Source organism: Cydia strobilella, chromosome 9 (genome assembly GCF_947568885.1).
Source record: "Cydia strobilella chromosome 9, ilCydStro3.1, whole genome shotgun sequence".
Classification (NCBI taxonomy): domain Eukaryota; kingdom Metazoa; phylum Arthropoda; class Insecta; order Lepidoptera; family Tortricidae; genus Cydia; species Cydia strobilella.
The window spans coordinates 4,679,178-4,751,266 of NC_086049.1; the positions used below are offsets into that span (position 1 = coordinate 4,679,178).

Genomic DNA, 72,089 nt, shown 5'->3' on the forward strand with positions numbered 1-72,089 from the left:
TGGAAAAAAATATGTGCCTCATAAAAGTAGAGAACCAAATGATAATGTAGAATGTATATGTTATCAGAGATTATTAAAATAATCGAATTTAAACTGTTGTGAGACATACTAACATTACACATGAAACATGTCGCGCGAGTGACTGAAACAAGTGAGTCTAAACCGTAAAATGATTTAATTATTAAAATAAGTTCTCAGCTTGATTATACATTATTCTCGTGGCATTAAAGTACAATATGAACAGACCTCGGCGGACTTTCTCTGATCAGATCGGGGAAATCCTGAAGAAAGGCCAGGACAAGAGCACACTAAACCGGCGAGCGTGTATGAGGAAGGTTATGAAAGTGAAGGAAGCGAAAGAGGTATGATAGGATCGTAGCAAGTGAAATATCCGTGGTCTCTGCCTTCCTCCGGAAAATAGGCGTGATTATATGTATGTATGTATGAACAATAGTCTTACAATTTTAGAGTTTCGTTCAAAGGTTGATTTAAGACTAACCTAGGCCGCTAGTGGAACTTTTAACTTATTCCAGATCGTTTGCATTATAAGCGAAATTATTCCCATTCCACGCCTGCAAACACTAAGTTTCAATAATATTGTAATTTAGCTACAATCTGGCTCAAAACTTCAAGGCTACCCCTTCATTAATACCATTTTAATTGTTTTAAGGGTCGCTTGGCCCTTCACTATCTTATGATACACTTATATTAACTTCACAATGTATTTTAATAGGAGATATTACTGCAATGTTTTGCCACCAGAGTGCAGGACTAGCCTTTTTAGTAAACCATAGAGTAACTTATACATACTGTACCTATATCAGGTTTTTGACAAGTTTTCAGAGAAAATAAAATATGACATTGATGCATCAAGGCGGTTTGCTTACAGAGGTTTGCGGGAAACGCGAATGCGAAAATTCGCTATCTAAATAAATTTTCTTGTTTCACGATAGACCCTCAGATTGTGATAGTGCGGTATGGCGCCCTGGCGCCCCTACGCAAAGTTTCGCGTAATATTAATATCTGCTCGCCGAATTGATGACTGTATGAAATGACGTTCTCCTATTCTCCTACTAAAGGCTCCTATAAACAATAAAATTATAGACATATTAATAGTATGACTATGGCGTTTGTTGCATCTGTTTCAGTTACAACTGAACAAAAAACGACAACACAATGCAACCCGATAAGTTATTAGTACGAAAATATAAAGAAATGTGGTGCTGAATATAAGCAATAGGAGTATTAAGGCTGATCATGCAATTTTAAAGTATGTTTCCTGTAACAGGAGCAATAAATTAAACTGGAGGCTGTACGCCTCAAACTGACCAACATTTGTTCAGCAACTATTTAAAATTATGAAATTTATAGATTATATCTTTTTCATACTAATTAAATATTATTTTCAATGTACGCTGCCATCTGTGTGTTTGACGTTGCTTGTCACCGTTTAAACATAACAAATTTTGCAATACATTGTGTCGTAGAATAAACTTTAAAGTGTAATGAAAATCAAAACACAATTTATTTTTAAAAGTTGCTGATCAAAATGTTGGCCAGTTTGAGGAGTACAGCCTTCAGTTTAATTTAATGCTCCTGTTACAGAAAACACCCAGCTCGCTCTTTTTATACATCAAAAACAGGTACATAATTTTTGCACTGTCCCAGCGTAGATTAGCGATTATGATTATAACTAAATCTGCCCTGCTGAAAAACATCGTTTAAATAAAGAACTTATTCAAAGAGAACAAGATAAGCATTTCCATGACATCTAGTGCGATTACTGCATATGTTTTTATCACGGCAGAAATAAGGAAAGTACCTAAATAAGACAAATCAACTATTATCAATTTTATCACAGATTAATATAACAGCACGTGGTCGAAATTCTGTCATAATCAAAGGTAGGTATGTATATATTATTAATTGCCAACCATCAATTAATCAAAGATAGCGTATCAAAATTTTACTTCTAGTACCTATCTATTTTAATCTTTAAATAATAACCTTAATGATTGAAAATAAAGTACATTTTCCAATTTTCGTCTCAACAAGACTTATTCAAATCATGGAAGATTGTCTTTAGCTCCATGATTATACGAAGTGATTTGGTTCATTTGGTGATAACACCGCAGTTGATAATAATGTATCATAGCTTGCTGGTCTTCTCTGTTTTTCTAGCGGTGGTGACAGCAGGGCGCTCGCCACATGCTGATTTGGTGGACAAACTTGAAAGAAGCCCGGAAGGCGGTAGATATTCGTCCAATGTTTTTGAAGACGGCAGGCTTGATCTGGTAAGTGTTGATTGTCATTTAAGTACTTAAATAAAAATAGGCTAAAGATTAAAATTGAAAATATTTAGATCACTACGGTTACACTCACTAGTATTTTAGTCACTATTGGCGACATGTTTCGGACCCGTTGGGAGTCTTTCCTCAGGCTCGAGTGCCCGCGTTTCACTTTCGTTGGGGTAAGTTAAGGGTATGGTTTCCGAATTGATTTGTAAAAATAATTCTATCAAATACTTACCCTATTCAATACCCCTTTTTTAGTAACCGCTGGATTCGTGAGCCAATGCTAACGTAGTTTGTGCACTAGTGTAATAGTAGGTAGTAATAGTATGTAATCTTTTTCCACTATGTTGAAACTGTATATGTTTCTGCCATAAAGCTTCGAGATTAACCTACTCATTATCAATCCGGTGCTCCAAGTATTATTAATAACTATACATTTACTTCTTACTGCAGGAAAGTGTAATAAGAAAATATCAGTACCCCTACGAATCCCACCATGTAGTGACGGAGGATGGATATGTCCTGGGAGCCGTCCGTATCCCGCATGGGAGGGATCAGAATAACCAGCCAGGGTCCAAGCCAGTGGTCCTGATATTCCACGGTCTCCTCTCTTCTTGTGCTGACTTCGTCATGTTGGGACCAGGCCATGCTTTATGTACGTAATATTTTAGCTTAAATATAATTATCATAATCATAATAATAATAAACGATTGTGATTATCTATTACTTGGATCAGATATGTGATATCTCTTCCAGCTTACATGCTCGCCGAAGAAGGATACGACGTGTGGCTTCTAAACGCCCGTGGCAATTTCCACTCCAGGAATCACACAACTTTGGACCCTAACAGGCGAGGGGACCCCTCCTTCTGGGCGTTCAGTTGGGATGAAATCGGCCGATTAGACCTTCCAGCATACATCGATTATATCTTAGAGGTCACGGGACAAGAGAAGGTCCACTTAATTGGTCATTCCCAAGGATCGACTGCATTCTTAGTCTGCATGTCGATGAGACCTGAATATAATGAGAAGATCATCTCTTTCCAAGGTTTTGCTCCGGCAGCTTTCTTTTACAATAATAGGAATCCCGTCTATCTAAATATTGCTCCGTATGAAAGGGTTATAGAAGTAAGTGGAAGGGTTTTAGTAGTAATATCTGAAACAAACTTGAATAAAACTTTGAAATACTTATATAAATTTCACCGAGTTGTAGTGACACAGGTATTTGAACAAAATAGTAAAATTTTGTAGAATTAAATTTACTTGCAAAGTTTTACCTATAACATTTCAGGTTTTCAAAAGTGGTAAATATATAATTCAATGAATTGTTAAGCTAATCGTTGACCAATAAACCTAAAATTTATGGTTTTTAGTCACTCGCTGGTCAGCTAGGCATCTACGAAATCTTGGGCAGGAACGACTTGGTCACGCGATTGCTCATGCAAGTGTGCCGTGACGGACTCTTCACACAAGCAATCTGCAGGCTGCTCATCCAATACGACCGGAATGATGGTATTTTTAACACGGTGAGTAAAAATATGGTATAATCATTCACAGTCATACGTAAAAACGAAGCAAAGCAGTTACGAGTATAAAGAAGAGAAGAAGAAGAAAAGGAAGGAAGGGGAGAAGAGATACAAGAAGTTATTCTCGAACCCGTGCACCCGGGTATGTTCATGAATTTTTACGGAAGATTTACGGAAGGATTGATGGTAAAGTCAACGTCAAATATGTTTACCTACACTTTTGCACCTTACTCCTTTATAATAAGGCGAAAAATGTAAACATATCTTTGACGTCGACTTTACACCTGAAAAGAGTAAGGGAGACCGAGGTGTGATAGAGGAGAGTTGTGACATCGTCGATTTTTTGGAATCTATTACCTAATAACGAGCTCGCAATAGCGTGCGTTTGTTAATACCCTGGTTACAGTTAAGAGAGGTTCCAAAAAATCGACTATCTCACAATAACTCTCCCCTGTCACAACACCTCGGTCTCCTACCTATGAACTTGTAAACTAAACTATTTTAATTAAATTTCAGACGATGTTCCCAGCATTCCTCGGCCACCACATGTCTGGTGCATCACTGCGTCAAGTCACACATTACGGCCAAAGCATCAGATTCGGTACCTTCAGCCGTTTCCACTACGGTCATATCCAGAACCTGTACACCTACGGCAGAGTGGATCCTCCCCCCTACAATTTGAATCTAGTGACCGCTAGATCCTACTTGCACTATGGACTCGGTGATTTGGAGACTGACTATAGGGACATTCTGCTGCTAGAAGAGCTGCTGCCGAATGCAAGGGCCATTCAAGTGCCGAGGCCTGGTTTCCATCATATAGACTTTATTTGGAGTATGGATGCTAGGGAGCAAGTGTATGAGACGGCTCTTCAAATGATGAGGGAGGCTGAGAGATTACAATAAACCTAGTTCTAGTTTTTATTTGTGTTTTTTGCTAAGATACGAGTATAATAGAAATCAAAAAAATATTTTATGTAACACATATTCCTACATAGGTATATTTTAAAAACATTTATTGGGAACATTTAATTCCTGTAACGTCCCACTGTCACCGTGAGGGCTTGTTCAGTAAAACACGAGGTTTAGTTCCGTCCACGTGCGATACCTCCAGCGTCTGTCCGATCTACCCGCAGTATGATCATGACAGCCGGCGGCTCGCCGTAGTCGCCGTGCACATTTATTTATGTATACATTACAATTCCGACGTTCTATTCGAATTGTTGAACTAGTTAACAGGTTATGACAAAGGCGTATGATTACTTTTATTAGAAAAATAAATAAAAAAAACCTAATCAGTATTCCACGACTTAACTTACAATTTCGTTGCATTTCTAAGGTTTACAGCGACCATATTTATCTGAATTGTAGAGTTTAGGATACAGGGTAACAAACGCAGAAAGCCCCCAAATGCCTTTATTTCCTTGGAAGGATGTTCCGAAACTTCCGAATAATAAACGAGTGCCGCTAAGTTACAATCTCCGATTTATATCAGAAGCCAGGGAGTAGGGAAAAAGGGGAGAATACCTTAAGCCTTAAAAGGGAATATATTGTAAAGTAAAGAAAATTAAGTGAGGCGAGATCAGGGTCAGAGTAAAACTTACTGAATTTTGGGTTAAATAATTGCACAATCCCATTAACCCGGGGTTAACCGGTTAAACGGTAAACCCAGTGTCAAATTGTACTGGTAACCACGGTAACTCCAGGTTTAACCGGTTAACCCCGGGATAGTGGAATAGTGCAAGTGGCCCTTAGGCCATATCAAGGTAAAAAGATGTGTATTCGGACTTATTGGACACGGTGTATATTTCTTACAACTTAGTTTATTTACGTGAGGCATCAAACAATTCTCCAGCGGCATTACTTACCATCAATAATACTTGCATATATGTACTATATTTTTAAATGTGATGCTTAAAATCTTTTAAACATCACATATTAAGTACTCTAAAACACCCTTACCATGAGCCCGATTCAGATCTGTACGGATTAGATGTGGATGAATTGATTCTAGACTTCAGGATGTTAGGGCTTTAATAGTGGATTATGGACACATTTTACACCCTAAATAGTAATAGGTGTAAGAGGAAGCATGAACTAATAGCGTCTGTACAAACTAAATGTTCGATTTCAAAATTACGCTTTCGATTCTTTCCAGCAGGCCTAGCACAGGAGTGGCGCGACAGTATCTCGCCCGCGAGAATGGCTACCCCTTGAACTAATACAGTGAGAAAAAGACAGATTTGTGATCCACGTCGGTGGCAAACAAGCATACGGCCCGCCAGGTGGTAAGCAGTCACCATAGCCTATGGACGCCTGCAACACCAGAGATATTACATGCCCGTTGCCGACCCTTTAAAAACCTGTACACTCCTTTTTTGAAGAACCCCATCCCCATACTGTAGCCCCTCGAGAAAACCTCGGCAGGGAGCTCATTCCACAGCCGAAGCGTCCGCGGGAGGAAATTCCTCTTAAAGCGCACAGTACGCGACCATTTTGGTTCTAGGGTGTGAGGATGAACACCCTGACGACTTTTTTTTTGCCGCACACGGAGTTAAAAATATTCATTTATATGTTGTGATTCTTAATTTTTTTTTAAAACAGAGCGCACTAAGCTAAATTATGATAATGCAAACTTATGCAACTATGACCAAAAGCATTATCTCCATCACAAAAACTTTCGCCATCCGTTTAAAGGTTAACCAACGAAAAGTTAAAACGGCCGCCATTATTTAAGCAACAAAAACTGCTCAGTTGGGGGCGTTTCTCAAACTCCGTGCAAATAAAACAAATAACTAGGTTTATGATTAAACAAAGTAGAACAAAACTGGGTGGAATATTTAGTCGGCAGTTTTGTTTGTTGGCGAGCACCAAACCGTGATGAGTGGCGGAAGAAAGGGGAGGCCTTTGCATATATAAGTTACTCTATGGCCTTTGCCCAGCAGTGGGACACAAGATAGGCTATTAAAAAAAGTTTTGTTTATTAAGCTCAGCGTTTGCTCCTAAGCTCGCCGCTGAGGCTATACAGCTATACGGCAGTATACGGCTGCCTTTCCACTGTGACGGAGATGAGAGGAGACGCGCGGGAAATCAATCAAAAGCATTGGTTGTCTACTTCGCTTGGCTGAATTGATTCCCGCACGTTTCCTCAGTGGAGGCAGCCTTAAATTCATACACCAGTACTTAATTCAGTAACTTACGTCAGGGACGCAACGCAAATGTATACGTTAGACACGATAGAGATATTAATAGAAATTCTACGTTTTGCTGTGTGTGTATGGGGTCTCTATTGTTTCCCATATAGTTTTAAGTCATAATGTATTGTTTGTCCACATTTTCATTAGTCATAATTTGGTTTTGCTCAGAAACGCGTAACTTTTCAGGATTGCCATAAAACAAACTAACCTTACCTAACCTATCTATAGGATAACCCGAGGAAAATCCTGAAAAGTTAACGGTTTCAGAATTATGACTAATGATAATATGACAATCGTTACATTATGGCTTTCAATAATTATGTCAAACAAAGGGACCCCGTGTGTATGTGTTGAAAGTAAGGTACGTAAAGCGCTTGGAAGGTGGTTTTCTCTGAATGTACGGTTGTGAAGATATTTTATTATTATTTATGTACACATATTACACACAAATAAAACAATATACACAAATAAAACAATTAATACAACAAAATGTGCTTGCACTTCTTATCCAAATCAACTCCTTGCACATCACACAAAATAAAAAATAATAGCATACGGGCAGGACACATCTATATTGATATTTATTCAATATACTAAGTATAATAAAATGTAAAAAATCACATAGCTGTCATCTCAGAAATGAAAGCTGTAACATTATCAATGCTATTTCAGAAATATAACATAAACCACCCTCAATATCGATGACTCATATTCAAGTATTACTTGAAGATACCGCGAGGGGCTCTCTTGTTATTTATATCAATTTTATTTGATCTTGTGTCGAGCTTGCCAATATAATAGTTGAGCGAATCGCTTGATAAAGTCAAGATAAAGCATTCGCTGCTGTCACCATTTTCGTACCTTTTATTACGGCGGTAAATATTTTGCTTAGGTACTTATTTTTTTGAAGTTAGACTTTACCTCATGTTTACATAACATACCTTCACTACACTATCCACTGTAATTATGCTGGCTATTTTTCTTGTCCTCTTAAGGGGCCCACTGATTATCAGTCCGCCGGACGATATCAGCCTGCCAATTAGAACAAACAATTGACAGTTCCGAACAACTGACAGGCCGATATCGTCTGGCGGACTGGTAATCAGTGGGCCACTTTAAGGTGACGTTCGGATTCAGACTGCACCAGCATTACTGCTGCAGTATTGCAGCGTGACATTACTGCCGTCTACATTGCTGAGGCTAATGTCAGAATCGATGTTGCTGCCCGGAATTTCGACATTTGCGACAGCAGTGCAGTCGCCAATAATGTCGCGCTGCAATAATGCAGCAGTAATGCTGGTGCAGTCTGAATCCGAATGTTACCTTTACCCCATCTAACCTTAATGAAAACTAAACACCTTTGCACCAGTTTCCCCACTTCATTACGCAGCGTAATACGAATCAATCCTTTGATACCTATAGAAGTGACGTGGGCGATTTCATTGCGAACGCGAACGCCTTGGGCCCGCCGCGCCGCGCCGCTTCGCTTCGCGTTCGCGAGTTGTTCGCTTACGTAAGACGCAGCCGCAGCGTTACTTATCCCCAAAGCCACTCATATCCGCCTACGAGCGGCGTTAACCGGTTGTAGCCGCATTTAACCGAATTTACGATGCCCTGGATCGTCGTTGTTGTTTTGAATAGCTTATTGAGCACTAACTAGTCAAGAGTGCCTAAGAGAACCAGCATAGTGCGCTTTTACCCCCTTATCCACCTTTACAAGGTTTTATCCCTTTCTTACAAATACATTAGGCTAAAGACAGATAATGAATAACAATTAATAACTAATTGAGGCTTGCAGCTCGTCTATCTAACGTCATTAGACCGAAGATGGTTGATATATAAAAAAAAGTTTGTGATATAAGAAGCACCTGCGTAAAAAAGAGCTTTTGAAATAACTTCGCTATTTTTTATTCTCAGGCACTACACTTATTTTTATCCTTCAATTTAGCGTGATCGTGTTAGAAAATTGCATTGCCATGGCACATTACTTCAAAAAACTGTTCTCGCCCTCTTGCGACTGTCTTGAAGCACTAAAGCAGTCAAATTTAGATTGATACAGTATTGTTTTTTTTTTAATCAAAGAGAAGTTCTGATAAAATCGACCTGTCTTAGCTGTAATTTTAGTTTAGTTTACGTATCTGCCGCATGGCGCTAGCTATAATGTACGGCCAAGCTGAGTTCGGCCGGATATAACAGCTGTACGTGGTGATAGCGTTTATTGTAATATGTATTTTTAACTTATCTCTGTCTCTGTCTTTTGTATGTTATATTATATATTAATTTTGTTGTTTTTCTTGTTACCTGTCGTGATTGTTTCACCGGATGGTCTCACCGGAAGATCAGCGCTGGAAGTCGCCAGCAACATGCTGAGGTGAGACCATTTCGTGGCACTTTTTCTTTTTATTTATGTTTCTCTGTTTTGTATAATTTTCTATTTGTGTGTGCTAACGAATAAATTATTTCTATTTCTATTTCTATTTCTATAAAATATTCCACCAAAAACATTTCATGTAAAGTGTTGCCAAGACTAGGTGCATAAAGCTATTACACTAAAGGTACCAAGACTATTACTCTGTAAGTCCTAACTTTATAAGCTCTAACTGTATTAAGCCGGCGGACTTTCTCTGATCAGATCGCGGAAATCCTGAAGGAAGGCCAGGTCAAGAGCACCCTAAACCGGCGAGCGTGTATGAGGAATGTTATGAAAGTGAAGGAAGCGAAAGAGGTATGTCAGGATCGTAGCAAGTGGAAATCCGTGGTCTCTGCCTACCCCTCCGGGAAATAGGCGTGATTATATGTATGTATGTATAAAGCTAACATCTTGGTCAAACGGTACGACTTGGCTGTGCCGAGAAAAGATAGGCACTGCCTTTTACCCTTTGTCTCGTCTTGGCGGGGGCACGGCCGTACCCCAAGATCTATCACTATTGGTACGTCAGGATCTCGAAGTCTACATTGTAAGAAGTTTGTTATAATGTAATAAATAAAAAGTTTAATAGGTAAACAGCAAAATCAAGATCATAATCATGACTAAATACAGATCAAATTCATAATCTACTATTACAATTAGAATAATTACGCTTCCCAGTCTACATTTTGCACGTCGGTCGTTACTGATTCATTCACGTCCCTCACAAGAAATCCTAATTCGGCCGTTGAGTCTGATTGTTGTTTATTTTTATGACGCCATAAGGAAAATGGCGGAATATCTATTGAATTTCATAGATTCGTAAAAGAAGGTACGAAAATTCTAAAGGATTCTTCGTAGGTGTAATGGGCCATGCTTTTGTAGGGTAAGGTACGAGTATGTTGAACAATTTTTCCACGAGTTGATTTTAAGCCCTCGGGATGTTTATGCTTCTGTTGTCGTTGCTTACAATGTTAATGTTTGTTATTTTTAAAACACTGCTTTTACCTATTTTATTTTATAAGTGCCCAAAATTAGACAATCTTTTTAGTAGATATTTTCGTCAATTTCCGTGGAGTATAAACGGTCTATGTTTACTCTGATATACCTGCAGAATTGACAAACTGTAACAACTTGCATTCAAGGAACGTCCCATTTATTAGTAATTAAGTATTTACGGAGTAAAAACGTTATAATATCTATTAAACAAGAAGCAACTCATACTTTGGCAACAGTAACGTTTATCAAGCAAAGATGCTTACAATAGGTTCCTACTCGTAGATACTATAGATAGCTTACGGTTGCAACGGTAGAATATAGTGCACTATTTAGAAGTTTAGTAGATATTAGCGATTTTCATAATTGTGGGATAATTATCTCACTTCCGAAGTCACCCCAAAGCACCTTACCATACTAAACTTCGAACTCATTCGATTTTACTCCATCATAAGTAGGTACTTTACTAAACTTCTACACTAATTTGAATATCTTGTGTTTAGACAGCTTGTTGGTGAACAAGTATCAAAATATTGTTTGATAGCGCCATACTTGACTAAACATAGTATCTAAAAACGAAATGTTCACTAATAGGGTATCTTTAAGTGTTTATACGTACTCGTAAAACACGAAACTTTTTGTTGTAAGACATTCAAAATAAATCACACATTAAAAAATTACTTTGATACTATAATATACTAGCTTTTGCCCGCGACTTCGTCTGAGTGGACTTAGTAACAGCAGCTAAAGTAAGTTTAGCGCCTGGAAAAATTCTCATAGCAATTCAATTTGAGCATATTATGCACACAAATTAGCAGGCACTTTATTAATTATCTCAATTCCACCCCGCTTTTTACTTCCTTAAGGGATGATTTTCGGCATAAAAACTATCCTATGTCCTTCTCAGGGACTCAACCTATCTCTATGCCAAATTTCATCTAAATCGATTCAGCGGTTTAAGCGTGAAGAGGGAACACACAGACAGACAGATAGACAGACTTTCGCATTTATAATATTAGTATGGATTATTACTTAGTTGACCAAAAAAAACATGTAGGGGTCCTGGGGTGGGTAACTTTGATAGCGGGGTAATTTTGAATACAGCTTATCGAAACTGAACTAGAAGCAAAGTGAAATAGATGTCATATACTATAGAAAAAGTGACGAAGTCCACCGGTGGCCGAGGCGGGAATCGAACCCGCGTCTTCAGCTTACGCGGCTAACGTCCTGACCACTAGACTAGACTACCCAAATTAATTTTATATTTAGCAGAAACGTCTGCGAACTATGCTATTAAGCTTAGAAATAAATTAAAAGTGGAAAAATTCACTGTCTTGGGTGAGACTTGAACCTACGACCACTGGATACCCGGCCACGGCAGTACTCGTCCCCCGTCCCAAGTTCTCTGTATGGTGTATGCTATCTTTGAAAGGTTAGGCGCCTTTGACTAACTCTAAGGGCGAGCAGTACGTGCTTGCACTGCTTGCACCTCCTATACGAATCCTTTACTGGATAGTGCTGCCATCTATCAAACTTCAATTTCAATACTTTATTGATAAAATAAAAAAATTACATATCAGGTTAGGTACAATGCTTAATGCTAAGGCTTATAATATTAATATTAGATTAACATAATTAAACAGACAATGCTGAGCCAGCGAACCAGTTGTTTATTTTTGTTTGAAGAATAAATAATGTATATAAAGTTTTATATCTACTTGGTACAGGTACAGGTTTCGAGAATTTTCTCTGACCTTGAATAACTTCCGATCCATACACATAATTTTCTGTGACATTTGAGAAAACTTTGAGGACGCCATAATAAAGGGTGTACCTATAAGTACAAGTTTCGAGTTTATTGTTTCTCATTCCGTATTTGACCCCTTTGTCAACCGTGGTCAACCTACATAACTATAAAACATACGGGTAATTTACCCAAAGCCTTTTTTTTAAATATATTAGTGTCATTACGATCGTGAAAAATACATTTTTTGTTTGTAAATCACAACAAGTGTTATAATATTGCCTGCCTGCCACGAAAACCAGCGAATGTGTCAGTATAACCGGACATAATTAATATTATTATAAATAATTATTAGTAAGCGGTTTATCACTATAATCGAAGTCATCTCATCCGACTTTGACACAAAGAATTTTATATGAAAACGAAACTTGACACAGAAATTACGTCATAGTAAGCGGTTGGTCAGTATAAGCGGAGTCATAATAAACGGATTCCACTGTATTGATAAAAGTTCACTTCTGTGTTAGGTATCTAAGGAAAAACACTTTTAGATTTTTAATTACGCTGCTACTGCAATGCTTACCATCCATCCATCCATCCATCCATCAATCCATCCATCAGCCATCTTTAGTTCTGTTGATACAGTAGAAAGTGCTTTTAGATTAGTAGATATTTGCCATTCTCAAAAACCAGGTTACTTCGAAACCAGGGTAAGGTTTCGAAGTAACCTAATGCTCCTCAACCCTTTTCCAGGCTAAGGGATATTATATTTCCCACATACGGCACTTCGAACATGTGTCCTATTTTCGATGAGTAAGACTGACATTCGATTGTCATTTTTGAAATGTCAGCCTGGTAAAGGGTTAATACTCGTACATGCATGAACCTAGTTAGCCACGTGTATGACGTGTGTGTATGTGTGTGTGTATGTGATGTCACGATTCTCAGTATTGAGGGACCGACTGAAGAAGAGAAGCCACGTGTAAGTGTAACTTTGTGTTGGTTTTGTTAATCAGTCTTATGGTGTTAGAGTTAGACCAAGAAAAGTCTGCAAGGATTTTGATAGCAAACGCAGTGCAAGTGTTATTTTCTTGATCTAACTCTATATAGATTTATTTGCTTGTTACAGTACTTACCACTTACCCTTATTTGATTGATTCACCGGATGGTCTCATCGGAAGATCAGCGCTGGAAGTCGCCAGCAACATGCTGAGGTGAGACCATTTCGTGGCACTTTTTCTTTTTTATGTTTCTCTGTTTTGTATAATTTTCTATTTGTGTGTGCTAACGAATAAATTATTTCTATTCTATTCTATTCTATTCTATTATTAAAAAACCGAAGCTTTGCATTGCACTCACAGTTAATTTCATCAAAATTTTCTTCACATAGTCAGGATTTATCAATTTTGGGTATGTCGTTCTAGGTTATAGAAAATATTTAGTAAGATTCTAAATTGTCTCATGAATAAATTTATCCACTTTAACGTTTGTGGATTAATAGATATAGGTACGGTCGTAGGTAGATCCCATAATAAGATCTTATTAGCCCATTAAAATACACAATGCCTAATTATATACAGTTACATACACTGCTTTATCTACATCAATATCATAAGCTTCAACAAAACAAAGTAATTTTATACTTACAAACTAAATAAAAACGTCAAATGGTGATATGCAAACTTTTTCGCGCATCTCACGCATCTGTTGTTGCATGGAGACTATATAAAGGAGCCAAATCTCTATGTATGAAAAGTGTCCATCAAAAAACAGTAATTAGGCGGCGCCACCATACACCGAAATACTACCAAAAACAACCTACGTAATTTGGTCGGGTTATTTGTTGGTTCATGTTATACTCATGTCCCAGAGCCTAACTAGCGCCACCGGAGGGATTAGGAACTATTATTTAAAGCTGAAAGCGGTCACTTTTGCAACAATTCTGCCATAAGAGATTGGCATCCTTTCTATACCATCCATACTAGAGTCGGGGGCCGACTGCCATATCGTTCGACAACAAGTAACATGCGAAATTTGACAAATTTTTTTGCAACTGACACTTCATTTCGAATAAAACGTCATCTCGACTGATATAAAGCGAGGTTTAGACTAGCAAGAACTTGCATGCAATTTTCATTACATTGCGGTATCTGATAAACATTTTGAATGCAGTTTACCTTAGTAGTCAGCAATGTAACGTAAATTGCATGCAAGTTCTTGCTAGCCTAAACCTCGCTTTATATCAGAGTTTAGACTAGCAAGAACTTGCATGCAATTTTCATTACATTGCGGTATCTGATAAACATTTTGAACGCAGTTTACCTTAGTAGTCAGCAATGTAACGTAAATTGCATGCAAGTTCTTGCTAGCCTAAACCTCGCTTTATATCAGAGTTTAGACTAGCAAGAACTTGCATGCAATTTTCAATACATTGCGGTATCTGATAAACATTTTGAACGCAGTTTACCTTAGTAGTCAGCAATGTAACGTAAATTGCATGCAAGTTCTTGCTAGTCTAAACCTCGCTTTAGAATAGAGGCCAAATCAATTTTTTTTATTTCTCAAAGATGTTCTAAATTTGAATGTAATGAATCGGTTATCGATAACGTAAAGTTAAAATTTCGATGCACCCACAGATAGAGGTTTGTTAATAGGCCTTTAGCTTATCGTTTCTGAATAGATTATAAGGAGGTTATGATATTGATGTAGATAAATATACCTATTTACGATCTTGACTGTAGGTACTATGTTCTTCCATTACTTATGACTGTATGACTGACGCCGGCTTGTCAGCTTTTAAGGAAAATAATCAAACAAGAGAAGTACAGATTTTCATTTATTTCAGTGATTACTGTTTACATATTAATAATAACATACGATACCTTAAACCTATTGATTCTAAAAAAATCATTTCCAATATCACCTTATCTAGTTATTAAATTTTGGATTGATCCATTAAAAATTACTGTTTAAGTTTATTCTTAGCTTAAAAAATGTGACATTGACGATGCAATGACGTCCAAATGACATCCGATGACGTTATCAAAATGTCATTGTATCTTCATAATCACAAAACTCATTGAATCACACAAGGAAATCTTTGGTTTCACAAAACTTAGAATAAAATCAATAAATTAAAACAAACGATAACAACTTAGCGGAATATCGATATTTCGAGAATAGCTCCCATTTTACACAAATAATACAATAATTAGAAACTTTGCCATGGAAAGGTAATCCCAAGTTCTTAATTTTAACTATGTAATTTTTATATAGACGATTACACTTCATTTTATTTAATTATGTCTAAGGTTAATTTTCTGAATTGCATTTTTAGTATAATTAGATTAACAAACAACTCTCTTGTTTCTTATTTAAACCTAGGTCTACTAATTACTTACTAAGCCTAAGTTAAGACTATCGTAGCTAAGAGAGAACTAAGTGATGAGACAGAAGGAGAACAGAAGGGAGATGTGGCTAAGAACGAGTTAGCGTACGTATGAGAAATTGACTTAGGTTACAATTTGGTGGTGCATTATCTATTCCTGATATTCGTTGCTTCTACTTAGCACAGTCTTAAAAAGATCATACATTTTTGTGTGCACATTTTTTCTAATAACGTCAGAGATGACGAGAAACGAGAAACCAGTTAAGTTGTTATTGATTTCGTTAAGTTGATCTACGGGTTTCAATTCTAGCTGCGTTCATCCGTCTCACACGCAAAAACACTGATCTTCTTAAAGAGTTTTAGAAGCCCTAAGACATGAATCGTGAGCATGAATATTATTGTCGGTGTTAGCATTTTCTTCGTATAAAAAATTCATTGACTGACTGATAGATGAGTGAAGCATCTAAACAAACTGGAATTACTCACAGCCAGAATGATTTCTCGTAATTCATTTCTAGATATGGTAAAGGGGTAAGAGATTTTAAAATTTATAGAGACTTTTTAGTGTAAGGTTAGATTTTTATTTTTATACTAAATTATCTACAGTGCATAAGTTTTTAAACTTTTCTATTTTAATCAAAGTAGGATTTAGTTAATCCTTTTAAATGGATTAGATTAGTGCTACTTACGTCGAGGACTCTGAGACGGTTCCTCCACTAACACTTTAAATAAATCCAGAGATCTTCTTAAAGCATTAGCTTTAAAAACATTTCAGGGTCTTCATCCGAGAAATCTTAAGAGATAATTTAGAAGAAGTTTATTTGGAAACTACGATAGTTTGCATTGAATGAATTAACTTTCAACGACTTAGGTAGATTATTTTCAATTTAATTTTGAATTATGCTATTCTAATCAAATGCTAAGTTAAAATTGTAGACAAACCTAATGAATGGAACGAAACAGTAAATTTGTGGAATATAAGAGCGGTAAATGAAGAGGGGGTAAGCCTAATAATATTGTATATGGTATTGAAAGTAGAATAGAAGATAGATCGCTAAGTTTAGATAATGGCACTGCAGAATGTACCCGTGTTCATAAAAAAGTATCCTAATTCAGCTTAACAATACTTCGGTTTCGAACAAGATTATGTTGTTTTTATTCATCAAAGTTACCTTACATTTAGTTTTTTTTTCACTAGTCTATATTTAAACACGATCTCATCATCTACACACCTTTTATTGCCAATTTTAACCATAACATTCCTAACGTGTGATGCGCTAACATTTCTTAAGTTGTGACATGCGATGCCCTATAGATTTATTATTATATAGTATATATTTTTAAATGCGAAAATTCATGAGCTCAGAGAATTATCACATTTAAATGTCGTTTTATGCTATGTTTCGATGACAAAGTTTCGACGATCCGTTAAAAGTTGACATAAACACGTGAAGTTTAGAATCCACAGCAATTCCATACAAATTAATGGAAGAGGAAGTTGCTTTGTTTTTGCATGGAACCGCTTGGGTTCTGACATTAAAGTGTAGGTAACTGATTCAACTCAAATATCCATCGAAGCTATTCCCGATACCTTAGATTAAAATAAATTCTCAAATCTTAATATACGAAAACAGAACACCACGGCTGTAACACATTTAATTTTTGTTTATATTCTCATTACATTTTAACTTTCATTTATTAACCACCCCGTTAGCTCTACCGATTGATCCGACCAAACATTCTATTACTAGAAATACAAAATTTAACGTATTTACAACCATTTTAAATTTAAACGAAACTTTCATAAGTACCTCCTTCGCAGTCAAAATGTACACTCTTCTGAACAGACTAGAAATGGTGAAACAAAATTACAAACGAAATCGAATGCATCAAAAGGCTTTGGCTCGATGGTCCTTCGTGACTGTCATCCAAAACCTTGATTATCTTGAGCAACTCCCTTGTGATATTATACTTCTCATCCTTTAAGTGATTGTATATTTTAGAATCTGGTGATATTTTAGTTCCTATTTATGATTACATGATGACACACTTGCCTTTTTCGGCCCAAGGGTTGTTTTTCTTGTCGGGCGCGTGTATGAGGGGGTCGTTTTTCTCATTTTCCTCTACGTATTCCCTCATTCTGTAACAAAGAATAAACATTAATTAAGCAAGAATAATATATGGTGATTCCGTAGAACATTACTCGTAATACTCGTATTAAAACAAGATGGATGTTTGTTCACAGTTGGAAGTTGAACAGCAGTTAGACAAAATGGTAAAACCCTATTTGCACAATGTCAAAGATTATTAAAGTCTGATTACCTAATTATGCTCCTTAATTTCAAATAAAACCTTTAAAAAGTTACATACTGCACTAAAGTCACAATGGAATTTGGCATTTGAACTTTCCTCGCTTTATACGAAGTTAGTATGAATGAAATCAATTATATCGAAAGTTTAATTAAATTAGTAGGTGCGCTTCATCAAAAGTCCTCTTAGACCCAAAGAAAACAGCCTTTTCACTAGTTGAGAGTTGAGAGTCGCGGCGTTCCAATTAATCTCGTTCTTTCCAGGTATAATTTTAATCTGTTACCGGTTGAATAGAATGGAGTTTAATAAGAAATTGGCTTTGTTATTCTTGCAGAAAGATTCAGAATATAATAACCCTGTCATAATACCGTTAATTTAAAAATAAATAGGTTTGTTATCTAAGTATGTTTAAAAGTATAGGTATATTCCTAATACTAAGTAGAATGATATCTAGATATGACAAGAAGTCAAATAAACGTCGGGTGAGAATACGTTTGTGGCATACGCCACGTACATTGGTTTGCAGGAGAGCGAAAAGAAGGAAAAAAAAATATTTTACGAAAAGTTTTATATTTAGGAAATATTGAACTTATTTATCATTTAGGCACATATGTTTACTATTTATTGTACCATACAAATATTTTGAATATAGCGGTAATCAAAAAATAAAAGCATTTTTATTATTGCCCTAATTATCCGGTTTGACCACAAAGTTTTGGATATGTCACAATTTGTGTGATAATTTTCTGTTAACATAGTGTAATTATCCTATACTAAAATGAGGATATAGCACGTTTTTGAAAAATCCTATTTTTTTAAATTATAGTACATTTTTTTGTTATTTTAGACATCATTAAAAAACCATTTTGCTCAAAAATGGATATGGGTAAAACGTATTATCTTGTGCTAGGGTCAGAATTTATTCAAGGTCAAGTCTCAAAAATCGGTTTTTCGCATATATCAAGGTTTCTACTTATATTTAGGTATTATCTAGGTAAACATTGTTGAGCATAAACTTTGCGACAAGTTGTGTTCCAAAACGTTTTTTCATATTCGGAACAGATGAAAAAATGCGCAGAGAACGCGCAGAAGTCTATAATTTGATCATGAAATGAAACAAGAAACAACTGCGGTGTTGTGCGGTGCGGCAACAAGAAATAACAATTCAAAACGAAAGAAGTTTCTAAACACCTTTCGAGGCAATTATAACCTCTAGTGGCATACTACAAAAAATATTGGTAGTCAAATTTGAATAAATAGTACCTATTAGAAAATAAAATTGAAATTGTTTCAAAATCGAATGAAAGAAAACAAAAGCAACTGTGCCATTTAATAAATAGTAATGATTTAAATTTCATTGGAGGTAATTTGTACTGGTATTAAGACTGTGGGACGCTAGAGGATAAATCCGCACAAGTAAATGGAAAATAAAGAGGCTGTTTACTCTCAAAATATCCGCCAGTTTATACCAAAAGTTGGACTGTTATCGTAAATTACGTCTACGTATGACTTCCATTTTAAACTTTACCATTCTTTGGAGGCTGAACGGAGCTGTTTTTGGATAACTGCGAGATTAAAATAGTTTTATGCGTCATAATATCGATTTTACGGTTTTAGTTAAATGTTTGAAGAATAGTTAATTTTATGAATAATAATGTTCTTTTTGTTTTTGAAGCGTTATTTCCATGCACTTGCATAACTTTATTGCAAACAATAGTTATTCGTTTTAGAAAGGGGGCAAAGTTGTTGTTTAACCTCTCGTGTTAATATAGATTGAAAGACCCGTCTTGACATTGTATACGGATCCGCAAGCCGCTCCGGTTTGCGAGTGGGACATCGCTATACGTGCATAGCGTTGTCTCGCTCACTCATCGGGGTAACCGCGTAAAGTGCTTCGCGCTTTTATGAGTCGATTATTCTCGAACGATCGTAAATTTATTTTTGATGTAAACATTAATAAATGTTGAGTGTCTAGTTACCTACTGATGTTCAATGTATGTAGAACTAAATGAAATCCGATTGAAGCCTACACGAATAAAGTATATTTGAACTTTGAACTTTGAATTGTCAGGTACCTAGGTAATCACATTTTAAGTTTTGTCCCTATTTACCCCGTTTGACGGTATGGGTTTCTGAATTCGAATTTTCTTGATTGCTTAAACCGATGACAAGTGTAAAGAAGGGCAGCAAAGCTCGTAAATTGTCGAACAAATCTACATTAAATTCGAGATAATGTTTAGCAAAGAGTATGATCTTTTGTTTGTGTGTAAAAGATGGGGTGATACTTCGAGCGATGTTAGATGAGCGATAGAAAACATAAACAGACAATCAGTTGCAATCAAGAGCAGTGGACTGTGGAGTTCTAATCAGTGTAGAAAAATAACTGAACTTAATATTTTACTAGGCCCGGCTTCACACGGGTAAACTTGAACAAATTATACACTTAAACCTTCCTACAAGAATCACTCTATTGATAGGTAAAAACCGCATGAAAATCCGTTCAGTAGTTTTTGAGTTTATCGCGAACATACAGTTAGACAGACAGACAGACGCGGCGGGGGACTTTGTTTTATAAGATGTATAGATTACTAATAAATATCCAGTATCTTTTTCCCCTTACTGCAACAGGATAAATCGATCTCAGTTTTTACTTTATTCGTACTCAAAAGAACCCTACATTTATTTAAATTAAGTAACTTAAAATAAACAAAATCGGCGCTTCGAAAAATATTTGATGTCTGAGACATCGGCCAATGGATCTACCAACTTTAGCTAAAGAAGCTAAAACGATTGTATAGAACTTTGCTCATATATCCTTGGTACTTCATTGGTGAATCTTCACCTGGGTCATTTTTTAAATCTTTTTTTTCTGGTGGGGGGGGGGGTCAGTTATCGCTGCAGCTGATTGTAATCACAGAATAAATAATAGTACTAGGTACTATTCATTCTACCAAAACGCGTCTACTACGACGGATATGACCGCTAGGTGGCGCAAGCGCGAGCAGGCGTCCGTTCCGTAGCGATGCGGTGCGCGGCAACTATTATGGCTAGACACCAAAATTGGTGTGGGCCATATGTACTTGTACAACCAATAACATTCTTCTTCTTCTTCTTTTCTAGGGGCTATGTAAGGCTCCAGAGCCTATGTATCACTGCGACCATCTCTGATCTATTGTGATCGCCACCTACTACAACTCTCGATCCAAACCTGCAACTTCAAACAGCTGCAGGATCTTTTTGGTTTCGAGAGACTTTAACTCCTCCGGGCGCAATATATGTCCACCCAGGATCAAGTCACGAGTGCGCATTAGGCAGGGGCACTCTGTGAGGATGTGTAGGGGCGTCTCCTCTGCCTCCATACAGAGTCTGCACCGCCCCATGTCACGTTTCCCCATAGTGTGCATGTGCTTATTTAGGCCGCAGTGCCCGGTAAGCACCCTGACCAAGTTGCGCAGTTGGTTCCTAGGCAGCGCCAAGGCGCTCGAAGACGCCTTTTTGCTGAAGGCCTTGATAAGCGCTTTGGAATGGTTCAACCCTGGTTTCTCCCTCCAGAGTTGAATGGTTTTGTATTGACAGTAGGTCTTTAGGGTGAGCCGCGTTAGGCTTCTGGGAATCCCACAAAACGGCTCAGGACTGTAGTTCTTCCCCTTAGCCCCTGCTCGCGCGAGTTCGTCGGCCTTTTCGTTTCCAACGATACCCGCATGCCCCGGGACCCAACGTAGAACAACCTTGTTCCTGGCTCCAAGGTTGTTCAATAATTGCCTGCAGTTCTCAACCAGCCTCGATGTGGTGACATCAGAGGTTAGGGCTAAGAGTGCCGCCTGGCTATCCGAATGGATATAGATAGTATGGTTGCCGTAGTTGCTTTGCAGATTCATTGACGCACATTCAATAATGGCGTATACCTCTGCCTGGAATATAGAGCAAAAACGCCCTAGGTTTAAGCTGATGCTTTTCCTGGGCGCTTCACCATATACTCCGCAGCCTACTTCAGATCCGGATTTGGAGCCATCAGTGTACCACCTCAGGCTTCCTTCTTTCCACTTAATTTGACTGTTTGACCAGTCCTCCCTTTTGGGGAGTTCCACTGAGTAGAGTTTGAGTGGACAAAATTTGGGTGCCATAGTGTCGGACGGCATCCCAAGAACAGGAATATCGTACACTGATTCCCTAAACAGTCTCAGAGTTTGCGATAACCAATTACCTCTCCTCGCGCCCGCTATTCTAAGCATACTAGATCTCGCCTCCAATTCCAGATGCAGGTGAAGGGGCGGTAGATTTAGTATGGCCTCTAGGGCTGCCGTCGGGGAGGATGACATGGCTCCAGTGACGATGACACAGGCAGTTCTTTGCAGGCTGCCAAGCCTCGTCACTGTTGCCTTCTGCGTCGTTTTCCTGTACCATGCTACGGAGGCGTAAGACACTATCGGCCTCACTATAGCCGTGTACAGCCACAAGGCAATCTTGGGTTTTAGACCCCATCGGTTGCCTGCTAAACGACAGCATATTGCCAAGGCTGATCTAGCCTTTTGTATAGTTCCGTCCACATGCTTGTTCCAGGTCAGTTTCTGGTCCAGTGTTACCCCCAGATATTTGACCTCTGTTGAGAACGGAATAGTTTTACCATTCATGACAAGCGGCTTAAGTTTGTCTAGTTTCCGCTTGTTCGTGAATGGAACTATAATTGTCTTGTCCGCATTGATAGACAATTCATTATCTCTGCACCATGTATTCATGGTGTTGAGAGCCCTCTGCATAAGGTCTGATAAAGTACTTTGACAGTTGCCCCTCACCGTCACAAAAAGGTCATCTGCGTACCCCTGAGTGTCGATTCGGAGCTCCGCCATCTTATGCAGAAGTCCATCCACCGCGAGAGTCCAGAGCAAGGGAGATAGTACACCCCCCTGCGGGCAGCCTCTCACAGTGGCCACTTCCAGTGTAGTGTTAACCAATAACATAGGCACGGCCAGGTTTTTCCGCCACAACACAGACCGCGCCCTCTCACCGATTCCCCAGGTTTTGATAAATTATTCAACAAGGGATTGGATCCCGAAACACCTTTCCCTAACAATAATACAATGGGATACCGCCCGAAATTATTTTTGACACAGGTAATTTATTGTTTCTGTTACCACACTGGGCAGTGTGTGATGTTCGGCCACAGATCTAAAGTCCGACCCAGCTAACCCTGCATGGCATTGGAATGACAAAGTTTGGAAATGTGATCATTACTGTCAAATTCGATGAAAATATGACTTTAATGACATTCCCTCACGTAAAGAATTAAGATGTTGAAGTGCAAAAGGGAAGCCAACAAGTATAAGTTCAAAAGAGACAAGCGAAAAATAACAAACGACACCACTTTTGACATTCGAAATGGCACTTTTTGATCGTTGACAAGCAATCTTGTACCGTAAACTGGGGTTACTTTAAATTGCGGGGAAACATTGATCAACAAATTTTGAGAAATAGGGAGCTGAGTTTTAAATGCAAGCTTAAAAAATTTATGGTGTGGTTGTGGCAACCTTAACATATAAATACATGATGAAAGCGAGAACCAATGCCTTTTAGTTTAAAAATAACCCCAGTTTACCGCAAATTTTAGATCTGTGGTTACCACACATTGGCAGTGCGTGATGTTTAGCAATCCCGCCATTTTGTGAGTTGCCAAATTTAAATTCAATTTCATGGGTACGGAAACACCCAAATTGAAATAGAAAAAAGGTTTTTGGGAAAAAGTTAGGCTATGATTACCTACCTAGGTACTATTACTATATTAAACGGCCTTCTAGCCTAGTCGGTAGTCACCCTACCTACGAATCAGAGGTCCCGGGTTCGAATCCTGGTAAGGGCATTTATTTGTGTGTTTATCACTGATATTGGGGTGAATCAACTTTAAGAACACTGATTTCGTGTTTTAGACTCCCTAGCAAAAGAAAAATCGATTTTTCTAAAACCAGGTTGATTTTTTTCCTTATTTGCTTACACGGGCATTATTAGATACATAAGTATTTAATTAAAATATTAACAACTTGAATAGAGACAAAAATACAAAAATGGTGTGTCCCTGATTTTTGTATGGGAGAAAACTTTTTTCTGCTGCGTTACCGTACAAAATGTAACTTTTATCTGATCAAGTTATTAATTTTAATGTGCTAAATTAATACTTATATATCTAATAATCCCCGTGTAAACAAAAAAGTAAAAAAATCAACATGGTAGTAAATGGTTAACTGAATAGTTACAAAGATATATCTACTTCTTAAGATAGAGAAAAAAATGTTACATAAGATAAATAAAGAAGTAAGTAGTCTTATAAGTAATTACCAAAATATGCTTGCTTGATGTTTTCGTATAATGACTATTTTAAAGAGTGAGCCAAGAGACAACAATGACAACCAGGTGCACAAAAAAGTTAAATGAAAAAAAAAAACTTTATTGCAACTTTAAATTATTACTTAACATTGGTTCATTCATTTCATTTCATTATTTATTTACATTACGTAAAAAGAGTTATCAAAGATTTTCATTTCATTTTCAATTATCAGTTTTCCCGTAAGCCGTATTTTTAATTTAGCCACAAAACGAATTATTCCGAAATCCGCTTAAAATAAGAGCTACTTTATCTTGAAAAAAATATATTAATCCTAATATCCGTTCGGAAAATGATTAATATCGTACTGAACCGCTATCTAACTTCGGAGGCGTTTTCTAATTTTGAAATATTATATTGATTTGATATGCGTCCGGCTTAATGAATCAGTGCAAGAGAGACGCAATGAGGTTTAGTAAGCCGGTCCTTAAAAAGAGGCTAAAAACATACCTTTTAGAAAATTGAGCATTGGGAAAATTTATTTACTTATTAGGTATTTGTGCATGTTAGTTTTTATGTTATATATGTAAGGATTACTGTTTAAGCTGCTAATTGTTTTGTTCAGGTGCATGATTCCATTTTGTTATTGAGCGTTTCAATCGCCAACAAACTGGTTACAGTTTGGCGATGCATAAATTTTGTTTGTAAGCATGTACCCTTTGTGTAAAAAAAAAAAATATGTATCGTATTTAAGTTTTCTGAATGCGCCACGAGGATGAGCTAATATCGAATTTTCGTTAAAAGAGGGAAAAGTGAAGTTTGGGCATTTGGGTGACCGCAATTCTGATGACTAAGATTGATGTCATTTAGCTGATTATTACGTTAGTCCAATAGAAAAAATTGACGGTGACGATGATTTTTTTTAAGAGCTGCCGAATTAGTTTGTGAGCGCTTGGGCACCACGGTCTCAGAGTTTCGACTGCAAATGCCGCAAATATATGCCTATATCTATACTATATGCGGCATTTTGCTGCCTCAGCCCGCTTTCAATGATGTTGAACCTAGGTGGGACGGTGCCAGTGTCAACACACGTTGCGTCCCAAATAAGGGGCCGTCCCACACTCCAGGGTATTGTGGGTCACCGTCGGATAGCTTACACATAATCTAATCTAAGCTTGAGCTCGTATACAATACTAAAGCGTGCTAATTACATCACTACTACTAATTACTATGTAGTTCAATTAGGAGGATAATTCATAAACGTTACTCCTTAACGAGCCTCGAACACGCAATATGCCGAACCGATGTTGCTTAGGGTGGTTCAAAAAACCTTTTTTAGGGTTCCGTACCCAAAGGGTAAAAACGGGACCCTATTACTAAGACTCCGCTGTCCGTCTGTCCGTCTGTCTGTCTGTCACCAGGCTGTATCTCATCGACCGTGATAGTTAGACAGTTGAAATTTTCACAGATGATGTATTTCTGTTGCCGGAACACTCGGTGCGCGAGTCCGACTCGCACTTGGCCGGTTTTTCTAATTTTCCGACTCGGCACCCACCTTATTTTGTTACGCTTATTATGCTGATAATATACTTACAGCAAGTTTTGTAACTTTATCTCAACTACAAAGGGGTGCTCAACCACTGAATTTTTTTTGTTCTATGAAACCCAAAAAAAAGTATTATTTTTTTTGATTTTTATTTAAGTATCTGTTTTCACACTATTTGAACATGTTATTTATAGTTTTGAAGTAGAAAAATATTTATATTTCTATATTTTACAAGTTTTCAAGTTAGATTTAATTTGAATTTCACCTAAAAAAAACCGGCCAAGTGCGAGTCGGACTCGCCTACCGAGGGTTCCGTACTTCTTAGTATTTGTTGTTATAGCGGCAACAGAAGTACATCATCTGTGAAAATTTCAACTGTCTAGCTATCACGGTTCATGAGATACAGCCTGGTGACAGACAGACGGACAGACAGACAGAGGAGTCTTAGTCTTAGTAATAGGGTCCCTTTTTTAGGTTACCGGTTAAAGAACTGTTCTATTGAGCTACTGATTTATGCCAAATTCGTTCGCCTTCGGTTTTAGTGGGACGAAATTAACCGTTTCAATTGAAAATATCGAAGCGAGATAGAACGAGTTAGTATTGCTATCTCTTTCAAGTATGACGAGTTTAACCGAGAGTAACCGTTATTATATCTTTCCCTGCGAACCATACATTTCCGTTTCCGCTTCTTACCGCTTAGGAGAGAGAACGTAATTTTTTAGTTCGCGTTACATCAATTAACCGATTTTTTAATGAACGAAATAAGATAACTGTTTTGGAACAGTTAATATCGTTCCAAAACCGTTATACGGCTCGGAACCGGTAAAGCCGGCGTCTTTTCGATGGATATTACAAAAATAAACGATTTGGTTACATTTTTCTAAGCCTTTCAACATACAAATTTTAAAAAGTTTTTAACATGCCTATCAGAATAAAGTACAAAACTACACTTAAACCTTCCTCAAGAATCACTCTATTGATAGGTGAAAACCGCATGAAAATCCTTTCAATAGATTTTGAGTTTATTGCGAACATGCAGACATACCGACAGACAGACACGGCGGGGGACTTTGTCATATAAAGTGTAGAGTCCACAGGAAAGCTTTGGACCCTCCTGCATCCGTTTGGTTTGCAAATATTCATTCCGAAACCACAATCTGCGGTTTGACCTCAAATCTCTCCACTAGTAGCGCTCTAAAATACTCTAAATAAATTATAAACTAATAACATTAACCTATATAGCGCGCGTCACTCAAACACTCCAAACTTTGAACCAATCTCCTAAAAGCAAAAGAAGCAAAATTAGTGCCATATCGACGTCAGGACGTCACTAATAATCCCACCCCCTTTCACTGGGCGACGGATGAAACAATACTCAGATATACCACAATACAACCTAATACAGGGGTTCCCTGTGCGCCGCGGCGCCTGGGGCGACATAATACAGTAAAGAGGGGCGCCGTGAGGCAATCCTCCTCACCATGAGACCTATTTCGAATAACCTAGCTAGGTTAGAGCGCCGCCGTAGAAATTTTAAACTTGCAAGTGCGCCGCGGACTGAAAAGGATTGGAAACCCCTAATATTGTAAACATAAGGTCGATACTGATAAGTGTGGTAGGTAGGTAGGTAACACCCACCTAATTGTTTACTAATTATTTGTGATCCGACCTCAATTCGCTTTTCTTATAGGCGAAAATAGCCCTGAGAGAATTTTGTCGATTGCGCGTTAATAATTTGCACCTTTTTGTCAAGTGGTGTATCTGGTGGAGGTATTATGTAATCTGTGGCAGGGGGTAGACGGTAGGGTGTTGTTTTTTGGGTCAGTTATTTCGAAGAAGTGCTCGCAATATGGTGATGACATGTTATTGCTATATTATTCTGGGAGGGCTTGGATACGCATAATTTTTGTTTTCCTTCGACAAAAACAAGTTAACCTACCTTCGGGGCGCGAGGTTTTGTAGTTATGTAATAGATTTCGGTTTTTATATAAACAGAGACATATTATAGCCAATTAAATAACATATGCATATGCATCATGAGGGAAGTTGTTTACGTTTGCGGTTTCCATATTAAGGAGTCCGTAGTGTATTCATAGGTAAAATAATGATCTTACTAATGCATAAAGAGATCCAACGTAAGGTAAAAGAGAAAACCCGTTGAATACAAAAATATAAGTATTAGGGCTCTTTACTAGAAAACAGGATAAAGGGTATTTATAAGAGTTCTTGGTTGAAAAAAAATGAAGTAATGTAAGCAATAAAGCAGCCGCACAGTTGCATAATCAACGTTGTTTGCTCTAAATCTGCTATTCTCTCAAGATATTTTAAAGATCTCCAAATGTTCATGAACCTACCATCAGATATCTTAAAAAAGCCGGCCAAGTGCGAGTCGGACTCGCGCACCGAGAGTTCCGTACTTTTTAGTATTTGTTGTTATAGCGGCAACAGAAATACATCATCTGTGAAAATTTCAACTGTCTAGCTATCACAGTTCATGAGATACAGCCTGGTGACAGACGGACAGACGGACAGCGGAGTCTTAGTAATAGGGTCCCGTTTTTACCCTTTGGGTACGGAACCCTAAAAATGTCATTATACTGCTCGAAGGCTAAGCCGAGCGCCTAACCTGACCACCGACAGCCAATAATACTATTATGGTCAGACAACAAACCAAATTTACTGCAACACGTTATTACGTTACACGTTGCGGTGTTTAATGCAAAATGTATTGTTTCACATGTGTTTGTTTGCATTCCGACCAATAAACAGTCTGCGGTCAGATATATATGTAGATGGGAGCGTCGCGTATTTAAAATACACTGAGGTGAAATGCGAACGAATACTGTATTTAATAATGAAATTGCTATCGTGAGTAGATTGCTGCGCGGCAATATTGCGGCGGGACATTGCTGTTGACTGCATTGCTGTCGCAAATGGCAAAGGGGTGCTTCTATGCGATTTTGTACTGCGTTTTGATTCTTCATTACCATCACCACATTATTGGCCGTTTTATAAGCAAACAGGATCATTGTGACAAGAATAGCAGAAGCACGGGAGTGCTACAAGATAACCGAAAATGACTTCACCATACGCAGTTCGTCAATAATGTGGGATTGGTAATGACGCGATTGTTGAGACTGAATAATCGCATAGAACTACCCGGGGAGTAGCATTCATTGCTGCTGCCCGGATTTTTGCGGCTGCAATGCAGTCGGCGACAAAGAACGAGTCTGTCCTGTTACGTTTAAGGACCATAAGGACTTTAAGGACTGATGGGCGAGATAGAAAAATGTAAATAACATTTTTACTTGTATTGATGATGGCGAGTAACATAGACGACTCACGCTAGAACGGTCCGGGCCCGGGCCGAGGCTTCCGACACTTCGTTTTTTATGGTAAGCATCACGTGATCATCGATCGCCCATCATAGAACACGAAGTGTCGCACGCCTCGGCCTGGACCGATTTAAATAGCCTGAGTCATCCTTTAGAAAGAAAGAAAGAAAGAAAAAGCATTTATTAGCACAACATAACATAAAACTAAAACTAAAAATAATTACACAGAATGAAGTTGCCCTAAATGGTCCTTACTCAGCTTGGTGTCACGGTATATGAGCCACACGGCACACTCCGCGACGCTGATTTTCAGTAAGGCCCACTAGATGGACTAGGTGGCACTCAGTTTACTCAGTTTACTCAGTATTAGAGTTTTGAATGATTCACGGTTAGTTTCACTAGACTTATATGTATTATTTATGATACAAAAGGTTATCACGGTCTATATCCCGGTCAATATAAGTCTTTACTCAGTATGCCTGAAGATGCACTATTTTGATGCATTTATACAAGACGTCATCCAAAGTGAATCCTCATGGGTTCCACAAAAACATGTTATATAGGTAATTCGTCTATAAAACTACGCTTTCAGCTTTTCATCAAGTATTTAAGCCGTACGCTTATATGCCACCGTCATCATCTTCGCGTTGTCCCGGCATTTTGCCACGGCTCATGGGAGCCTGGGGTCCGCTTGGCAACATCCCAAGAATTGGCGTAGGCACTAGTTTTTACGAAAGCGACTGCCATCTGACCGTCCAACCCAGAGGGGAAACTAGGCCTTGTCGGGATTAGTCCGGTTTCCTGAATTGCTTTTTAAATCACACGGTAAGTTTTTTTGGCATATAACCACCGTATGATTGAAACAAAGCCGTTATCAAGACGTTAAAGTGCATACATGTTCATGTTACATAACATAAGGTTAGTTTTAGTTTGCATGTATTTTTCCTATTCATATCTGTATTCCTAGCATGTATGTGAATTGGTTTTAAACTGTAAACTTGCATTGTTTTCAATAAATGAATCTAAATGTGTAGATATTTTTAAGCAACTTGGCAGCTCCGATATATTTGATGTCGACTGTAAGGTGGCTTTATTTGCTAATCGTAATTATTTGTTTTCGAATCCTTGTATCTGATGAAAGGGTTGTTAAACTAATTTTCCCGTGGAAATTGGAGTTCATGATCTTTATTAGAACCATAACTGAGTTAAATTTGTTCCAGTAATTAAATTTGAGGGTAAATGAATCTTGCTTTAAGCACTTCTGGAGCTTTGCAAAGTTACGTTTAATTTGACAATTATAATTTAATATCTTTCACACGGCCAATCCATAGATCCAAGAAATTTTGAGGTTAAAAAACCTTAAATGATGTAATCTTTATTTTTAAATGTATCTATTTTAAAAACGTTTTTTCGTCACGTTTTCTTCTGACTATACCTACATAGCAAAAAAAGGTATGTATTTATATCTATTACCTGTCAGGCCAATTCGAACGCATACTGACGTCAGAACGATATCTGTAGGGCTAAGATGGTCGGCTCTTTATCATTTGTCACCATGCCTGTCACGTTTTAATAAATATGTAAGTGCAAAAGTGATACATGGCATGACAGGTGATAAAAATGCGACCATGATACCGCTGCTGAATGATGTCATTTAGTGGCTCGCGCCACACGTACGGTACGGACAAGTATACGGGTAAAATGCCCGATAACCGAATGACATCATTCAGATATCATTCTGATGTCAGTGTCAACTGGGTCGATTGAAAAAAGCTTGTACATACCCTAAATGAAATTTTTGTTAAATTATATTTTAGCATTATAAAAAGTTTCAGCAACACTAACTACTCTCCTGAAAATATTTTTTTATTTGGTCCAAACATCAAGCTTCCCCTAGACAACGAACACGGAGTTCTAAAGACCCATTTATTTCGCTCCTCCGAGACCTTGTTGACATCTTAATTCTGGGCCAAACGTAACATTTGCCGTTGTAGGGCGTTCCGTCCGCCTATTTTTCCAGTTAAGGGAATGATTTCCGTAATTGATGTTTAATATTATTATAGCTAAATTGGTTGAATGGTTACTTCCTATTGAGATCGTATTTACTTTTTTAATTTTCTTTATCAAACGGTTATGTATCTTAGATCAAAGATAGATATAACTCCGTAATAGATGGATACAGTCTAAGGAAAAAACGTGCCTCGAAAATCACGAAAATTTGATTCTCGATCAGATGGCGCCACTACCTTTGGACTACTCTGGTATAGAGGGCGTTGACGGTTTCGTGTGTTATTTAACAATTTTAACGCATATCAGTGAAAGGACATAGGTCAAATCATATAAAAATAATTAATGCAAAAAAAAACATTTATCCATATTTAAATACATTTTATCGTATTTTTATAAATCTTCATTTTTATTTTTAAAGGGTGTGGCTGTGGATAGATGGCAGTGAATTTACTGTGGTTACAAAATTTACTATGACAGTACCGTTCTATCCTATTATATCCTCTTTGATAAGATGTATGATCTGTCAGCTGTTAGTAGTGATATTTCCCTAAACATAAAGATCTAAATAGGTCCCCGGAATAAAAAAATATTGTCCATGATTTTCCAGGCCCTAAACTATTATAGGTGCGGGAACTTAAATTTAAATGTATCTATCTGTTTTTGTTGGAGTGGGATACAAGCTTGCACATCTATAATCATTATCATCACATCATCCTACTGCTGAGCAAAGAACCCAGAATAAGGTTTAGGCTATAGCCACAGAATAAGTAATAGTATTATCATACAGAACGGCCACGCACCGCCCCGCCCCAATTCAAATTACCTCACCCTGCGATAGCAGATTGACGACGAGCTTTTGACGACCGCACTGTTTTTAACAACCTCACATATGTGCTATAGCCCTCTAGCTAGCTCTGGAAATTCACAATTCTTTATAATATAAGTAGGATATACCTAAGTATATTATTATTCCTCTGCAAACAACATATGCCGTAAGTTATGATGGATAAAACAACAAATATTATAATTAATTACGAGCTTCCTGGTCCGGCGTTGACTGAGCTTCAGCAGATAAAGCCGAACAAATAAACAGTCTTATTATAAGGAAGTATTTAATTAGCTAAGAATTGCGTATTGGGTAATATTTAAAACTGTGAGAGAGGTATGTTTAAGGATGAGGGATAACTTTCATTGATGAGCCAGTGTCAGAACCCCTAGTAAAATTTCATTAGATAGCGTGACGATCGTTCGCGTTTGCGTGTCTATATTTGTATTGGATTTTGAACAGCGCACTAAGCGGGACGTTGATCGATTGGGTATTTCATCGTCGTAAATACCCTTTTACAAGTTGCATTAAGATAATAAAGCATAGGGATTATGCTGTCAGACGATTACTCAAACAAATAAAAGCAGGATACTACGTTGGTTTACTTTAGTATGTATTATCGGACTCACGAGGAATCCGAAGATTCTAACCAGCGACGGAATGTATATAGACGAAGCTCTTAGGCCTTTTTTGACTAAGAAAAACAGTCCATATGACTTATCTGTACCCCTAGTCAGGGGTGCGAATGATTGAATTGGGTGATGCGGGTGATTTTTATGCCGAAACCTGCCGAAATCGAAACCGAAACTTCGGTCGATACTGCTTTGGGGTCCTAAGATTCTATTATTTAAAAAAGTTTGCCATTATGCAGCAACGCAGTCGGCGGCAGCAATGCTGATCAGCAAGGCTACAGCAGTAACGATAAATTGTCTCTATACTCGTAATCTCCTTGTTTTCATATGTAATAAAACACGCTTACGAAGGCCCCTGATATTATAACGATACATTTTATCGCAAAATGTTTATAACAGGTACAGTATAACGTTACATTAAAGCGAGCTCAGTAAAGTTAACGAGATCATTAGGTCTTTTGTTAAGCTGATTGAATGCTTACACGTAAACAAGTTAAATCAAGGATCAATTTTAAAATGTAATGGGATTTTAGGGGTCCATACGTAAAAGAAGTCTTAGCGCCACTTGCACCATTTATTAACCCGGGGTTAACCGGTTAAAATTGTACTGGTAACCATGGTAACTCCAGGTTAACCCCGGGTTAGTAAATGGTGCAAGTGGCCCTAGGATCACATCTTTGTCCGTCTGTCTGTCAATACAATCTTTTTTCAAGAACGCCTGGAAGTTTCATATTGAGATAAGTATATTTAATGACTGAAAATCTTTGGAGTTGTAGTTCCTTCTAAAGGATGACTCGCGCTTAGGGTTTGCACGACAAATCTGAAATGTATGGGAAGATCCGTGGATCCGGATCCAGATCCGGATAATTTCATACATTTCGGATCCGGATTTCAAACCTAGAACGTTTCGGATCCGGGCCGAGGCGTCTGACACTTCGTTTTCAATGGCGGGTTATAGGTTTCTACAGAAAACAATGTGTCGGATGCCTCGGCGTGGACCCGGATCATTCTAGAGTGAGTCATCATTTAATCAGCGCAATCAAAAGTCAACTAATATATGCTAGGTATGTTTGAATAATGCATGATACATTAAGGAATAAAATATGTACGTGTGACAGTAAGCAATGCATCTAATGTTTATACCTGCGGACCTTAAATGCCTGAAACATTTTTATATGACGCAAACTCGCAAGGAAAACAAAATCTATATGCACTATACGGGAAGTGGGAACGGTAGTGGCGAAGTGTGACCTTGAATTCAGTTTGCCTTTTCAGTAGCTACTCGTAAACGTAGCTTCCATAGTTTATGCAAGAAACAACTGCTATTTTTAACAAAAATTGCCCTGCTATGTGTGTGGAAATATTTAATAAGCTGCCACCTGACATTAAATGCTTGCCAATTAATAAATTACAGAAAACCCTACATGAATGGCTGTTAAATAAAATGTTCTATTCACTTCACGATTATTTGAATAACTCATAATATAATTTAGTATATAATGTAATAAATACTTAGTTTAAGAAATACATTTTGCATGCTGTTTGTGGACGGTTGAATTATGAGAAACTTTATGTATATATAACAACTATAATCTGACCCTATTCATGCAAATAAATAATTTATGATTATGACACGTTATTCCCTACGGAGTGCGTGTCCGACTCGCACTTTCCTGAATTTCAGAAGCACATTGCAATCTCTGACTTATAAGTACACTATTAAGTACAATAACTTCTAATGTGCAGACTTTTTCTACTGACAAGATTTGCTTGACCAACTATAGTTAAGAACACGATGTGTTAGTATTAGCCCTAACATGGATTTTTTATGTACCAGTATTTATCGGGTATAAGATACTAAAAAATGGCAAATTGAGATAGGCTAACCAAGTTAACTCTGATAGCATTTGCAATCGGAAAGTGTGGCTTTAATGTCAAATTTGTATGAAAATAACATAAAAGTCAAAGAATAGGGAAAAATCGATTTGGGTTGGAATCAGGGAAAATAACCATCATTCTCCTTTAGCAATGGATGTAGGAAAGATTTTAATGTAAGTACATGAAGTTTCATAGTTCTCTCATTAATAGTTACGTTAATCAGTGCGTCATTTTTAGTTTGTGCGATACGATCTTCATATATTTACCCACAGCAGTCAGTAGGGTTCTAATTTGATCATTATGCTAGTTTTATATTAGTGTTTAAAACCCGATAAGTCTAGATATTTTGTTATTTAAATAAGAACTCCACGCACGTCACATTTATAACAGTTATATTTTCAAAAACCCATTTCCTCGACTTATCGGGTTTGATCGCAATGATCGTCACCCCTCCAAATTGATCCATTGAAATAAAATGTCAAATCGAGTCTGTCCAAAAAGCGAGATATTGAAATGCAATAGGTACGTGCGAAAATAATACAAAATTCAACCGTCACATTGTATAACCCAATGTATGTCAATAAAATTCCGTATACGTGTTCAAAAACCGTGAACTGTGGGGGTCTTTCCGTATATCCCCCAAGAGATACTACTGTTTTTACTAAAAGGCGTAAGCGCCTTTCAAAAAGCACGAACTTAGGCTTTTTTGTCTAACGATTTTGTTACGCTCGGATTAAAAGTCGTAAGCGCCGTTGAAATGGCAGGACTTTAGGCTCTTTTGTCCTGTCAATATGGCTAGTGATTGATTATAGTGCTAGAGTCTGGTTAAAGTTCGATAAAAAAGTCTCAGGTTGACGTTTGAAAAGCAAAACACTGTTTCGCTAAAGGGAAATTTAGTTTACTTACTGGCTTCTGTCTTTACACTCACTTACTTTGACTTTGACTTTGTCTCGTCACTACATACTGATGTAGTGCATAATTGTTTTCCATCGTGTTTTCTCGGAAACGTTCGTATTTGTCATGCTACTTCAGTCAACCTCAGTACTTTTTGTACCGAGACTGACTGAAATAGCAAGACACGTTCATACGTTTCTGGGAAAATACGATGGAAAATAATTACGCACTATATCTGTACCTATAAATAAGTTTTAGTGAGACCAACATAAGACTGTAACAATTTTGATAGCATACGCAGTGCAAGTGTTATTTTAAACGTCACACTTCTATGAAATTATGACGTATAAAACGCGTGTGCTATCGTTGCAGGAGCGGTATTCGACATGCGTTAAGTGACGTTACGTGTTGAACTTCAGTTGAATGGAAGAAATCGTGTGTTGTCAGATAGGTAAATTTGACATTAGCAATCCACAGTTAGGTGACAACGAAACCAAACCGAACCACGACGAGTTCAGAGCCATTTTAAACCGTATAGTAGTAAGAAAACAAAGTTGATTTTTGTTAAATAATTTTTTCAATGAATGAGTTTTGGTTGTACCAAATGATACTTTCCACGGTTGATGAACAAATGATTCATTCCACTGTTGAACTGATGTTGAAGCCGAAACTGACAGTTGTGCATCTCGAATAGGGCCCCAGGAGTCGTAGCACGGTACGCTTATCACCATGCCTGTCACGTTCTAACAAGTATGTGAGTGCGAAAGTGACGGACTTAGTGATAGGGAAAACCATGCTGCGCGGGCAGAATTATTTTGGTCTAACTCTATTATCCTGTGCTTGTGAATATTCCAGTTGGTTTTATTTCAAGGAAAATTGATAATAACCACCTTGCAATTAGACCAGTATTTGTTAATTTTGGACATTTTGCTTGTTCTAGTTTTGATCTTTAACGTTTTAATGATATCGGAAACTTGTCAATGGTCACTATTTCCATAAAAAAATTGGACATTTTTCAGTAATCGAGAGTGTTTTGAGAGTTAACGTTATTTCCATAATTAATAAAATTGACCCTATATACTACAGTTTGGGAATCGAATCATGTAAGTATATACTTTTATCGATTCATGAAATACAAAGCTTCAAAATAAAATTATATAAGTGAGTACTAGCCATCAACAAGCCAAAACCTGACAAGATATATTCAGTTTAAATTTGCCTAAAAAGCAAACGATTGAGAGTAAATATAAATCCCTTGTTTTAAAAGGCTTCTCGGCCGCTACAGGTTTATTCCAAAGTTAAATGGAGTCACTATGAAAGCCAATAACACAAAAAAACTTTAATTACTTTGTTTTCTATAATGAAAACCTTCATTTCAACGGTGTCGTACTGCATATGACTATCCTCAAAATCAAGGCCGAATCAATACAAGGTAAATGTAGAGTAGGTACATCCAAACCCACGTAGCAAAATGACGTCAAACGACGTCAGCGACGTCATAATGACGTAATAATGCCGTCATTATGACGTCGCTGACGTCATTTTACGTCATTTTGCTACCTGGGAAGTTAATAAGGCTATAACAACAATGTTCAGTGAACGCTCGAGAGCGCAAGCCAGTGGATTGTTAAGCAGGGGTGTGTTATGCGTTAATCGTAAATAAATTGCTTTTTTGGAGATGTCGTATCTAAGAATGGGCAAATCTACAAAACTGTGTCATCATCATCTTCCTCGCGTTGTCCCGGCATTTTGCCACGGCTCCATGGGAGCCTGGGGTCCGCTTGGCAACTAATCCCAAGAATTGGCGTAGGCACTAGTTTTTACGAAAGCGACTGCCATCTGACCGTCCAACCCAGAGGGGAAACTAGGCCTTGTCGGGATTAGTCCGGTTTCCTCACGATGTTTTCCTTCACCGAAAAGCGACTGGTAAATATCAAATGATATTTCGTACATAAGTTCCGAAAAACTCATTGGTACGAGCCGGGGTTTGAACCCGCGACCTCCGGATTGCAAGTCGCACGCTCTTACCGCTAAGCCACCAGCGCTCTTTACAAAACTGTGTGTGTTGCATAAAATTGTTCACCATCCTAGGTCTAAAAGACTCTTTTTTCTTCAAAAATTGATGAGAAGAGAAATTACTTTGCTACAAAATTTGCAAAGTAACCAGATGTAAATTTTGAGTTATTTTATTTCCAAATGTTACGAGTAGTGTTAGTTAGTTTGTAAATTTGTAAATGTTTAAGGCCAAGCGGGCACTACGATTTTTGTCGTGCTATAATTTTGCCGCAGAAATGCAACGTATGTGTTTATATGTCAGTGCGCGCATATACGACAATAGTTATTTACGATACAAGTGCGGAAAAGAGGAAATTCGAAACGAGTGGCGATAAATTAAAACACGACCGCAGGGAGTGTTTTAAATCGACACGAGTTGCGAAATACCTATTCGCACGTGTATCGTACAACGTTTTACAGTACATATGGCCCTTTAAACTTTCGAAATATGCACGAAAAGTGCTCTTTTACGCACTAGTGCGAGAAAGTAGCACCATATACAGTACATATGGTGTAAAATATTTATTACAGAGCGATTCTACAATCGTGTCGCAAAAATTAAAATCGTAGTGCGCTCGGCCTTACAGTTAGTATTTTTCTCGCGTTGGTGTGTTGAAAATTTTGTGTTTCATTCGGTAGCAAAGTTTGTTTAACTCTTGCCTTGAAACTCTCGCAAATTTCGCTGTGTTGTCAAAAAATCAAGGTCATATCATAGTCAGAAAAATGTGTATTCTAGGTATATCTAAAATTGTTAAGGGTTATTAGTATGTAGAGTGTTCAATGAACGCCTGAGGGAGTGGGTTGGAGGCAGTGGATTGTTAACTTGCGCACTCCACTCGCTGTGTGTAATGACTTAATTAAATAGATTTTCAGGACCGGCTGGGTTGGGTTTTGCTTTAATTTCGCGTTGTCTTAGCCACAACTAGAGTTGCCGTACTTCAAGATTTACCCTGACATGTCAGGATTTCGGGGAAATATGGCGAAAACACCAAGCATAAGAACATACATCACTTAAATTATGTCAACACACGTCTAAGTATAACACGATGTATAAACATGTAACTTACAATTTTTTGCCGATCATAAAATTTTGGTTATTTCTTGCATGTGTTCTACGATTATATTGAAACATCTAGGAATATTTTCCTACAAAAGAATAATATTTTTACGAATAACATCTGCCTTCAAGCACAGATAGTAAATGAACCATGACCTATAAAATAAAGTAAGTGGGGCACACAACCCCTTTGTGATCGCATAAAACTCAAGATATGCTTAATATTTGTATACGTTATATGTATGTATGTATAAACTCTTTATTGTACAAAACAAAGAACACAAATATGGCACAGAAATAGGCAGTACAAAGGCGAACTTATATATGCAAAACATTTGTCGGTAAATTTATGGTGGAGAATAGATAACAGGCAAACCAACTAGCACTGTGAAGTAGACTTAAGAGGAAAGGAGACGAAGTCACGCCACGTCACGTGGCTGCTTTTCCATACAAATTTAGACCCCATTTCCCTCTCTGGCTATTAATATTATATAAATTACGTTTACACAATATGATATTTATAAATTACGGCTATGCCCCTCCGTTAGATTTTTTCGATATTTTAATTATTATAAGAGTTTTGAGCCTTTACCAATTTGTATGGAATATGTTTTTCGCTCCTAACTTTTATAATAAATAATCAAAAAAATTAAAAAAGTCAAACAAAGGGCATAGCTATTAATAATAAACATTAAATTGCGTAAAAATATTTTCCTTGATGTCAATATCCAGAGTGGAAAATGGGGACTACGTTTATCCATGGAGAAGCGGTGGTCCATTTTCAGAATAAGAAAAAGTTAATTGACTGCAGTGTGGATAAATAATTTGTAAATTAGAAATTTTTTCGTGGAAAAACTTATGGGGAATAAAGTAGTAGAAGCTGATGAAGTAACTTTATGCCAAAAGTAATTTTTAAATCCATAACATAAATGCGGCAATCTCATTAAAAAAACGAACGTCAAAATTTTCTCCCCAATTTTGAAAATATATTCTTTACTGCACATGAAAAATACAAAAATGTGGACTTAATGCCTCGTGACATTCACTACCAGTCAACACAAAATGGGTCAAACAGAAAATTGTCAGTAACTATAATGTAATTTAGATTTAAAAATACTGCTGACTAATGTTTGAGAGCATAAGTACTTCCTGTATTCAATTAGATTGATTAAATATTGGAAAAACTATTTATGAATAAATAAATAATAATAAATAAATAAATATTGGGGACATCTTACACAGATCAACCTAGCCCCAAACTATGCAAAGCTTGTACTATGGCTGCTAGGCGACGATGAACATACTTATATAGATAAATACATATACTTATATACATAGAAAACAACCATGACTCAGGAACAAATATATTTGTTCATCACACAAATACCGGGAATCGAACCCAGCACAATCGGCTTCGCAGGCAGGGTCACTCCCCACTAGGCCAGACGGGTCAAATGAAAGTTACTTGTACTTTCATAATTCTATTTTTAAATAAATCAATGTTTTTTGGCTGTTGATTAAATTGTGGCTTTCCTGGAATTTCAGATAAAAATGTCCTTATTGAACTTAAAGCATAAGAACCCTTCTGTGATGGAAAGCCACAATTTACCATTTTTCCGTTAATAGCAATTCACCATAACTTTTTTTAAGACGCAGAGGTGACAAAAACCGTACTATAGTATGAATTATCTCAGATGAATTTTCCGGGCTCGGGCCCTAATCTGTTAAACAAAAGCCGTTGGTTTTTTTAAGAGCGGTCTTCAGCACGTGCCAAAGCAACCATGTCGTTTAAAAAACCACTATCGTGATATATAGTAAAGTTCAAATTTATGTGACGGCTCATTCAGGGAACAATCAGGGTGGTCTCTTCTTTGGGGATAACAAAACGTGTTATCTCCGAATGGGCTGTTTCATGAATTTGAACCATATAAATAGAATGGTAAATTTGCTTTTTAAAGGGCTTGTTCCTGTTACTTATGTCGGGGCCATTAGCAGTAAGCATTGTAACCACTGCAGAAAGGAAACAATACGTTTTGTTTAGTAGATTAGGGCCCGACCCCAAAAAAATCACCTGAGATAATTCATACTATAGTAACTCCTGATGTGTCACATGTCACATACGTCTTATAAAATTTAAAAGTGACGAATGCAGATATATGGTTCCTACAACCACGGTGGTTGGTGGTGGTTCGGTGAAAATTGTATCTATTTAGGCAGGTTTTTAGGTTTATTAAACATAATCATATTTTAAAACATCGTTGGAAGAAAAATAGTAAAAAAACTATGTCAACTTATTTTTGTAGTGCAATGGTTCGACTATTTCGTTATAACTAGCATATCTACCGGTTTTCACTATTAAAATAAGTATATCGTTTTGATGATAACAAAAATTCCAAAAAAATCTAGATCTTTTCAATATATTTTTCTTTCGTTTTGAAATGTGTTTTATGACATAATTTTTTGTATTAATAATTGTTTTCAATGTAACACTGAAAGTAATAGAATTTTAACTATTTGCATTGTTAACTAGTTATAGGTAATTTATATTGTTATTGATTAATTTTACGTACTTACTATTGTTTTAGTAATGTATTGTAGTGGTATTTCTGATAAGAAAAATACCAAAAATTTTTAGGTTCAGTGGTATCACAAAATTAGGTATGGAAATATAAATCGTAAATACATATATACAATAAGATTAATAAATATATCACTCAAATGAATCATTTAAGAAAACTATGGAAATTGCAACAGGCAACTCCCGTTAGCAACATAACCTTAAAAACAATCGCGTATAATTTTCACAGAAAACCCCTCGCTTGTTTTCATGCGTCCGTAAAAACCACAGAAACCTGCCTAGTATGGCAGACGCCTACACATCTCGTGCGATAATCCCGTCTAACGTTGCGTTGAAAAAAGCACCATATATATGCACAATCCACAGGGCACTCCCGGGCGAAGCGTCGCCCTAATTTGTACACTCCACATATGACGTCACGCGTTCGATTTTTTAAATTAAGAATGGAATGTTCTACTCACGCAGCAATGCTTTTTGATAGCGGCCAGCGCTCCATGGAGGCCTGGTATTTCATGTTTTCGATCTGCTTTTTCAGTGCCTCTTTGTCCATGGCTGCGAGAATACTGGGGTCCATCGCGCAGAATCTGTGGTATAAAGCACGCACACATAAACACGTGTAATGTATTAAAGTGAATGAGTAATGTTAGACAGGGACAGGGAAGCGTACATTCGATAGCATAAACGCCTGAAACAGAACGCGGCGTTCTGAATAGCGTTTGAAATTGGAATTTGTAAATGGAATGCGCTGTTTTCGGCCAGGATTTAAACAAAAATAAAAATGTTATTTAAAAAAAAAAAAATAGTTTATTGAAGGTAATCTTTAATTGTTTGTAACAGAGTTTGCATTTGACTGTACGTTATCTTTTATCTTGCTCGCACAATAAGGGGAGAGCTTCAATCGCGTTTGTGTGAGTTATGCGCGCGCAGTACATTTAAGTTTCTATGACAACCCCTTTATACACACAAAAGTTAGCTTGCGCGAACTTGGTATGGGCTGTAACTGCAAGCGATTTTCAACTTTATTTGTGTGAGGTTAAAGTTTATCGTTGTGATATTATTGTGGTGTAAAATTAATGAATTCAGGCAAATGCCCGGTAGTTGTTGATGTTTTGTGTTCCATTATTCTTCGGCGGTTTCCCTACGACGTATTGGGAAATATGGCCGAAATATATATCACGCTCGCGAACAAGTCAACTATTAAGGATAATGGGTGTATTTATCAAATGTATTGTAACAAATGTAATAAATAGTTATTGGTCAATATACTAAGATTGCTTTGTACATACAAAGAAAGATGTATAGTCTTATACGAGGTACCTGGGTGGGTAATTTATATCGTTATTAAATAAAAAGTTCTCTTTTTAGATTATCTGTAGAAATGTATCAATTAATGCCACTTAAAAATCATTATTTAATAAATTAAATACTTTTGGGTCAAAAACCCGGCAACTTTTCTGTGGACATTTACAAAAGTTAATTTAAAAACATTTTTGCATCATTTTGTAAGACTTCATCATACAAATTTAAAAAAGTATGTAGATTTTAACATGCCGATAAAGATAAAGCACTACTTAGGATTAGATATAAGTCCGTTCAAGTATTTTATAATGTCCACAGGAAAGTTGCATAACATAAAGAACTACTAACTCATATAAATAACTTATAAGTTTTCGATCCTTTTATATATAAATGTTCTATCAAGGGATACTGAAAACGATTTCAATTAGGCGGATCTACATGATGGTAAGCGGATACCATAGTGCTTGCAACTGTAGGGGTGTCACGTGCGCCTTGCCTACCCGTTAGCAATAGATATACGAAGAACTAGTGTGTTTAATAGCTTATAGAGAAAATATGAAGTAAAGTTCATTACTTTTTTTCTAATAAGCACCTGCCAGGGGACCTGCGTTAATTTATTTCAAATTCCACTCGTTTAATGACTGCTTGTGATATGGCGATTAGGTACATTGTACATTGGCCATTTGGTGAAAAACGGTTATGGATCCTCTATACGATAGACCATCGTATAACCGGCCAAACTTAGTAGCGGCTTACAAAATACACTGGATGTTCCAAATTTCATAGAATGAAGTCAGAAAAAATTTAAGTGTAATGGCTCCTCTACACGATGGACCATCATAGTGGCCCACTAAGATAGGCCAGCGTGTAGAGAGGGTAGTGGTGTCGGATGGTTTATGGCGCTAACAATATTATTACTAACATTAAACACGAGCATTTTTAGATAATGCGTATATTTCTTAAAGGTCTTGATTTGTTTGTTTTCGAAAGGGCTTGTAGGTACTTTTTCTCCACATTAAGGATGACTCACGTTAGACCGGGCCGTGGCCGGGCCGGAGCTTCCGGCGCTTCGTTTTCTATGGAAAGCATCACGTGATCACCTGTCATGTCATAGAAAAGTAAGCGCTGGAAGCTCCGGCCCGGACACGGCCCGGTCTAACGTGAGTCATCCTTTAACTTTCAATTTGATTCAAACATTATTTTAATTTGTAAATAAGTTCATACTAAAATCTACATCAAAAGTACAATAGTCACAATAGTGTCAGGATATAAATAATTATGTTCAACGAAACAACAGGCATATTTCGGCGACGTTAAAGGACAATAGGGAACAAGATGTGGACGATATCTTTTGTGAACAATATGAAGAGGATATATAAAAATATGAATTAGAGGGTGTTTTTAGACATAAATTGTAAAAAAGTGAATGTACCTATAAAAGCCCTAATAAATTGGATAAAAAATATAACATAATGATGATACAGAAATATTATATTGGATGATGAGTAGGATAGGAACTGAAACACACACACACACACACACACACACAAATGTAATCCAATCATTTTTTATTTTTGAATATACATAGCGTAGGGTAGGAAACAGTGGCTCGGAAAATATAGCCGGGTACAGTGACTCACTCAACCTAATTCCAACATTATAGAGGCGATATTGGGGCGACTGAGCCACTGTTTCCTACCTATAATGTAGAATTTTAAAATGTAAATAATACAAACATTGAAAATTTCAATGTTTGTATATTTCAATTTGAAATAGTAACAATAATATTGTGTAAGCTATTATTTTGTTGAAAGTTAAAATAATAGCAGTTTGCACAATGTTAGATTTTATTGTCGTTAACTGTGTACATAGAGTAACTTATACTAGAGCGGTACTGTCATAGTAAATTTTGTAACCCCAGTAAATTCACTGCCATCTGTCGACACACTTTAAAACTAAAAATAAATATTTATAAAAATACGATAAAATGTATTTAAATATGGATAAATGATTTTTTTTATTTGCATTAATTATTTTTATGATTTTGACCCATGTTCTTTCACTGATATGCGTTAAAATTGTTAAATAACAAACGAAACCGTCAACGCCATCTATACGACAGTAGGCCAAAGCTAGTAGCGCCATAAAATTTTCTTGATTTTCGTTTTCGAGGCACGTTTTTTCCTTAGACTGTATCCATCTATTACGGAGTTATATCTATCTTTGCTGTGTACAAATGTACTAGATAAATGTGGAAGAGCGGGGCTTCCTGTCACAGGTATTATATATACTTTCTAGGAAGTCCCAACCATGAAAGTGTTATGTTGTACTATTTAATGAAATAAATGTTTTTTTTTGTTTTTTTTTTTAACGAAACCCTGGGTCCGTGGGGTCCTAGCGCTCTAAGTCTCTTTGTAGACCTTTAAAAGAGACTCAGGGACTCAACTGGGGACCGGAGAGCTGACAGTGACCTCGCTCAACGCATTAGTCTGGCAGTTCAGCGGGTAACGCAACCAGCATCTTCGGGACCTTGCCGCAAAGGCCTTTATTATATTTAGATTAGTTTAGGCGGGTTTTAGTGTCACGCGAACCGTCCGTGCGGATTGACTCGCACCGGACCAATATGTGGAGAAGGGAGTTGTTCTGGGAGCGTTTTAGAGTGGTTCGGACAGCTTTCTCATACAATTTGGCAGTGCGGAGCGATCCGCACGGACGGTCCGCGTGACACTGAAACCCGCCTTAGTGTAGTTTTAGTTTTGTATAGTCTGTATGTACTTTTTTTTGTTAACGGAGTGGGCGAATGCTGTTACGCACCGTCCCCCCGGCCGCGAGAAGGCCATTGATGGGGGGGTGTGTGGGACTCGCCGCTCCTGTCCCCTCTCAACTGGCGAGAGGGGAGGGAGAACCTGGCCCTACCCACTAAACCCACTCCGGCGTTTCGTATCCTCTCTGCCGTTTATGAGGGCGCCATGGGATCGAGTACACTCTACCATGGCTAGTCTGTATGTACTTGCCGACATACAAACATATACGTCCACAACACAGTTTAAATGGCTACGCGAATGATAATTATGCCAATAAAGGCTTAACCGTACAATAGACCACTTACAAACAATACATGATTCATACGAATTGTCCATACAAACCCAGTTATGTGTGTCGACTAAAGACTAATAATGATACAGTTAGCAGTTTATTAAGCCGTTCTAAATGAACTAATATGAACTTTATTGTGCAGAGAATAAGAGCGTGTAATTATAAACAACCCACCCGCTTCGGTACTTCTGCTACTGACTATATCTAATGGAAAAGTGTTCTAGATGTTTATATTCAATAGGTTTTCCTTGGTGTGTTACAAAAAAACAGCGCATCTTATGTGTGGGTGAACGCTAATATGGAATAGTACATTTCATGGCGAGTGCGAAAAGCGTGTTACTATGTACGAGTCCCGAGATGTCTTTTATAAGTCGTAGGGGAATAAAAGACACGGGACAAGTAATAATAACACTTCCGCACGTACCATGAACAAAGTTTTTAAATACATTTGCGAAAAAATCACAATAACACAAATATTGATTATATTATGTGTATTACTTACACTTTCGAGTTTTCCCTTGAACTTGGGTGATATTGTTAATTCAGCACTATATATTACGTTCAGCGATGATACATTGCAAATATTAATCATAATAACTCATTTCATACCAATACACTTACGGTTGCAATTTAGGATGAATTATTTTGATAGAACTAAATGACAGATTAGGGCCCGAGCCCGAAAAAATCATCTGAGATAATTCATACTATACCTACTTCTTTCCATCAGTTGGAAGAGATTGGGTGTGTCGATCTCTATCTACGAGTAACTAGTAAAGTTCGGATCTCAAGGAATTAATACTATTAACTTGTCATTTAAAAACTTTAATAATACATGCCTTCGGCACTTGCATCAAAATGTTTGCATTTGATATGGCAGGGAACCTTAACAAACTGCTGTAAAAATTTTTAGAGCTCGTCCAACATGCATAGTATAAGGACTAAAAACAGTAACCTATTTTCGATAATTTTCAAATTTACGTTCGACGGCCAAATATTCCACTTATACTTGATCCCTAGTAATTCTCGTTTATCCAAGGCAACTGCGCCCCTGCAAGGCGGTCTTCAGTGAAGACTCTTGCGCGCTCCTGTGTGCGAGCGGGACATGCGTGTAAATCGCTTACTCTCTTGTACATCGAGCGCCGTGTGGATCAACATCAGTGATGATAATCGCGTAACCACGCGTATGTGGTACGCGGTACGTGTTGTGTATTAGGCGCACTTCAACTCGTTCGTGGTGAGCGTGCCGCGGCCGCTGTTGGAGACAGGGATCGGATACCGGTATTTTTAGGGTTCCGTACCAAAAAGGTACAAAAGGAACCCTTAGGTGCGACTCTGTCCGTCTGTCTGTCTCTCTGTCACATTGCTAAATATCTCGAGAACTACTGAACCTACCGATTTAAAATTTGGAATAGTTATGAACAGCGCTAACCTTACCTTAACACATTGTTTTTTGTATGGGAACGAAACCGGTATTTTTTCGTTCTTTGTTAATTATCATTTCTAATTGGGCAATCTAATAATACGAAGTCATTACTTAAAAACAAAACTGAGTCCTACATTTGGTGTATAAAATAATTCGAAAAATAATGGTTATTTCGAAGTTTTTGCAAAAAACTGTTTCCGATCCCTGCGGGCTCAGCACGGTCGCATATTCACGCACGCACGTTCTAACAAATATGCAAGTGCGAAAATAACAGGCATAGTGACAGGTGATAAAAATGCAACCATGCTGCCACCGCTGGTTGGAGACCATCGCGAGCGCGGACTTCTGGCCGAAGGGTGGATATTTCGACGATTGCGTGGGAATCTGCGAAATCCTACACCAGACGGTGGCGCCGTAAAAGACTGTTGTGTCGCCAAAATGATTCTTAGTTTATAAATTATATTTATTGTATGTATGGTATGGTGTCTGTAAGGTATGTATCTATGGGCTTTTGTTGCCTGAAAATAATTATCGAGCGTTCCCGCGTTAAATACTCATATGAACTACTCTATATTATTTAGCTCTGACGCCACTTAAAGCCGCTGGTAGCGGACGGAAACTCACGGAACAATTCCTATAACATCTCATAATTAAATTTTTATTGTTTTTCTCATCACAAGCCGACGTCGAGATAAAGCCACAATGGCCAATAAACGACCTTTTACACGGCTTTTTTCTTTTTAATTACATTTATCGAAGAATGTAATTAAAAAGTTTTCTCAAGATATAATTACTCATTTGTCACAACTTTGATAAGGTAATAAGAGGTATTTTCTTTATAGCGACTAGGTGTAGTAGATAATCGTTTTTGAAAGCCCAGGCCACAGGTTATGTAGGTTAATGATAATGAATTTTGCAATTCAATGAAAATCATGACTGGCAAAAGTATTTACCTACCGTAGGGATTCCTAACGTCACCGTTGGTGCCCAACTTTGCCCAAATAACATATTAAAATAATAATTTTATCAAAAAATTGCCAATTTTATTTTGTTGTATTTTTTTTTGTCACATTTTAATGAAATTTGGCGAGTTTGAAGAACTCTTCATTCTATGCAGAATACGAGTTAATACGAAACCCCCATTCGTTACAAAAAAATATAAAATATGTAATTTTCTGTAATGACCTACAAAAATTTTATCTGTTTCGTAACTCAGAATTTTTTTTTTGTAGGTCATACAGTAAAATTGCGCATGTATTATATAGTATGAATTTTCTCAAATGATTTTTACGCCTCACACCCTAATCTGTTAAACAAAAGCCTTTGTTTCATTTGTTCAGCGGTTACCAATGCTACCGCTACTGACTGAACGGGAACAAGCTCGTTTAAAAATAAATGTTACCGTCCTATTATATGGTTCTAATTTAGGTATGTAGCAGCACTGTATTCTGAGGGTAACACAACTGAGGGACACAGGCAACCGATCGTCCTTCATTACCCAAACTCGTTATCTCAGAATGAGCTGTTACATTTTGAACCTTAATACTATCACGATTATTACTTTTTAACGACATGGTTGTTTTGGCACGCGCTCGGCACGCTACTAAGGCGCCTCTCCATAAAAGAAACAAAGGCTTTTGTTTACGGATTAGGGTGTGAGGCCTAAAAATCATTTGAGAAAATTCATACTATACAGAATAGGGACTCCATATATCCACCAAATTTTATAGAATTCTGACGAAAAAATAATACAAAAAAATTTAAATCGGCCCATAAACGTACAGACAATTAGTTTACTTACTAAATTTGACTAATTTTGTAGGTGATCAAACTGTGAAACTTATTATTTGCTCTTTATTGTTCACTAATTATTAATTAAATGAGCGTACGGTTCGAAAAAATGTGCTATCCCAAAAAGTTGCTTTAAGAGACTCAGCAGTATTGTATTGTTCTAATAAGTATAGGTACCTACACAAACATGATCACATATACTAACTATATATATATAATATTGTAATAGTGACTAGTATAACTACCGAGTAGCATGCATATACCGTAAATATTTATGTAAGGAAATGCAACTAAACTGAACATAAAGACCCACACAAGTATATATTATATTCTTTTTTCTTTCGAAAAAACTAGGTAAGTACTACATAAGTATACTACTTTTACTCAAACAATAACATCCACTAACTCAAGCCAAAATATACTTTCTTTCAACGCTATAAAGCTCCATTTCCATCACTAGTTAAGAGAGCAGCTTGATTAGATCACGTCAGTCATTTCGCAGGCAAAATGGCGTAATAGCAGTAATAGTTGGATGGCGACAAATTGAGTTATATTGTCATCTTTCAGCCGTGGACGGATAAAACGGATAGGGTGATAGCCAACTCATAAAGCTTCCTACTATACTAAACCATAGAGAAATAAAGGTAAGCTTATTTAGAGTGGATGTTAACGAAGAGTCAGTGACATAAAAAAATCACACTAAAACTAGACTGTGTGTAAATCCAATACGGGCAATAAATTAAACCAGATAGGTATATAATTTATCCGTGTAATCATTAATTTAGAAGTGACCAAGAAAGGACGTTAGTCGCGTAAGCGCGCGGGTTCGATTCTTGCCTCGGCCACTGGTGGACTTGGTCACTTTTTGTTTAGTGTATTGATATCTATTTCAGTTTATAATTTTTATTTAGTGGTGTGACTACCTACTTAAAAATCACAAATCAAAATATTTCATAAAAATAATTTGATTTGTTCCCTAGTTGGAGAAATATTTATACTCCCATACAATAAACGTGATTTTTTGCCGTGTGTTGCGTAATGGTACGGAACTCTTCGTGCGCGAGTCCGACTCGCACTTGGCCGGTTTTCCTTTCGTTCCTTTCGGTTCTCGATGTACAGTAAGCAGCAGAAATTGCTAAGCGGGCGTGGTGTTCAAAATTACCTTGACGCGCTCTTATTCTCTTAACAATAAAGTTGTCAAGATCATTTTGAACACCTCGCCCGCGTAGCAACTATTGTCACCTAGGGTAGGCCCTACTATATCTAAATAGACAGATTAACCAATTCGTTCAATTAAATTACCTATTCATCGAATTAAGTGGATAATTCTGGACGGCCTTTCGGCCCCATCTCCCCGAACGGTCAAGTGGACTACTTAAAATATTGATTGTATTAAATTTTGGCGCGATGGCGATGGCGGCTTGTATAAAGAGTGATTAGTTTTTGAAATACTTAAGTCTGGGCTGGTATGATTTTATAATTTAGGTGACCAAGTCGCCCCAGTCTCCCCTATCTTTGTGCACATTTTTACACATCTCGTAACAAGCTTACAAATCTTACAATCTCATGCACGATTGTGCACCCGCGCTGCAAGTGCATGCCCAATTGCACACGCCCGGCGATTTGCACAAGTGCTGAGTCATGCCGGCGTGTTCACATACCGTAGACTACCTCCTATACGAGTAGATCCCGCGTTATCTTGTTAATTTTATGAATTTGAACGTTTGATATTTGTTATTCCATCATTTGAAGTCAAATAAACTGATAAGAATAAATTAAAAACTGTAATAGATGTCATATATTAAAGAAAAAGTGACGAAGCCCTCCAGTGGTGAAGGCCGGATTCGAACCGGCCGTCTTTAGCTATCGCCGCTAACGCCATGAACCCCTAGGCCACCCCGCCACGCGGCGGCGGTTCACCACTGGAGGGCTTCGTCACTTTTTCTTTAATATATGACATCTATTACAGTTTTTAATTTATATATATAGTAGTGTGACTACTTAAAAAAAAACAAATCAAAATATTTAATAAAATAATTTGATTTGTTCCCAAACTTGTTGATAAGAATAAAGTTTGCTAAATGTAATTTGTAACGTCGTTCTCCAAGCATTTTCTAAAGAACTTGCTCATTCTGCTCAATATTTTAAAGAAATTAAAAATATATGATTAATTCTGCCCAAACTATTTTTGGTAAACAGTGTAAATAGTCAGCTAAAGTATTTTATATTCGTTTTAAAGAATATTTTTCAGTAGTCGGACCAAGCTAAGTTTTCATACCAAGTGTTATGTCAAGTATGAAGCATTCTTACTGCCATGTTTGTGCAAAATTAGCGTATCCAGAGTCTAAGTGATTTTTTCAGTCTATATGTATGTTTATAATAAAACCATAGCAGGGTTAATCCACAGGCGCGGCTGAAAACGAACGTACCAGTTTTTCTAAAGGAAAGGCATTACAAAAGCATTTTAAACGTGCGTCATCTTAATGATCTATCTAGAGTGCGTGATCTGTGACTCGTTCGTTCAATTCAATGTATTGAAGGATAAAGGCTGAAGCGATTTGGGGTTTGCTAGTATGTCAACTTTTTAGTTAGCAAATTTGTTGAAAACATTGTCACTATTTTTTACTTTAGTTTTTTTTTTCAAAAATAAAACAGTCTTGCGTAATTATGGGATAAAAAAACTCAAATATTAAGACGAAAGTGGAGGACCCGCCCAAAATAGCATTTTCATACAAACGTAGTCCTCATTTTCCTCTCTGGATTGGACATTATTAAAAATATTTTGACACAATTTGTTGTATATCAACCACAGCTAGGATTCATTTCGAATTTTTAATTATTATTAAAGTCAGGAGTATTAAAAATTTTGTATGAAATCTATTTTTCGCTCCTATTTTTTACAATAATCAAAAAATAGAAAAAAGTCAAACGTTATGGTTAATATACATCAATTATGTAAAAACATTTTCCATAATGTCAATATCCACAGAGGAAAATGGGGACTACGTTTGTATGGAGAAGCGGCCGTCCCATTTCCTCTTAACCTATTCACTGCCAACGTTTTCGTAGCGCTACGCTCGTAGCCGATTCCAGCGTTTTCCTACTTTGTAAAGGAAAGCGCTTACGAACAGATAACCTGCCGATTCCCAGCAAGAGTTTTTTACCTACAAAAGCTATATCTAACCATTCACGACTCATTAAAGTACCTTAAACATTTAAGTCCATCCACTAGTATTTTTCACATAGTTTGGGTACGGTGACAGCTTTTCTGGTAGTATTTAAACTGTATGGAAATAACAGCTGTACCCAAGCTATGTGAAAAATACTATAGCATTGAGAATTCGAGAAAATAAAAAAAATACACATTAATCTGCGCGGCAAGGTAACTGACAACACAGTGTATCTTCAATTTCATCATACATGTCATACATCTACGTGCAAAGGGTCGGCAATGCGCATGTGATACCTACCTAGTTGCAAGCGTCCATGTGTTACCCTGCGTTACGTAAGCGAACAACTCGCGAACGCGGCCCACGGCGTTCGCGTTCGCAACCGAGAACACCCACGTAGGACACTAAACTTCTATAGGTATCAAAGCTAATCCCAATAAGGCCTAGTTTCCCCTCTGGGTTGGAAGTTCAGATGGCAGTCGCTTTCGTAAACACTAGTGCCTACGTCAATTCTTGGGATTAATTGTCAAGCGGACCCCGCGGAAGAAGACAAGTTAGTAGTAGACATTACCGCGGAATGCTACTCATTTGTATTAGGGCAGTTTATTTAAAAGAATTAAATTCTTATAACCGTGTAGTATGTTAACTTGCTAAAATGTTTCCTTTGTGTATTATTATTCAACTTTAAGTGATATCTTTACTCACTTGTGGTTTCCTCGTAGAGTGAAATATCTTCCAGTCAACTAGTGTTAGTCCTTAGCCTCTTGTTGCGGGAATGACCTGAAAGCATGCTATTATTATGAAACGATCGAAGCTTCTAGAAATATTTAATTAATGCTTGCAAGTTTCCATGGCACTGTATGTGGTGCATCAATTGCAATGGTGGCTGACAGTTTACTACAGTAAGATTATATACAATTTAGTAAGTAAGTATGTAAGTAAACACTTTAGTGTACGAAAAAGAAAGGAATCATGGTTACATCAGATAAAAGGCGAACTTATCCCTTATTTAAGACACTAAACTAAAATTAAATATTGATAACATTAGAAACTTAAGTGTCAAGGCGGGACACGTCTGCCATATGCACCCAGATTCGGTGGGCCGAATTGGCTACCGAATGGACACCGCAGATTAGCCGGGATAGAGGCAGACCAAAAAGAGATGGCGGGACGACCTCGACGCAGTGTACAGTGACTGGCAGGAGTATGTACCAAACCGTTATGTGGCGGAAGAAAGACGAGACCCTTGCCCAGAAGTGGGACACAAAGTATAGGCAATAAAAAAAAAACAATAGGAGTCATAATTTGCAAAAAATGTTACGACTGCGTTGGGCTTTCTTCATCAGGGTTTTTGAGTGTTGTTCGTTTTGCTTCGCATTGGATACATTGTACCCTTCGGGTACGGACGGAACCCTAAAAAGTATTTTCTTCACGAATTTGAACCTGTCTAGCTTGCGCATCAACAAGATCCTCCATGGTCCTACATTTACCGTATGTACCGCCGACGAGACCCACTGAATATCATCTTTATGGACTACGTCATGCATTTGTATAATGTAAAATATTCACAAGGCCAGTATAATTTCGACCTTGAATTGCGCATAGTTGCTACAAATGTGGGGTTCAAGTTATACTAGAGGATGCTAGAAGTTGAGTTCAGACAACATCTACTGTGGAAAGGCAGGACTTTGCGAGCTCGAACATCTGATGTTTATAGGTTCTGTTTTATCCACAGACCATATTTGAACTAGACTCATCAAATACTAAACCATAGCCCAGCAAAAACCTAAACATCTGTTTTATTGGGCTCACTGAGGGATTAAGGGACGCAGAAAGAAACAACGTTGACTTCGACTGATGCATACGTCATCAAAAGATTAGAAGCATGTAATGGAAACATTGTCGGCCCGCCTTCAGATCGATGGGCAGCAATTTTAAGTCGGGGTTCCACTGCGAGTGGGCACCGGACTTCATAATGATTTTACTTAACTCCAACAAAGATTCGAGCGGAAATGGCTGAGTGACAGAAATAATCAAGATTTCAGAACAGATGGAATGGACTCTTCAGAACTCTTTTTAAAATTAAATTAAATTAAATTAAATTAAATTGTCATTTATTTCAGGCCTAATACACCCATATGTGTTAGTAACTTACATAGCTAATAAAAAATAAAAAAAAATTATTTTAAATTTTTAGCAGGATGAACTACACTAAATCTCCTCCTCCTTGCATTGGTTTCCTTCACTGAGGGTGGTGGCCACTTCTAGGGAACAGCTTCCGTTTGTCAATTTGCCACCACCTCTTTTTATCTGTCGCCGAGCGTTACATCAAATTTGGTCTGTCCACCGCATTGCTGGGCTCTTGCGTCTCGGCTTATCGCCTTCGATTTTGCCTGACACTGAACCAATCAAACGAATAAAAGATCCATTATCGTATTCTTAAATAGACCACACAACCTTTCTGTTTGGAAAATGTTATGTTTATCACAACATAATTAGGGCAAGCTTCCGTAGGACACGCCGCGCTACAGTAATCTAAACTATATCTTAACGGATTAACACAGTAATGTAGGTTAGGGCAGGTTAGATGAGAAGGTATAGTTTTGAAACTACTTATTTTAGAAAAGGATAGATTCCACCAAAAGCTTAAGCCTTAAGAGGCCGTAGTCGATTTTGGAGCAAAAATTTTAAATTGATAGATTTAGTCGTTGAAATTATACACGTTTTGTTACGTAATATCTAAATAACAAGTATTGGTTTCTATTAGCACGTCTTCTCATCTTGCCTTTTAATAATGAGGTCGCAAGCGTGCGTCACCGGTAATATATGAAAAGAAGGGACAGTTTTTAAAAATTCATCAAAAATTTATGGTGGTGAATTATACAAATTGATGTATAAAAATAGTTTCAACAAATGTTGTAGATTGTTTAGGTATCAAAATTACGTTGAAATTAAGTCGATTTTCATAGAAATTGTCACTTGTTTTGAAGTAATTTCTGGAGAAAATTGATTTCGTCTAACTTTCATTTACACTACTTTAAAGTCATAATAATAAAAATGTAGTCTGATAAACGTCAAGTACAGGATATGTGTAATACAAAATTACCATGTTTAGCCGTCTAAACTTTACGAAAACAAATAAGAGCGACAAAATCAGTGCTTTACGCGCGTTTACCTAAACGTCCATCAGAAAAGCAAACATTACTAATTTAGTGAGTCTGTTCTCAACAAATTGATCTGATAAAAGGTAAGATAAGAAGATGCGCTAATAGAAACCAGTACTTGTTATTTCAATTAGGTAATAAAAGGTGTACAATTTCACCGACTAAATCTATCAATTTTACATTTTTGCGACTAAAATCGACACCGGCCTCTTATAGGTCAGAAACAGCATGTTTGACCTCTTTGTTGCATTTTTTCGTAACCAAAATCAAAATAAATCATAAGGGCATTAAGCGTCACGTCAGGGAGGTGTGAACTCACTACCTACTTTCGCTATTTGCAATTTAAAGACTTAAATGATCCAAATTTTTTAAATCTAGCACAGTACGTATTTTAATTGAATTTAAAACGTAATTTTTAGTTTCGAGCACATTTAATTTGTATTACCGCATATGCAAAAGAGCGCGACTTTCCGATATTCAAATTGAATTTGAAGTATTTGTTGCATTCCAGAAATGTCGTTATTGTTTTTAACACTTCTGATAAAATTAAGAAGCCGATATTTGGCATGATAACGTTTGATAAATTGGCTTTAAATTCAACGTACCTGTAATACAGATGTCTGCAGGTTATTAAAAGGTAGCTGCCACACGCGTCATGTCCCTGACGAAGTATTTTATTTGTGGAATAGACCTACTAACAGCAACAATCTTGACTGATCTACAATGTACCTTATATCTTTACAATAAAGTTGACATATCATCAGTTAACATTGTGCACGATACCTATTTAGCATGAGTGTATCTAATTAGTCTATCGCTACTTTACACGTCTGACCTTCTATGCCACGTCTATTGTTTCTTACTACTTATGCCAGTGGTGGTGACAGTTTTAAAAGGTAATTCGTCACGAATATGATTATAATAGGGGATATTACTGCAATGTTCTGCCACCAGAGTGCAGCAGTAGCGCGTTTAGTAAACCATAGAGTTACTTATACATACTGTGCCTTTAACAGTTTTTTGACAAGTTTTCAGAGATAACAAAATATGACATTGATGCACCAAGGCGGTTTGTAATTTCGCTAGAATAGATGTTAAATAACGAAATTTCGATTTTCTTGTTTTGTGATAGACACTTTTGTGATAGTGACAGAGTTTCGCGTTATATTCCCTATTAGGCGGTTTTCCGACTTGGTGTGACTTCGGTGGACAATTTATCGCTATACCGTTTTTGTATGTGGCTCAAACTAGCTTCAATTTTTAGAAATGGTGGTCCTAATTAACTATTAAAATAGGTTTCTTTATATTTAATAAAAACACCGAAATCAAATTACTTTCCTTTGCAAAAGGACCACGAGGACGCTTCGAAAATACCTTAACCACCATTTTCACGTATATTATCATCTGTCTGTTACCTCTTTAGCTCTTTACGCTTAACCCGCGGAGAAGGCAAACTTTTTTTTATCTCAGAGGCATATGAATCCCTCACTACGCTCAAGATTCCATGATAAGGTAATTCCATGCTAGAATGTATGCATTTTATTTTGGAAAACCGGTCAAGTGCGAGTCGGACTCGCGCACGAACGGTTCGATACCATTACGCAAAAAACAGCAAAAAAAATGATGTTTGTTGTATGGGAGCCCCACGTAAATGTTTATTTTATTCTGTTTTTAGTATTTGTTGTTATAGCGGCAACAGAAATACATCATCTGTGAAAATTTCAACTGTCTAGCTATCACGGTTCATGAGATACAGTCTGTTGACAGACATACAGACAGATGGCCAGGCAGACGGACAGACAGACAGAAAAGTTAGTAATAGGGTCCCGATTTTACCCTTTGGGTACGGAACCCTAAAATGATTCGCTCTATATTCAACAGGTGTTTCTCGATTTGCGAACGCGCGTGATGTACCTAGCTTAACCATCCATTATAATTGTGCCGAAACTAATGATGTGTAAAAGTGATCAACGTGAAACACTACATCGCGTAACCGATGAGTAATTACAATCGTAATCGGTTCAATCGTGATTTAATCGATTGTCTGTCATCGATATTACAATCATTGTTATTCCATTGTAATGTGTTGATCTATTTTAGATTTATATTACGAATATTTTGGTCATATTTATTTTAGTTGTATGAATACCTACCTTTGTACCTTTGTATGAATGTATGTCAGCAATACTATTCGCTTAGCACCTTTGCATACAAAATTCTATGCAAACACCTAGCGCCTTGACAATAGAGGCGTGTTCAGATATTTGTGAGAGTCTTGGCCGCTCCGATATATCTGATGGCGACTGTACATGCGTAATCTTACATTTGAAAGACACTCACTTTTCATCGATAGACCACTTAAAGTCTTTGTTACTTATTAATTCTTAGTCGAGTCAAAGTGTCGCACAGCTAACCTCAAATTCTAAATGATTTAATGAGCTTAATGAAAATTAGTGTCTAGAGAATTCCGCAAGATGGCAACCGAGTTGTTATTTCTATTTTACAAGTACTCGCTTCAACACGACCAGCATTAGTTGGTCTTTGAGTAGTCATAGTTGTTAAGGGATGCTGAGGTTTCACTTATATTGGTTTTAATGGGAATGCTTGCTTGTCAGCAAATGAGATAATAGTCTTTTTAAGCCGCTGCCTGACAACAGGACAATTGGATTAAGTACTTTACCGCATCGTGGCTTAAGTCTGCGAATGGAAAAAAAACGATTGTTGGATAGTTTTCCTTGTGCGTGAGCCCGCGGTAATGGATATTTTATAATGTAATCATTTATCTTTTGGTATTTTCAGAATATGATTATTAATGCAATATATGGCTTGCATATATGCCTCATAATATAATGGTTTTGTTAAATTAAAAATAAATAATGACACTAAATTAAAATCTAGTAGATAAAGCAATAATAGAATAGAGAAAAAAAGCGTGTTTACAAATTACGGTTCAAAACACTATTTTATTGTTAAATAGACGGTTGCGTGTCAGTGTCAATAATTCATAATATTATTTACAGTACATATGGTGCTACTTTCTCGCACTAGTGCGTAAAAGAGCACTTTTCGTGCATATGTCGAAAGTTTAAAGGGCCATATGTACTGTAAAACGTTGTACGATACACGTGCGAATAGGTAATTCGCAACTCGTGTCGATTTAAAACACTCCCTGCGCTCGTGTTTTAATTTATCGCCACTCGTTTCGAATTTCCTCTTTTCCGCACTTGTATCGTAAATAACTATTTTATATCCTCTGAAAATGTTACATATTTACTTACGTGTTATATACGGTGTTTCCTGTAACAGGAGCATTAAATTAAACTAGAGGCTGTACGCCTCAAACTGACCAACATTTGTTCAGCAATTTTTTTAAATTATGAAATTTTTAGATTATAACTTTTTCATACTAATTAAATATTATTTTCAATGTACGCTGCCATCTGTGTGTTTGACGTTGCTTGTCACCCTTTAAACATAACAAATTTTGCAATACAATCCGTCTTAGAATAAACTTTAAAGTGTAATGAAAATCAAAACACAAGTTATTTTTAAAAGTTGATGAACAAATGTTGGTCAGTTTGAGTACAGCCTCCAGTTTAATTTAATGCTCCTGTTACAGGAAACACCCGGTATAATACATCAGGTGCAATTATTGTTAGCATAATATCGAGTTTTGCAATCTACTAATACCTACAGTTAGCGAGTGTTATTAAAACAATTGGATATTAATCTAAACGCCCGCCCGGTGAAAAATTCAATAGGTAATGTTAATAATTTACTTGGTATATTCCGCTCATCAGTACTTTAAATTGAACGTTTTTTATAGATACGCGCCAAAAACATAACCCTATCTTTGCTATTGTACCGCCAGTTAAAAATATGAGTATTAAGACATACTTAATTATGATACACTGAACACTCAATTAAATGTAGCTATATTCAATTTGAGGTTAACAGTTCTACTATTTTCTAACATTAACTAGGTACAACTTTTTTTTTTATATTATAAACTGATCGGCGATTGGCCCTAGTCACACCTGATGGAAAGTGAAGACAGGGCCTAAGATGGAGCTCACCGGTTCAGTAACAGCCTATTCACTCTTGTTTTAAAGAGACCGAGGTCATATTGATCAGGGAATACAGATGACTTTGAGCTAGCTTTATGACATGATACGTTTACTAAGCAAAACTAAGTAAAATGAAACAAAATATACAAACTTTGCACAATCCAATCGCACAAAACACCAAAAACAAGCGTAAATGTAGTTATTTCAACAAAAATATTGGCCTACTCTGACGTTCGCCGCCAACGAGACACTAACTCAATTAGAGCTAATTTGATTACTCCAATAATCCTCTCCTGACACGACACTGCCACGAATTTACCTCAAAAACACGTCACTTTTACCTCAAAAACAAAAGGCAGATAGAAATAAAATCAATCGATACATCGATCGACTTTTGTTATTTACAAACACTGGCTACTTCTAAACACAAAAGACAGAAATAGAAAAAAAAAGTGTTCTAATTTTAAAATCGTACCGTTTTTAGATCGCGTGTCCTAATGAAAAACAACCGTCTATCTTGAGTGCTAGTGGGACTGTAATACACCTAGTATGGGTTCGTTCGCTACGCTCTGATTGGGAAAGCATGTATCATGCAACGGGGAATTAAAATATCTTTTGCTGTGAATATTCACTAACGGATGTTCCATTGATTTACCTATTTGCGTGTAGCAGCTGACAATGGTTAATGAGTGTAATTAAATTTCGATAAATTAGATCACGAATTTGCATAGCTATTTACGTTTACGCGATTAATTAAGGAGAAAATCAGTTTGCCGTTTAATTTATATTACAAGAAAGCTTTTCTTTTAATTAAAGGAGCTTTTCGTTTAATTATTTTCAAATACAGTACAAAGCCTGCACCAACAAACGTCTCTTTTTGGCCCAGTGGTTGACTGGTAGAGAATGCCTAAAGGCATTAAGTCCACCATTTGTACTTATTTTATGTGCAATAAAGTATAAATAAATAAAGGAATAGTAACTATAGTTCGATTTCAGGTTAAATTTTTATCTTTTATTTCTCCTGATTTTTCTATTTTTACGTTTAGAAAATGTAGCAATGTCTCAAAACTTCTTTTTAATAAATAAGATTTGAGTTTTGTTCTTTTTAATCTGAAAACGGATGCCTATTTGTAGCCCTCACACACGCACTCATATGTATAAAAGTGAATCTAATTATAGATACTTGACTTGAATGTCGTCCCCTTGAGAAAAGATTAATCAAAACGGTCGTAAAACTAAAATAAATGTTTTATGACTACACTTAACATCTTAAAAGGGTAGATTGTTTTGATATTATCTTACAAATTGTATTTATTTGTAGTTAAATCTGCATTTTGAGATTTAATGTACTTTAAAAAAAATACTTAATTATATCACGTCAATTAAAGGTCATGAACACTGGAATTCTGGAATCCCGAAATACCGGAATATTGGACCGTTTTTTACGATATTTGAATACAGGAATTACAGACTATCAATATCGGAATTCCGGTAATTGGAATATTGTTAGTTTTGTTTAAAAAATATGAAATTAAAACTGGAAAAAATATGAAAATGAAGATTGATACAGAAAAATGTGCAGAATTATAGTTTGTAAACATAAAACAAAATATTTAATGCGGACCATTTTTATTGTCTATTTGACGGATTTTACCTTACAAATAGATTTTTAAATGGTTACCTTCTTTATTGGTATTGAGTGCTAATACCGGTATTGAGAATCGCCTTAGGTTGATGCCATATGCATTAGGTTCCTGAGCAAATCCCAGGCTCCCTAGATGAGCAATCACGAAATGTCGGTACAACGCTAGGAAGATGATGATAACGTCTATTAAAGGTCACTGATCGATAATCATCTATGATAGGATGATATTAAAAGTGATTATTAAAACAAAGTGTCAAAAGTATTAAATTTCGAAGGTTTTTTTTCATCGATTATAAAATGAAAATTTTCAGTTACCACCTTGTGGCGATGTATCGACGGGCTAATAGCCGCACACAGGTGCCTACTTGTGTGTGGGTGAATGCATATTGACCGTTTAATGCTATGAGTTAGGTAGAGTTAGGTACCTAGGGTACGTGTCCGCTGTCTTACGTTAGGGAGTATATCTATGACACAGATCTAGAATGACGTAGGTACCGGAGGTACCCTTGAAGATAACTGAGGTGTGCAAAAGGGAAATTTCATGACTGCGAAAAAGACTTAGGCAACAACAAAATTTTGAAGATTTTATAGCGGCCTAGCTGCCGGCTTGAATGTACCAAAACGTATAAAGGTTATCGGAATGGAAAGTACTAAAATATGCATTATGGAGATACAGTAGCTGTTTATACTCTTCGAAGGCCGCAAAATTATGTGTCCAATGACACATGACATCATTTAGATTCTAGTCGCAGTTTTCATCGTAGACAAGAAATCTTGCACTTTATAGATCTGTGGTATATGACCACAGTGAATTTTAAGGCTGCCTGTCCACAGGCGAATATGAGAGGAATCAACCAATAGCATTCTTTGTAGGTGACCCAGCGGAGCGGAGAAGAGATGTGGTGGACTACAAACAAACGCTATGTGTGAATTCCTCTCATCTCCGCCTCAATGGAAAGGCAGCCTAAGTCGGTAAGAGGGTTGACATGAATGATTACACACATCCAAAACACAAAAAACTAGTCTCTTTTCTTCTATTTTTCGACTTTACAAGTCTGTAAAGTATGTAATTTTTATGACGTTAGGTCAGATTCTTTGTGTAATAAACAGAAATTTAAATTAAGACCCTAACAACCTGACACAGGTAATTATTTCATTGTGGTATCCACTTTATTTCTTATGCCGGCTGTAGGTACACACTCGCCGAGAGACCCCGAGACAGGCCGAAAACGAGTGTGTACATATAAAATGCTCCCTTCTCGTCTCACTGTTACTCGCCTTGTCTCGCCTATTTCCGTTGGGTAGGTTTTTTCAAAAAATTACTTACTACTAACTAAAAAACTTTTTTGTCTAAACTCTCGACGAGAGGCTTTCAACGAGTGTGTACAGCCGGCATTAAATTAAATAAGCTTGAACTTCGTCACTAATCAATTAAAAGGTCATCAACGGTATACCCTATTCCTAGAATAACCTAGAAGTAAAATTATGTAGATAATAGCAAAGTAAATCTAAGTCAAAATCCTTTAATCCCTTTAATTGTCATCTAAAACAAAACGACTCTGATATTAAGCCATATATTAGTCATGTCTACTTTGCACACAAAGTACCCTATTTGCATAATGTTACAGAATTTACATAATTAAGTAGGTAAGTAATGTATAATTTTATGAAAATTATCTAAGCACGCATTTCCGACCTGGTAAAATGAAACAGGGATATTTTTTTAGTTTTTATTTCGCACGTTGAAGAAGGAATATGAGAGGTGTAAAGGACTGTAAGGAGAGTGAGGAGGATAAATCGTATTGAATTTGAAAGAACCATTTACAATTCAACAGCCTTTTACATTGAAGTGATATTGCGAATATATATTTTACTTCCAGCACCGGTCCAATAAATCATAACTTAGTAATATGGAAACACGCACAATCCTATGGCGGCAGCGTCTGACATAGAAACGAAGCACACATATAATGAGTGCTGGACTCATAGACCACCGGCGATAGACTCCATATAGCAGTTATGAAAACGCAACACTCAACAAACCCCTTTATACTTCACTTGCGACCCGCCCCGGCTTCGGACGCGTTCAATGCTGATATACATATAAACCTTCCTCTCGAATCACTCTAACTATTAAAAAAACGCATCAAAATCCGTTGCGTAGTTTTAAAGATCTAAGCATACATAGGGACAGACAGACAGCGGGAAGCGACTTAGTATAATACTATGTAGTGATAACACTGCGCCGCGAGCTGTACACCTAAGGATGCAACACAATAGTATCCTTACCACGAGTTTGACACTGACATTTTCGCTAGCGGCTTCGTAAACTAACTTACTCTGCATCTCCCTCGATCGTACTGACATGTTGCATGCGAGATGCACTGCGTTTGAGTTTCCGCGTATAACTCATGGTAAGGGTATAACTCATGGCGCTGGTTCTTCTAAGGTGGTCGCCGGTAATTTTGTTTTCATGCGACGAAAGATCTTGTGTAATAACTGAGCACTATTAAATATTATTAGTGTTTTGCCATGGTAACACATACGACTTGACAGTTCGTGGACTAATAATATTAGTCTAATACCCTTCGAGAAATGGGCCCCAGCTTCTAATACACCGTTTACTACAGCAGCCTATGTTTACTCCTAAAACTAAAATTATGTTGATTACAGTATTATAGGTTGGTATATGATTCTTGAAAAGTTGCAGGCGTCCATAGGCTACAGCGACTGCTTACCATCCGGCAGGCCTTATGCATGTTTGCCACCGACGTGGTATAAAAAAAGAGAGCAAGGAAGGGTCTGTTTAACGAAAACTTGATGTGTAAAACATTCAGAAGTCCCTTTCTATTAAAAAAAGGTTAATAAGTTACTTTCGTGGACGTGACCAAACTGAAATAAACTGTTGCATTCTATAAAGTTTGGGACTATCAATATGTGACGGCGAGTCGTCTCACCTCACGCTTCATCCGGTAGTCAAGTGATCTGTGTCTGTACTATCGACATACATACAGTTGACGTCAAAAATATCTACACACCTCTCGCCTTATTACAATGGGGTAAGGTGGAAAATTGGGGGTTTATCTTGAACGTAAACTGTTATATGCACGTGACAAAACATAACGCTAAATCACCAGTGTTTAGAGTTAGACTAATCGATTTGAGTTAGTTTGAGGTAAACATGTAACACGTATGTAATTGAATGGAGCATTTGTCTGTTGAGTTAATCAAACATGTGTCCTCTATATTATATTCATTTTTGTGCTAATAAATATTTCTTATTCTTATTCTTATATTTTAAAAATTTTAATTTAATTATTTATTTTAATTCTATTTTAATTTTAATTTAAACAATGTTGTAATTTGAATTTGAATTTATAAAATTGATTGAATTTTCATTTTAATTTTAATATTATGGATTACGAATTGTCCGAAATAAATGAATATTTTTTTATTTTATATATTTTTTTAAATTGTTTAATAGTCAATAACATATGAATTTTCCTCATGATTCTGAACGCACCCAAATCAAATTTTGACGACCTGTCCTGGTGGGCCTTTATTTGTGTGAAGAGCACGGATACTTGTTCCGATAACGTTATAGTACATTATAATATGTGTAAATATTTATATTATAATGTATTATATCGTTGCCTAAGTACTCACAACACAAGCGTTATTGAGCTTACCGTGGGCGGTTAGTCTATTTGTGTAGAGTATTATAATATTATAATGTTTTAAGTTTTAACGGAAGACTCACGGCTCTGGTTTTATTAGCCTGTTGGGTCTGTTGTCTGTACATGTTTGTACGTGTATTGTAATGGTCACGAAGTAGGGCCTCGATAATTCGTACTTCAAAAAAACCGGCCACGTGCGAGTCGGACTCGCGCACGAAGGGTTCCATTCCATTACGCAAAAAACGGCAAAAAATCAAGTATTTATTTTTATTTTATGAAATAGGAGGCAAACGAGCAGACGGATCACCTGATGGTAAGCCCTGACCTGACCTGACCTGATGGTGGACCTGGTGGTCGTTTGTTGTATAGCCCCAGTTTAATATTTTTTTTATTCTGTTTTTAGTATTTGTTGTTATAGCGGCAACAGAAATAGCATCATCTGTGAAAATTTCAACTGTCTAGCTACCACGGTTCATGAGATACTGCCTGGTGACAGACGGACAGATGGACAGACGGACAGACAGACAGACGGACAGACGGACAGACAGACAGACAGACAGCGGAGTCTTAGTAATAGGGTCCCGTTTTTACCCTTTGGGTACGAAACCCTAAAAACAAGACCAAGGCCTGTTCGGACTCACGGAGCGTTAGGATTATGGAAATATGTTAGATATAAAACATATATATATATACATATATATATATTCAATTAGACACCAAAATTACAAAAACTAAGAATCATATTAATTACTTAACAAACTTGACACTACATATATATGTGATGTGAAATGCGAAATCATTTTAAGAACTCATCTAATTTTGTTTGCGTTGTTCTATTTATTGACCAAGCAAAGGCTTTGTCCTTCAAGGAAAGGTCACTCGGCAGTTCGGGTTAGCCTGTGTACGGTGTAACGAGGCCCTACTGTAAATACCTTTTATCTTTTGTCTTTATTTGTGTAAGAATGTCTTATAATATTTATTTATTTTTATTTTATTTATCGTCAGCCTAAACGATTGTTATGACTGTATTTATATCACTTCACTTGAGATAATTACCCACCTTTAGTACAGTATGTTATACAGGGTGGGCCCTAAAAACCACTCCAACTTTATGCATACTCTAGCCTCTAGCGTCAATTCCCTATGACTGTTCATTTGTACATGGAGTAGCTGTCATGTGAAAAGTTTGAAGACATTTTTAGGAAGTTTAGTACATTACATTATTTAGAAATGTAACATTTAAAGTACATGAATACTTACGGTAAAAACGTGTATATTCAAGTATTTTTGAAATTAAGCCTAACCAAACGAGACTTGACGAAACTGTCATAATCGGGACCATCATTCGAGGTATAAAAACCTGATATAAACACCTTCAACTTCCCTAAATCTTGGTAATTTCCTTGGTACAGCCGTATTTTAGCAAAACAAAGAGAAACACTCGATAGCCTCTCTTCCGTAGAATACCCCCGTGACATTAATGTAGGTATTGGAAATCCATAATACGCCGGTTACATTGTTAACTTTCTACGAACTCCCGTGGGCTCTTTAAAGACTAGAATATTAATTGTTAGGTATTGTGTAAAATGTACGTTGAAAAAGATTTTTTTGCGCAATATTGTAGATAATTTTAACAAACATTCGCGTTTGTTTTAGTAAAATAATTAATCTTCTAATTTTTAAGAACATTTTGTAAAAAACTTGTTAGTAAGAAAAATATTCCTAAAAATTCTTTGTCAACGTATTTTTTAGGCCAGCCTGTAATCAAATAATACGTTCAGCTTTTAAAAATACAGTCCAAATTCAGAAATACTGACGTTTTACAGTAAATTATACTAAGAGTAAATCAATCTGAGGCAAACGATTTAATATTTTACCTTATTTAATAATGAGTTACATCCTCTTAACTGTAAAAGGTTTAGAATTTTCACCATTTTCACAGATTATTTCACTAGAACGGAATTAAAACGCGTAACTTATAATTATTTACACCGACATTTACTATACGTTTCGTCACTATCATGCTTTTAAGAATACTAGGTATGTGGGTATATTCATTTTCTGGACGATGTAGTATGTTTACAAGCTTTAGTTTGTTGTCCAAATTACCTCAAAGATGTCGCTGTTCCCGACGCAAACTAGGTAACGCTAGTTCATCCTAGAATCTTTATAGGAATCTGTCAAATATTGAATAAATGATTGGTAACGTAGCAACTTGTATCTTATACAGGGTGGAAAGACACGACGATCCTTCTCGCAAAGGGGGGTTAGTTTAAGTGATGGAGAATCGATTCGTAATGTTTAGATTTTTGTTACGAACAATTAGTAAAAATATTAAAATTAATTAATCTTCTTCTTAGTGACAACCCTACTATTACTACGTACTATCAACCTACATGTAAGTGTAATGTGACACTTATGTTTACAAAAATATTTGACATAAAATTGACATACGGCTAGTTGGGTGTGGTGGAGGATATCTTTGTCTGTAGCGCCGTAACGTCTCGGCGGCAATATAATTTCACTCCCCGTATAACATAAGCAAATTTAGGTAATCGCGGGCTCCCAAGGGCATTTTGAAAATAGGTTTTTTCGCGTAATTTGCAATCTATTTGCGTCACGGCTTTATCACGGGTAAAGGTGACAGTCCATTTCCAACCTCAGCTGCATTACTGCTCCGACACTACTGCACCGGCCTGAACGCGTCGGTGTTATTGTCAATTTCCATAGTAGAATGAATGACTATATCGACTGCACGTATGGTGATTATAACGTATTCCCAACCGCAGCTGCACTACTGCTCCGACACTTCGGTGTTATTGTCAATTTTCATAGTAAAATTAATGACAAGGCCGACTGCACGTAGCATGGCCATTTTTGCGTATTTAGTGTATTATTGCAACTGCGGCTACAGACCGCACGTCAAATCTGTCACCTGCACTGAAATGTCTTTAGGTCACAGATATTGTACGTACGTACCTGACATGTAACTTGGTGTTATTAATAAATTATTTGTATTTGTATTAGTAGTTCTAAGCAAAGAGGATATAACCATATATGTTACTGAACCTAATGAGGGTTGTCACTTGCAGTATTTTGCATTAAAAGTTAACTGCTTATAACTTTAAAACGGTTACGAATATGAGCCTAGTTTCTTTAGAGGAAATACAGTACTAAATCCAAACAATCCGCCTTTTGCGGAAAGGATCGTCATGCCTTTCCACCCTGTATAAACAACTTGTTTATATCTACTACCTGCATATTTAATCATCTAATGTTGCCGTGGTCATAATAGCAAAACGAAACCATTATTACTTTATATTTTCCGTCGGGTTTTATCTGTAACCTACAATTATGTATTTTACTAGTTTGATAGGCGAACAACACACGAACGCGAAGCGAAGCGATGCGACGCGGGGTGAATCAATAAATCCTTTGATACCTAGTGTCCTACGTGGGCGATCTCGTTGCGAACGCGAACGCCGTGGGCCCGCCGCGGCGCTTCGCTTCGCGTTCGCGAGTTGTTCGCTTACGTAAGACAAGACGCAGCGTAATGGATACAAAATACCGTGGTAGAATTGTCGGCCACTTTATGATCAGCTGACAGATTCCGGGTTAAACTCATCTTAAAGTCGTCTTGAGATTTTTTATTTTTGCTCATTAATGTTGTTTATTATATGTGATAGCTTATTATGCAGTGAAATTAGGAAGTGTGCTGCTAATGAAGAATTAGTCTTGAAACTCTTGAACACATTTAACCATTTTTTTGTCTTCACCATAAATTGTAATGAAATTTGTTATATTTTCTAGGACGCATATAATTATAATTTAAAGCGTACATTTTGAACACAATCGCACCGAGAATAATAGTTACATAGCTGTCAGGCGGCGGTGCGACGAGGGTACAATAGTACGCTTTACATAGAACCGTGTCTTTTGTCAGGTATCGACTTGGCTACATGAATACCATAGACAAATAAGTAAGCTTAGAGTGCTCACTCCATACATGATACTTAGGCTGAGAACTCACTGCGATTATTTTTTTGCGGTTTCAGAACCGCAAAAAGTGTAACGTACGGCATGCTTCATAAGCGCACGCACTTAAAGACTGAAACCGCAAGAGAATTAATAGCAGTGCGTTCTAAGCCTTATTAATAACTAGCTTCTTCCCGCGACTTCGTTTGTGTTGTGTTAGATATATGTTTCGGATATATCATATATCACTTTTATAATAAATTTCACCCCCCCTTTTCACCCCTTTAGGGGATGATTTCCGGGATAAAAACTATCCTTTGTCCTTCCCCGGGACTAAACATATCTTCATACGGAATTGCATAATACTTATGGTGTTTTTTCAGTTTGCAAAACTTATTATTTATAAGTTAGAAACGCGCTTCAAAATTAAAACTTATTAAGTAAATCTTATTATAAGTAAATAAGTATTTGCAAAGTTTGCTTCAAACTAATTATAAATGCGTTTTATCTATGCATGGAATGGTGAATGGAGTGAGCACTCGAAGCTTGCATTTGTCTATGATAGTACCTACCTACCTACATTGTGATGTTTTCGTTGAAAGATGTGGAGCTCGCTCCAGACTACGCGGCGCGAAGCCGCGAACGCGAGTGTGGAGTCGATTACGCTGATTAGCGAACTAGACTCCACACTCGCGTTCGCGGCTTCGCGCCGCGTGTGGAGGACGAGTGTGGAGGGCCTTTGGGATTTTTGGATTATACGCGAAATATTGGTGACTACTGTGACTAGACTAGACTGCTTATTTTTACAATAATTACCATAATATCAGGGGTTTAGTTTTTATTTTAGGTGACATAATTTAGAAACAAATGAAAATTGGAAAAAATAATTAATTAACTTCGGTTACCGCGATAGTTACTCATGAAATAAAACGATGAAAACGGATTATATCGCGTATATTGAATTTATAATACATCCCGACGTTTCGAACCCTTTACAGCGTTCGTGGTCAACGGGTGATTAATTAATTAAATTATTGGTCACCTAACAAGTGACGGTGCCTAACTATGCAAGTGAGACGGACTCGCCTCGCCCACCGAGGGTTCCGTACTTTTTAGTATTGGTTGTTATAGCGGCAACAGAAATACATCATCTGTGAAAATTTCAACTGTCTAGCTATCACGTTTCATGAGAATCATGAGATACAGCCTGGTGACAGACAGACAGACGGACAGACGGACACACGGACAGACAGACAGTGGAGTCTTAGTAATAGGGTCCCGTTTTTACCCTTTGGGTACGGAACCCTAAAAAATGGGGATTCAATTTATTTTATATAATATGTTTTTTGTTGTCACGGTAGGAACTAACTTAATTCAAAATTTAGAATCCTCTCTACCAAATGACCCATTTTCATTGCTCGTTACTGTAAACATGGATGCATACGTACGAGAAAATCATGAATCGAATAGAATATAATTTTCCATTCGAATTTAATCAACCTAAAACCCATCACGACTAACCTTCGCTTGAACGTGTCCTCGTATTAATTTTATCTGTAGACTCAATATCCTAGACCTGTACCAATAACTTCTGAGGTTATAAGAATATTAATGTTGCTTATTTTTTATATATAGTTTCCAGACCATATACTAAACCTAAAAATAATATTTTGTGTCATCCTAGGTATTTGCTTAGGTAGAAATTTAGGTATTTCTTTTTTCAATCAGCATTCTGTAAAAAAAATATTAGAGACGAAATTCTTTGTTTCCCTGTAAAGGCAAAGTGGCTTCCGACGTACACACGCATTTTGTGTCATTTTCATCCACGGGTATAATGGCATTTAATAAATACCTAATATTGATCCTAAAACGCCTAAAAAAATATTAGAGTCGGTAAGTGAAGTGTTGTACTTTACAGAACATTGTTATGTGTTATTCAAACAAATCTGTGTCAAATTCATCCACCGCTTTTATTAAAAAAAAAATTTTTTCTAATTAACACCCTGTATCTGCCACAAAAAAAAATTCATATTATTAAGTTTACGTCTACAATATTATAATACCACATTGAGACATCATTCATAATTTGGGTCATTTTGATCCACGGTTTTTTTACTATCTGGCAAAATAAAACTCAATTGAGCAAGAAGGGCGTGCGCGGGGAAGGGTACCTACGCGGGTGGGGTGCTTATTATACTTGCCGCAATATCAGCTTGCGACTGAGATCTTAATACTATCTCCTTTACCCTTGTTAAGACCAACCAAGAGTGAAAGAGATGGCATTATGAGCTGTCTCGCCACTTAGTTTTGCGATACAGTGTATTTATTTCATTCGGAGGCATAATTACATTGTCTTATCAATCTTACCGTAGTAGGTATATAAATATAATTAAAAATAAACTGTAGGCTGCACTCCTCATACTGACCAACATTTGTGACGTTCCTAATCAAAAGGTACCACTTTCTCTGACAGGTTATTTGTATAAAGATATAATCAAATTTCGTCTTTATGGTAAACAACAAAGTGGTACCTACCTTTTGATTGAGAATGTCACATCAGCGACTTAAAAATTACTTTTGTTTCGATTTTTAGTAGACTAAGTTTATTTTAAGACGCAATTTATTGTGATTTTCGTTATTTTTAAGCGTGGCAAGCAACATTAATTACAATGATGATGATGTTCATTAAATACAATATTTTTTCATACTATACTGAACTGTCACCCTGTACATGAGAATGAACAGCGCCCTCTTGACAATGATCATATATTACTGGTCAGGCTTTAATATGTGTCATAATTTAGTAAAGTCTCCTTTGTGGATTCTAAGTTTCCGAGTTACAGCAGTTTAGTGAAAGCGTTTTTTTTAAATATAAATTAAGGGTTGAATAAAGAGGAAAGAAAATTTGATTATTTTTGCGCTACGACGCACGGTTTAGGAGATACAGCCCTATAAAGTTTTTTTTTTATTGTTTTTTTTTTTCTTTTCTTTTTTTTCTTTTTTACATTGTGTTTTTTGTATATTACTTTGGGGTTTCATAAAGGGGAACGAAAATTTAATTATTTTTGCGCTACGACGCATGGTTTAGGAGATCAAGCCCTATAAAAAAAAATCTCTTTTTTTGCGTTTTTTTTGTATAAATTAATGGTTACATGAAGGGGACCGAAAAGTTGATTATTTTTGCGCTACGACGCACGGTTTAGGAGATATTATATCTATATATATAGCTATAATAGCTCTATAAAGTTTTTTCCTGTTTTTTTTTTTAAGTTTTAATTAAGGGTTTCTTAACGGGAACGAAAATTTGATTATTTTTGTGCTACGATGCACGGTTTAGGAGATGCAGCCCTATAAAGATTTTTTTGTTGTTTTTTTTTCATTGTGTTTTTTGTATATTACTTTGGGGTTCCGTATCGAAAATTTTGTTATTTTTGCGCTACCACGCACGGTTTAGGAGATATAGCTCTATAAAGATTTTTTCCTGTTTTTTTTGTTTTTTTTTAAGTATTAATTAAGGGTTTCTTAAAGGGGAACGAAAAATTGATTATTTTTGCGCTACGATGCACGATTTAGGAGATGCAGCCCTATAAAGATTTTTTTGTTTTTTTTTCATTGTGTTTTTTGTATATTAGTTAGGGGTTCCATAAAGGGGAACGAAAATTTGATTATTTTTGCGCTACGACGGTTTAGGAGATACAGCCCTAAAAAGTTTTTTTTTGTTTTTTCTTATTGCGTTTTTTTAAATATAAATTAATGGTTACATAAACGGGACCGAAACGTTTATTTTTGCGCTACGA

At 36.8% G+C, this 72,089-nt stretch overlaps 3 protein-coding genes across 4 annotated transcripts; 2 read left to right on the forward strand and 1 right to left on the reverse strand.

Annotated features, from left to right (window-relative positions):
- Positions 1-2,144: 2,144 nt before the first annotated feature.
- LOC134743944 (lipase 1-like) lies at positions 2,145-3,973 on the forward strand. The gene is made up of 5 exons (XM_063677575.1): positions 2,145-2,294; positions 2,730-2,953; positions 3,031-3,433; positions 3,667-3,819; positions 3,851-3,973. Exons 1-5 carry the CDS (start codon positions 2,145-2,147, stop codon positions 3,971-3,973), a joined length of 1,053 nt encoding a protein of 350 aa, XP_063533645.1.
- A 345-nt stretch (positions 3,974-4,318) lies between these two features.
- On the forward strand, positions 4,319-4,722 carry LOC134743945 (lipase 1-like). The gene has a single exon (XM_063677576.1). The coding sequence runs from the start codon at positions 4,339-4,341 to the stop codon at positions 4,720-4,722; it is 384 nt and encodes a 127-aa protein (XP_063533646.1). The 5' UTR covers positions 4,319-4,338.
- A 10,261-nt stretch (positions 4,723-14,983) lies between these two features.
- LOC134744105 (guanine nucleotide-binding protein subunit gamma-e) lies at positions 14,984-59,547 on the reverse strand. Of its 2 annotated transcripts, none has more exons than XM_063677799.1 (4): positions 59,471-59,547; positions 52,470-52,544; positions 41,444-41,566; positions 14,984-17,688 (listed from the first exon to the last, which is right to left on the reverse strand). In XM_063677799.1, the coding sequence occupies exons 3-4, from the start codon at positions 41,554-41,556 to the stop codon at positions 17,583-17,585; spliced, it is 219 nt and encodes a 72-aa protein (XP_063533869.1). In that variant the 5' UTR covers positions 41,557-41,566; positions 52,470-52,544; positions 59,471-59,547; the 3' UTR covers positions 14,984-17,582. The 2 variants fall into 2 exon arrangements, with proteins under 2 accessions (XP_063533869.1, XP_063533868.1); XM_063677798.1 differs by lacking the exon at positions 59,471-59,547 and adding an exon at positions 59,147-59,301.
- Positions 59,548-72,089: the final 12,542 nt, after the last annotated feature.

What these genes read in the sequence shown, in the direction of transcription:
- LOC134743944 (XM_063677575.1), top strand. Translation starts at nt 2,145, where the DNA reads ATGTATCATAGCTTGCTGGTCTTCTCTGTTTTTCTAGCGGTGGTGACA. An exon ending in AAGACGGCAGGCTTGATCTG is followed by an intron (nt 2,295 to 2,729) that starts GTAAGTGTTGAT and finishes TAATAACTATAC; the next exon opens with ATTTACTTCTTACTGCAGGA. An exon ending in CCAGGCCATGCTTTATGTAC is followed by an intron (nt 2,954 to 3,030) that starts GTAATATTTTAG and finishes TACTTGGATCAG; the next exon opens with ATATGTGATATCTCTTCCAG.
- LOC134743945 (XM_063677576.1), top strand. Translation starts at nt 4,339, where the DNA reads ATGTTCCCAGCATTCCTCGGCCACCACATGTCTGGTGCATCACTGCGT.
- LOC134744105 (XM_063677799.1), bottom strand. Translation starts at nt 41,556, where the DNA reads ATGGACCCCAGTATTCTCGCAGCCATGGACAAAGAGGCACTGAAAAAG. An exon ending in CTATCAAAAAGCATTGCTGC is followed by an intron (nt 17,689 to 41,443) that starts GTGAGTAGAACA and finishes TCTTTGTTACAG; the next exon opens with AATGAGGGAATACGTAGAGG.